The sequence below is a fragment of the Eschrichtius robustus genome, chromosome 15, assembly GCF_028021215.1.
Source record: "Eschrichtius robustus isolate mEscRob2 chromosome 15, mEscRob2.pri, whole genome shotgun sequence".
NCBI lineage: Eukaryota > Metazoa > Chordata > Mammalia > Artiodactyla > Eschrichtiidae > Eschrichtius > Eschrichtius robustus.
Window position 1 is genome coordinate 61,265,108 of NC_090838.1, and position 60,948 is coordinate 61,326,055.

At 41.2% G+C, this 60,948-nt stretch overlaps 1 protein-coding gene across 2 annotated transcripts; it reads right to left on the minus strand.

The window, feature by feature from the left end:
* Positions 1-3,591: 3,591 nt before the first annotated feature.
* PAIP2B (poly(A) binding protein interacting protein 2B) lies at positions 3,592-45,563 on the minus strand. Of its 2 annotated transcripts, none has more exons than XM_068564858.1 (4): positions 45,406-45,563; positions 7,545-7,693; positions 4,711-4,887; positions 3,592-3,731 (listed from the first exon to the last, which is right to left on the minus strand). In XM_068564858.1, exons 2-4 carry the CDS (start codon positions 7,680-7,682, stop codon positions 3,675-3,677), a joined length of 372 nt encoding a protein of 123 aa, XP_068420959.1. In that variant the 5' UTR covers positions 7,683-7,693; positions 45,406-45,563; the 3' UTR covers positions 3,592-3,674. The 2 variants fall into 2 exon arrangements, with proteins under 2 accessions (XP_068420959.1, XP_068420960.1); XM_068564859.1 differs by having other exon boundaries at positions 45,441-45,456.
* Positions 45,564-60,948: the final 15,385 nt, after the last annotated feature.

Below are 60,948 nucleotides of genomic sequence, written 5' to 3' on the forward strand. Positions count from 1 at the left end.
AGGAGACCAAGGTTCCTGATGCTCACCAGATCCCAGTCAATCCTCCTGTTCTCCCCATCAACTTCCCAAACTAATGAGGTCCACATTTATCCCGGAGGAGAGTGGCTAGGAATACACAGTCTTTCCCAAAAGGTGCACGTCTCCAAATCTTGGTCAAATTTGTCAGGTCTCTGCCTGAACCCATATATCAACATAACCTAACCAAGCAACATTCTTAACCCGTGATGCCAGGACCCTTACTGAAGAACACTTGCCCCCTCCCATCTCAGGAGTGTAGATTCCTGGGCTCCTGATGTTTATACATGGGCTTTGCAGCAGCACCAATGCAAGAAGATCCAGTCAAGCTGTTTCCTCTGGCTACTTCTTCACACAACTTTCCCGACATATATTAATTTCTACTCTGAAGTCAGAGTGTTTGACTCACCTCCTTACTTCCCAGCATCTTCAAAGTTCTGTCTTTGACATTATAGCAATACACAATTTGAAAAATGCTGATTACCTCTAAAAACATTTTAAAGTTATAATTAGCATTGTCACCTTAATTAAAGAGACCCCAGCTGTTATGACTTTGGAAACTAAAGGTGCTGCAAAGGTCCACCCTTTTCCTTGCCATCTTTTTGGGTCTGACCTTATGTGATCCCCAGAAGTCAACTGCTGCAGTCAGAAACTGCTCCAAAGACCCAAAGGTGCAGGTGTTCAGGCCTAGGCTGTATCTATCAAGTTTCCTGCTGCAGTTCAAAGGGCAGGAGAAAATAAAAGGCATTTCTTTTGTTTTTTACCCCTGGAAGAGCAAGAGATAAAATCATTTTCATTTTGGAGTTTTAGAGTCCAATAATCACAAAATCAGTCACTAATAAACTAACAAACACTGGGACCAGCCAGAATTGGCAATTGTTGAAAATACATATTCTGTATCTATACTTAAACTTCCAGTTGCCAATTTAAAAAACTTAGAGTAGTGGCTTAAATTCAATATCAAAATCATCACTTATAATACCAGCCTCGTCCTTAAAAGGTAAAGGTGTCTAGTTTGGCTTGCACCCAGAACCTCTCCTATGAGGAAAAGTCTGAGATAGAGGTTCCCAGCCTTTCCCCAGTGAAGATCCAATAAGACCCACACGCATTTCCTGTTAAGGACTTGGCAAACTCTGACTATAGCTGGGCCTGTGATCTGGGTGACAATTGTGCTCCCACCTCACAACATAGAATAGATGGAGAAAAAGGTCACGCTGCAAGAGGAACCGCTGGAAGCACAAACCTACACATTTGTGTAGGGGGTCACACTGCTAGCTGCTTCCTGATCCTGAGTCAGCGCACTGTGTCTGAGTGGGACTGGAACGGCCAGCCCTCAGGTTCCACTGCTTGGCTGGAAGGAAGCTTTCTTAGTCCTGACCAAATATGCCTTGTGGAACCACGCTGACATCCTAGATGAAACCCCACAGCAGATGGGAAAAGAAGCCCTTTGAACTACACCAAATACCTTAGCCTATCCTGGTGTCAGAAGGGCAAGCCTGCTTCAGGATGAAGAAACGGCTCGATCTGGATCCCTGTAGGACTTCCCAGACCAGGAGCCACACACGAATCCATGGTGCTCTTTGTGATGGAGACACCACGGTCGAGACAATGGCTCTTTCTGCAGTCCCAACACATTTCCAGCAGCCTTCAGAAGTCTGAGCTTGGACAAGTTAATGCAGATTGAAGGAGGAAAAGCAGCCCTGGAAGAAAGAGACCTCTATTTCTGCACTTCCAAGGTCCTCTCCTTATTAGAGGCAACAACTCCAGCTGAAAGCTGAAGCTGGAATTGAGACATTTCTTTATTCGTAGCCCTCCCTGAAAACGAGTTAAGAGTTCCATTCTCTCGAGGTAGAGACTTTGGGAATTCATGAGCACATCTGACAATACGAGCTCCCTAAACCACTCTCCCATGACATGTGACCTAATAAGGAAGGGCATTTTTCAAGTGATGCCATCCTAAAGACTCAAACAAGGAAAAGATGTGGGTTCATATTTTCAATCTGACATTAACCTGTGGCTGTTCAAAAAGTCAACAAGGGACCTCATAAGAAAAAGGAGAAATTCTTAAATTTTCCAAACCCTAGTCCTTTCCTTCCAACCTCTGTCCCACATCCACATACTGAATTTACACAGACTTGATTTCAAGCTACATGATCTTTTCCTGATAGGCCTATCACACAAGACAGTGGCAGTCATACAGAAGCCACTGTCCTCCTCAGGCCCCTGCAAGTCCTTGCCCATCCTGGGAGAACTGCCAGGACTGGACATGCTCTCTTTTAGACCTGACTCTCCCACCGACTTCTCTAGCACACAAAGGCAGCTCCTGGGTCAAGTTTAGTTCCTTATGAGTATCAACAATGACAACAAAAACCCCTGTGACTTGTGGGCAGGAAAGGAACATACCCAGGAAGTCCAACCTAGAAAACTCAAAAACCTGGGTATGTGGGAACAGCAAAATTTTACAACTGCCGAAACTGTCCTGGTGGGTCACACAGTCGCAGGGTCAAACGGGAGTCACTATCCTAGGCTTTTTTGGAGTTCTTCTGCATAATTCTGTAAGGTGGGAAGAAGCATCCAAATTGTGAACTGAGCTTCTTGCTAGTGTCCTGAAAAATACATTGACTTGTGAAAGTGCATAAACCTTTCTAAGGAAAGTAAGGTACCAGGTGGACCAAGTCCTCATGGGGCTGGAAAAAAATTGTCGAAATAAATTTAAGACATAACTAACAGGATTCAAGGATGATTTCTCCAGGCTGACGCTGATGGCCAGCACCGCATGCCTCTCATACACCTTTGGTAACAATATCTTTTCTTAAAAACAGACTGGGGTTGGGGTGGAGAGGAGACAGGGGACTAGACACCATGAGACGAAATGGCAAATCCACTCTAGTGCTCTTTTACCTTGTAAATTTTGAGTCTGATGGTAGCTGTAAACAGAGGCTTAAGAGTAGGCCAACAGTAACTGAGCGACTCAGGTGACAATCACCAGCCCAGTCCTCTCCTTCTGCTTTACAACTTTCATCAACCAGATGGTTGATGAAAGTTGCTTCTATTGGTTTCCAGTACTTTAAGCCTGTGTTTTCTTGAATGGGGTTCAGGCAGGGAGACATGGGCTCAGCAGGCCACTGGTAATCCCAGCTCATCACAGGAAACTCCCAGGGATCAGGGAGCTGTGCATTCTGGTTTACAACACCTGCTTCTTCCTCTCACCCCTCTTCCCATCCAGCTTAATAGACTGAGTAAGTAGTGCTCTAGGTGTTCATTGCCCTTGGTAAGTATACAGCAGAGCGGGAAGGGCATTCTTAAACACCCAGATTTTCTTGGTCAGCTTATTTTGTTTAAACACTTACAGCAGAACATTCCTGATGAAGGACGGGGGTGGGGGCGGGAATTGCAATTTCCCTAAATCAAAAAGCTAATAATAATAGGAAATTGCTCCAAATGAAAGTCAGTAGAACAAAAGAGAAATACTTAGAGGCTTATAGAGAAAGACTGAGCACATTAGTTACTCCAATCACAGTGTCGAGTTAAACCACTGTCCCCTTTCCCCGCTGTGCACCCCTTGCCCGCCCCGCCCCCCTCTTCAGCTCCGCCTTTTTTGTGCAGTGCTGTCCCCAGATGTGGGGACGTACAAGTTCTCCTCAAAGCTTTCTGTCAGCTCAGTACTTCACTCCTGGAATAAATTCCTTGGCATCCGGGTTCAGGTTACTTTTGCTCTGAAATAAGAACCAAGAGATAATAAATCCCAAGGCAAGCTGCACTTTAAAACGTATTTTCTCCTTGCTTCCATTATTACCAGTACCTTCCTCTCAGCCTCAAGGAGAGAAAAAATAGAATTCCTTGCAACTCAAGCTGTTGTTGAGTTGTTCCTTGCTGGGCTGCTCTCAATGTTCTGATGTACTAAGCCCTGCTAACCTCATTTTCTCCTTCCTGCTTTAGACTCCTGTTCCCTTCATGATGCTTTCATTTACATTTCATTTAAATTTGACTCCAAAAATAATTTTTCAATTTATTAGTACCTCAACTTGATGAAAATCAGAGTACTCCATCAAACTAGTTTGGTTACCACAATCCCTATTTTTTTTCTTTTTTTCACCTTTCTGTACTCTCTGGTTATCTACTCTCTTGTGAATATCTAAAATCTCATCAAACTGCAGGGCACAATCATTCAGAAAGTGAGTTGTGTGAGAACAATATCACTTACAGAATTCTGACATTAGGTCAACATGGAATGCAAGGAATTCATTTATCTGGGCTTCTAATTATAAGTGGAAGATGGTCTCTTAAGAGTATATTCCTTCCAAAGTGAACAGGCAATTTTTATAACAGCATCATTCAAAATTATAAATACAGATGTGAGGGACAGCAAAAGAAAAGGACAGCAGCAAATGATAATTTGAAACCAAACCTCTTCCATGCTCAAATTTTTATCCTTAATCCCAGTTCTGCTTTGAAAAGCCCATGGGAGAAAATGAAAGTTGGTGAATGCTGCAACCATGACGTTTGCACAGTGCTTTAAGAGGTGCAACACATCTTCAACGCACCCCCTTGTTAATGCCCAGGTGATGAGTGAAGAATCAGCGGCTCAGAGGGCTCCAGAGCTTGCCCAAGGTTGTAGGGCCAAAAAAAGAGTCTGTGACTCTAAATCCTATATTCTTTTCACTATGTCGCATGTGGAACTACATATGCTCTTACCAAAATATCTTCAGAATCATGACCATCACTGACTGACAGTCCATTTAACTGTTGTTGCAACTGTCCCATGGCCTGAGGCAGGTCTCGCGATGGAATAAACCAGTCCTGGTCTTCCTCATCCAGCATCTCCTGGAAGCAGCGGTCCAAGAATTCTTGCTCCTGCAGCTCCTCTTCCACCTAGCAAGCAAAGGGGAAGAGCTTAGACGTACTGCCCCAGTGGGGCTCACATCTTCCAGTTTTTTCTCTACCTCTTTCTTTCAGAGGTTGTTACTCTGCAGTTAAGAATGATCTCGTGGACTTCCCTGGTGGCGCAGTGGTTAAGAATCCACCTGCTAATTCAGGGGTCACGGGTTCGAGCCCTGGTCCGGGAAGATCCCACATGCCACGGAGCAACTAAGCCCGTGCGCCACAACTACTAAGCCTGTGGGCCACCATTACTGAAGCCCGCGCGCCTAGCGCCCGTGCTCTGCAACAAGAGAAGCCACCAGAGTGAGAAGCCCGCACACCGCAACGAAGAGTAGCCCCCGCTCGCCGCAACTAGAGATAGCACATGCACAGCAACGAAGACCCAACGCAGCCAAAAATAAATATTAATTAATTAATTAATTTAAAAAAAAGAATGATCTTGTATGAGATCTACTAAGAATTATGATACTTCTAATGAGAGGCTAGAGAAAATATAATTTTTAATTTTTCAACCAAATTCCAACAAAAATAAGGCTGAGGAAATAGTCAAAATAGCAGAAATTCCAGGTATTCACAGATCTTCTAATATGTGATACAGATATTTTCTACTCATATGGCACTTACAGAAAATCATTTTAAAGCTTGAAGTTCTTTTCTCAATCTTGTTGAGAAGTGGTTCTTCTTAAATTTCCCATCTTTCAGCTATGAAACGGGTATAGGAACTATGTAACTAGACCACTACCTGGTTAGTGGAGATTAAATCAAAACCAACTCCCAGCTTCTGGCCCACTTTTCTGGTATTGAGGCCCCTACATGAGAAAAAATACTTTCATAACCGTAGAAAGATATAAAGAACACTATTTTGCATACCAATAGGAAATGATGTCATCAATGTAGTATTCTTTCAAAACAAGAAGAAATAATATGAGTATTTACACAACTGCATATTTCTTTTTTTTAATTAATTAATTTATATATATATATTTTTTTATTTTTGGCTGCGTTGGGTCTTCATTGCTGCGTGCGGGCTTTCTCTAGTTGAGGTGAGTGGGGCTACTCTTCATTGTGAAGTGTGGGCTTCTCATTGCAGTGGCTCTCGTTGCGGAGCATGGACTCTAGGTACACGGGCTTCAGTAGTTGTGGCATGCGGGCTCAGTAGTTGTGGCTCACGGGCTCTAGAGCGCAGGTTCAGTAGTTGTGGCGCACGGGCTTAGTTGCTCTGCAGCATGAGGGGTCTTCCCAGACTGGGGCTCAAACCTGTGTCCCCTGCACTGGAAGGTGGATTAGTAACCACTGTGCCGCCAGGGAAGTCCCCAACTGCATGCTTCTTAAACACTGTCTTAATCTAAAGCAATATATAGCTAGGATATTTTACACTTTTTTGCAGACACTGTTAACTCTTAATAAAGAGTACGCTTCACTCTGGAGATTAAGTGTGATTTTAACAGGCTTCCCGCTTCTTGTTTGGCCATCACTTTCCTGCAGGAAGCCTGGTGACAGATTCACAGTTCACTTGAGCCACCACCAGAGGGCTGGTCAAGCAAAAATAATCACCCAAGCCAGCCAATATAGTTAACCTCATGAATTCAAAGGAAAAGTCACTGGCAGCAAGACTTAAACATACTATTCCAACATTACAATTAGCCACACTTTTCTTTTTTTAAATATCAAGTACTTAAAATAACAACTAGAAAATATTTCCAAGCTACAAGATTTAACATGACTGCTCAAGATGTGCCCTTCCTCTCCCCAAGAGTGTAACAACATGCTCCCTGGTATTAAATCTACCCTTATTCACAGGCACAACCCACGAAAATGGTTACCTGGGCCCAGGGGTGTGACAGGAAGCATGGCCTATGTACTATTCACACAGATCATACCACAATGGGCCACATGGGGTGGTAACTCCTGGCTGCCCCCCTAAACTTGTTTCCTTCTCCCCAAAGCACCAGGCTGTTCAGTTAAAATCACATTTCCTGTCTCTCATGCTGGATACGGCCATGTAACTATTAATCATGTAATGTCCCCAGAAGGGATGTCAGCATTTTGGCATCACTTGGTTAAAAAGAGATCTTTGCCTTGACATTTGACTCTCTGCCTTTCCTTGTGGCTTGACTTCCAGCTATCCTGCATCTGATAAAATGCCCTGGGCGTGGCAGAGCAACATCATGGAGGGCACCGTGTAGTTGCAGGGTCACCTGTCTACCTGGAATGCTTACCTTGGGCTGTTAATGCCACAGAGATATAAGACAATGAATTATGCTGGATCTTTGTGGAAGCAGTCTAGCCTTCCCCACCTAATACACTCTCTATCTCAGACTTGCATTCTGCCAGTCTCTGAGTTCCTATGTGGGGCACGCCAAGCTGGCCTGTCTGCACACAGCTGCTGTTTCCCAGAAGTCTACACCAAAACACCATGGTATTCGATCCTCTTTTAATTAGCATGGAAGAAATATTTCAATATCGTCCTCCAAGGTATCTTCAATCTGGTCTCAGCAGCTGAAGTTGCTTCTTGGTCAGCCCAGACCAGGCTTCTACATATTTTCAAGTTGTTCTAAAGCCAATGAACCCATTTCTCTTGTAACAGACTGACGGTAAAATACTATAGCTGTTGAATTACACATCTCATTAGCCTTCCACTTCTTTACCTGTCTGTTGAAGTCCTCTTCATTCTCCATCCACATGTACTCTGCAAATGGGTTTTCCTTCTCATCATGCCCATTTAACCCCTGGTCCTCTTTGGATTTTATATTGGGTGATGTATTCGCCACACTGGATCCATTCATTATGATAGAACCTAAACAGGAGCAAAAGAAAGGATAAAATGATACAAGGATCAAGGAAATGAAAAGATTCTTCCAGATGCTTTTGAAGTTCTAAATCAAAGTTATTAACTATAGATGAATAGAAACTGCTAGTCTATAACTGTTACAAAACTAGCCATATCCTCTTACCAACTATACAGATGTACGGTGCTTTAAGAGTTAAAAGAAAAAAACATCTAGGCTCAGTTAGCCTTTCTAAGCAAGTGGGTTGGGGGTATTTTTTCAAGCCAAATTTCTGTCGGTTCTAGAACGTAACCAAGATCACACAGCTTCCTTATTAACATTTAACTAGGTAGAGAAAATGCATTCTTAATAAACACTGTAAACAATTGCCCCTTATTCTGATTCTTAAGCTGTGTTTTTCTTTAAAACATATTTCAAAAATAATACATGTTAATTGTATTGAAAAGCAAAAAGGAGAAAAGTTAAGGTCACCAGTTGTCTAACCATCTAGAGTTAAAAATGATTAACAGGGGCTTCCCTGGTGGCGCAGTGGTTGAGAATCTGCCTGCCAATGCAGGAGACACGGGTTCGAGCCCTGGTCTGGGAAGATCCCACATGCCGCGGAGCAACTAGGCCCGTGAGCCACAACTACTGAGCCTGCGCGTCTGGAGCCCATGCTCCGCAAAAGAGAGGCCGCGACAGTGAGAGGCCCGCGCACCGCGATGAAGAGTGGCCCCCGCTTGCCGCAACTAGAGAAAGCCCTCGCACAGAAACGAAGACCCAACACAGCCAAAAATAAATAAATTAATTAATTAATTTAAAAAAAAAAAAGATTAACAATGTGGTGGATATAAGCTTCCTGACTTCCCCTACGTGTGTACATATACACACACCCATTCTCCAAGGATCCATTCGTACAGTAACAGCATGATGCGCCATCATTTGCTTTTTCTCATTTCTATGTTAATACAGCCACACTGTCATTTGGTGTATTTCCTGTATTTCTGTATTATAAAGGTTGGATGAACTTCTGGTGTTCATTTTTTCTAATGATTTCCTTAGGATAACTCCTAGAAATAGAACTGCTGTATAGGAAAGAACGTTTGTTTTTTTTAAGGTTCTTGATCTATTGCCACGCCGCCATAAGAATTTAAATTCCCACTGGTATTGTGTAAATGCCTTCTCTGCACTCATGAGTATTATTATTTTTTAAACCATTGCCAATTTCATATAAGAAAACTTGCAAGTTATTGTTCACATTTACATTTCTTTGATTTTTACTGAGGCTAAGTATTTTGAGATAAGCTTACTAGCCATTTATATTTCTTATATTGTAATTTTTCTGCTAAAGTACTTCACCCATTTTTCTCTCAGGGTATATATATCATTTCCTTACCTTTTGTAAGAATTTTTATTACATTTGTCATCATTTTTATTTTTCATAAACTAATTTATAAATAAAAATTATTTTTCGCTTAATTTTTTGGTGGCAGTTTTTACTGGCTTTAATTTTTGTCTGCAGTTTGTGTGAGTGTCTGTCCATGGCTTTTCAAATACGTATGTATTTTTAAAAATTGTTTACTTTGGTTTCCAAATCCATTTTGATGTGTTCGCTATCATCTGAAATATGTCTTTTTTCTGTACTTTATTTAAATCTTAACGATTCTTTAAAAACCACTGCAAGTCTTTACTCACTCTATACCACCTCCCCTAAGCTCTTGTATGTAATGAGCATGGTGTTAATACTACTTAATTGTTCTGTTTCATATGTTTAATTTTTCTCTTTCCAATTATAAACTCCTGAAACACAAGATGTAGGTTTCTATATTTTGTAACCTACCTCAGTATTAGGAACTCCATATCTACTGTGGATCACCGTGTTTAGGCGGATCATCGTGTTTAGGCAACTTTCTCTTTCTAGCCTGTCTCCTTCCAGTCTCAACTCAATCCCCTCCCAACCATCCTTGGGGCATTTTTAAGTTTTAACAAATTATTTCCTCACTCATTTCTATCTTGGCAACACTCATGAAAAAGTCCTTCTCTGCTTCTGGGTACACTAAAAAAATTATTGCTTACTCCTCTTTAAAATTTTTGCAATTTTCTAACCTGTTATGAACATTAGAAAATCTCATCTTCTTAAAAGACAAAGTAGAATTGTGAAGAGTAATAAGAATAGATGGAAAAACAGCTCAGTGATAGCTCAAAAAGAATTTAAGACAGAACCCATTTAATTCACTGTTGGTTTAAATAGGGCACCTAGTATGAAATATATCAGTTTAACATATTTCAGATAGAGACAAAAGAAATCAATGATTATTCCAAATACTGCTCCAGAATAATAATTCCATAAGGCTATAAAAGGGAGGAAACCAGCTCTTGACTTTCACCACTTCCATTTGCAGCATAACAATGATAGAATCAAGTCTGCTCTAAATGCCAGGGCAACTGCATTAAGTAGGTATTCCTAGTCAGAGACCTTTTTTTTTTTTTTGGCTGCGTTGGGTCTTCGTTGCCGTGCATGGGCTTTCTCTAGTTGCCGCGGGGGGGGGGGTTACTCTTCTTTGCGGTGCGTGGGCTTCTCATTGCGGTGGCTTCTCTTGTTGCAGAACACGGGCTCTAGGCGCACCAGCTTCAGTAGTTGCAGCATGCAGGCTCAGTAGTTGCGGCACGCGGGCCCTAGAGAGCATGGGCTTCAGTAGTGGTGGCGCGTGTGCTCAGTAGTTACAGCATGTGGGCTCTAGGGCGCGTGGGCTTCAGTAGTTGTGGCGTGCGGGCTCAGCAGTTGTGGCGCACGGGCTTAGTTGCTCTGCAGCATGTGGGATCTTCCCAGACCAGGGATCAAACCTGTGTACCCTGCATTGGCAGGTGGATTCTTAACCACTGCGCCACCAGGGAAGTCCCAAATCAGAGACTCTTAAAGGTCTTGAACCTTGCTGGGTAGCAGATTACATTCAGTATATAGTATTTCCAAAGATTCATTTGGCAGTTGTTTACCACCAACACTGATTTCTCCCCACATTATGGAAATCACCCACAGAGAATCAGAGTTCAGTTTTCTGAAACATCTGCCTTTGCCCAAAAAATAAATCCTGAGTGCACCTGACCATAAGGAAAAAGGGAAGACAGAGGAAGAAAGAACAGAATAACCCTGTTAATTCAAGACCAAGGCAGAGCACAGAGAACAAACTGCAGGATACACCTTCATGAGAAAGGGAATGGAAAATTACCACAAACGCAACATGGGGATTATCCAATTTAACACAAACACTTTAGAGAAGTTGAAAACACTGAGATATGAGACTGTCAATACTAGGAAAGTGGTTCTCTCCACAGTAGGTTATACAGTATTGATTCGTATTTTATACCATTCCACCTGTGTTTTCCACACAATTGGGAAGTTTGGTTTCTCTAAATAGCAGCAATCCAACAACTTAATTTGTGCAGTGTTTAACAATTTATAAAGCACTTTCATATCTATGCTGTAACTTAAGGCACATAATCTGTCCAACCTCACTTTTAAAAAACCACCCAGACAGTGCTAAAGTAAGACCAAAGAAGGTACTGGTTCAGGGGTTAAGCAAACTGGGTTGCTGGGTTAGTTCAATAACAACACTGGTTTGTGGGCCTTCTGGGTGACAGTGAATTGGTGCTTAATGTGCCCCTCGACTTTAGAAGTGGGGTGGGAATGGGGAGATTTTGCTGGAGAATAGTAACTCCTAGGTAAGACACTTGGGGAATGCCTTCCAACTTGAGGAAGACACCAGGTAAGATACCACCATTGCCTGTAACTTCCCTGACTTTCCTGCTTCCGAAGTTGCATGTTAACATTCTCTTTCTGTTTCCAGCCCCTCTCCGGCTCACCATCCATCATGCGTGCCCTCCAACAGCACAGTGTTTCTCTAATCATCTTATTTTGATTTTTTACTTTCATTATTTCACTTGATCCTCCCACACCAAGGCATATCATTGTGAAATTCTAGTGTAGTGGAGACAAAGAAAATACCCCCAAAGCTTCCAGAGATGGGGGGAAATGCTTGGTTACATAAGCAGATCACAAATCAGAATAGCTGCTACGTTGTCAGCTACACTATGGAGAGGCGCATGTGAAAAGGAATTCAATCTTATTAACAACCATGTGATTGACTTTAGAAGTTCATCTTCCCCCAGTCAAGCCCTCAGGTGAGACAGCCATTCCAGTTGACAGCCTGACTGTAACTTCATGAGAGACTCGGAGATAGAGGCACCCAGCTAGGCTGTTCCCAGATTCCTGACCCACAGGAACTGTGAGATAATAAATGTTTGTTGTTTTAACCTGCTAATCTTTGGGGTAAGTTGTTATATAATAATAAATAACTAACACAGGTATTCAGTAAACACTGACAACTATCTCTGCCACATAGACCACCAGTTGCCACATCTTTCCACTTATCTATCAAGAAGTCAAATGTGCAGTCTGAAGTAGGTCATTACTTGAGAAGTTCTTCAAGAATTAGACCTCAGCAGTACATAAAGGAGTTGGTGTCTGGTCTGCGTCTAAACTGCATTATGAAATCTAAGAACTATTTGAAACTTCTTCCCCCTCTATCTCACTTTCCCTCTTACAGACACGGCAAACATGCTGAAAATGGAAAATAACGATTGTCATTTGGCTGAAGATGGGAAAGCATGTAGTCCTGTTCATAGTCAAAACAGGAGTGCTAAGCTCCTGCCAAGCATTTGATTTAGCACTTTACCATGGTCAAGGGTTTGTGTTTAAATATTTGGCTTGAAACAGAGGCCTTGGGTCTCAGCCACAAAGAACGTCAGGGCTTTTAATGTATCTAGGATATTTCTAGAATACATACTTCATCAGTTCAACGCTTTGAAGAACCACAACTTTCAGATACAACATGTTCACACCAAAAACTGACTATTTTTTTTAACCTAAATGAGATTTTTTCAGAAGCTATAAACCTAGATCGTGCCCAGGATAACAGTCTGACTGTCAAGAACACTTGGAACTTTTGACTCAGTTACTGGGAAAAAGTCAATTGAGTAGCTGATATAAAAACTAGTCTCTACTATTCTGTTTCCTACAGTTTTGTTAACTTCATTCAGTCTGGTTAATACTGGTTAATAAAAATTAAACATTATGGACAATTTTACATTTTATTTTACTTCAAACATGCTGCCACTAGATTCAGGTTTTGTCTTCTCCCAGTTACATCTTAGCAACTCAGGTAATTAGATGCACTCACTCACTAATATCTGTGTGCCTATCTACCTCGGCACTGTGCTTGACTGCTGCTTTGACAGGGTACACAGTCCTTTCCCTGGTGGTATTTACATTCTCTCAGGAGAGAGACAAGCAAATAATTAAGAATAATTACTATTAAATTAAAAGGAGAAGTAAAAGGGAGTATGAGAAGACAACAGGAAGACCCAATCTAGTCCAGGAGTGGGGGATGGTTAGGAAAGGTTTCCCTGAACAAGCAACATTTAGACTGATACTGAAGAACTTAAGTTAGCTAGCAATAGGGAGGAGAGGGTAAAGCATGTGCAAAGACTCAGAGGCAGGAGGGAACTTTCAGGAACTACAAGAAGGTAGGTATGTATATAGTTGGAAGGTCAAAGGAGAACCAGAGGGAGAATTGCCAAGGAAGGGAAATGAGGTTGCAGAGGCAGATGGGGCCAGATCATGCAGGACATCAGAGGCCACATGAAGGATTTTAGATATCATCCTAAAATCAATGAAAGACATTAAAAAGTGTTCTCAGTAGCAGAGTGACATGACTCAATTCATATTTTGAGATCACTCAGGCTGCCACATGGAAAATGGATTGGAGAGACTGAGAGTGGATAATGGGAGACCAGTAAGGCAGCTAATGCACTAATCCAGATGAAGGAAAAAAAAAAAAAAAGAGGTAGCTACTTGGACTAAGATTATGGCAGTAAGAAGAGAGTAGGTAGATTCCAAAACTATTTTAGGTTGTTCTGGTGAGGAACTGGATGTGGGGAGACAGGGTGAGGAAATATCAAGGATAACTTTGGCACAAGCAACTGGGTGGGTGGTAATGTTACTCACTGAGCTAAGGAACTCTGTGGGAAGGGCAAATTTTTCTTGGGTGGTGATGGGGAGTCGAGGTATAAAGGGTGATGAGTTCTATTTTGGACACATTAAATGTGTAATGCCTCTGAAACACTCAAATGGTGACATAAAGTAGGTTGTTTATATGCATCAGTAGGTGAGGTATGGCTAAATATAGAAATTTGGACTAGCTGTTTATAAATGGTAACAGAAGTCATGGGACTAGAAGATATTGCCTAGAGAAAAAGGGCAAAGTGAGATGAGAAGAGGGTCCAAGACCCAGGCCTGACAAGTGTGAACATTTTAAAAAGTCAGTTATAGGAGGAGATAATATAGAAAAGGAGACAGAGAAGGAAACCAGAAGAGTGTGCCATCACAGAAATCAAGGGAGGACAGAACCCCAGTGTAGTGAGTTGAATGGTAGCTCCCAAAAAGATATGTTCAGACCCTAATCCCTAGAACCTGTGAAGGTTACATTGTTTAGAATAGGGGTCTTTGCGGATGCAACTAAATTAAGGACCTTGAGATAAGTAGATCATTCTGGACTATCCCAGTGGGCCCTAAATCCAATGATGTGTCCTTATAAGAGAAAAGCAGAGGGAGATTTGAGACAGAGAGAAGGTGGCAGTGTGACCAGGGAGGCAGAGATTGGAATGATGTGGCCACAAGCCAAGGAATGCCTATAGGCACCAGAAGTTGAAGAGGCAAAGAACAGATTCTCTCCGACAGCCTCCAGAGAGAGAGTCCAGCCCTCCCAACACCTTGGTTTTTGACTTCTGGCCTCCAGAACTGCAAGAGAATAAATTTATGTTGTTTTAAGCCACCAGTTTGTGGTAATCTGTTACAGTAGACACAGGGGACTGACACACCCAGTAAGGCAGGTGTGTTGAAGGCTGATGCAAGGTCAAAAGGAAGGCTGAAGAGTGTCCACAGAATTTAGGACCATGGAGGTCTCTGATGACCTTAATGAAAGCAGTATCCATAAAGAGAAATGAGGGAGAAAGTCAAATGGATGAGGTATGAATTGCAGTGACAGGAAGTATTAGATACTCTCCCAAGGAGGCCAGCTGCCAAGGAAAGGAATAGGAATGAACAGGAACTGGAGGGGTGAGAGGTCCCTGGAAACTTTAAAGACTGGACAGTCTAGAAAATGTTTAAATGTTCACAGGAAGAGTCTAGTAGAGACAGAGAGGCTACAAATAAAAGAGAAAGAAGGAATAACTGATAGTGTAGGCCATCGGAAGGTAGGAAGGGATACGTCCCTACATTATTTTATCCTTCCAAAACTCTTGAGAGGTAAATAGGCCATAGAAAAAACACTGAGTTCACGGAAACACTTGAAGGTTGAATTAACTGTGATCACACAATCAATAAATGGTGATGCAGGGAATTCAACACACATCTTCTCTGTCCTCCTTTCCTCCTTCCCTCCCTCCCACTTGCTGACTCTATTCCAGCCACATTATTTACTAACTAACTCTTCCCTGAGGACACTGGCGTCTTTCCTCTGGGCCTTGCAGAGGTTATTCCCATGATCTGGAATGCTTTTCCCTCAGATGTCTGACTCATCTGCCTCGCTCTAGACTGTTCAAATTCCACCTTCCCTGTTAAGACTCATCCTGTCTACCGTTTAAGCTGAAAGCCTTGCTTCTCTCTGCCCACAATCTCAACTCACCATATACTGCTTAATCTCCATAGCATTTATTACTGGCTAACCTACCAGATAATTTACATGGGTTTCTGTTCTCCCCTCCAACTGGAAGATAGGCTGCATAGACTCAGGAATTTTGCCATTATTAAACCTAGTGGAGGCCCAGCAGAACTCTAGGGTCAGCCAGAACTGGGCACAATTATAACTCTTGTGATTTGATATTTCAGCGGTTTAGCTCAGAGCCAAGCCAGTTATTAAAGAGGATCTTTTCTGCTATTTTAAGCAGCATGGTAAATTTGAGGTAAACTTAAATTTTCAATAATTGCAGAGCAGGTATGAACTCTTCCTTTGTTGCTCCAGACACATGAACCTGGATGCCAAATCCATCCTCTCTGGGTGGAGTGGGAATGTATGAAGATGACTGGCCTAAGTCTCAATTGAATAAAAAGATGCCCCGAAAGACATTTAAACATTTTCAAAAACTAAAATCATAAAGTGTGGTTCCTTATCACACATCAGGGATTATCTAGCCTCCAGTGTGGTCGGAGTGGTGAGGGGACAGAGACACATATAGAGAAGCCAGGGTGAGCCACCCCATCTCTCCCTCCTCTGGACCTTAGTTCCTCCTGATTGTCACTCCTTACACTCAAAACAGATTTCAGGAGTCAGCACATGCAGCCATAATGTGTGCCTAATTCCACATCCCAGTCACTGGGACACAAAATTTTGGTGTCTTAAGTCTTGCTCCCACATCACCACTCACATATGTCAGTTCTTCCTCTACAGCTGAGTCAGTGAGTAAAGACACATAAACAGAAGCAGATTAACACGAACAAGATTTTATTGACATATATATATGTGCATAAAGCTGGGAAAGAGAAGGGCCCATTGGGGCAAATGCATAGGGGGAGAGGAAGCATCTGAAAACTGCAGTGGGCATCCTGCCAGTTCCAAGTCTAGGGAAAACTGGCCAGGAGCTTGGGTGGCCAAGTTAACAGTCAAGCCAGGGATGGCACAGGGGATGACACAGCCAGCTCTCTTCCATTCTCCTAACTGGAACTTCTCAAGTCTGGTGTAGTTCTGAAGTGGGCTCATATGCTCCTCACCCTCCAGCACACACACACACACACACACACATACACACACTCTTGCACACCCCTGAGGTGTGGTCCTCCGGCTTGCTGTAGGAAGAGAGGAGGTTAAGTTTCACTTAAAGGGGCTGAGCCGCTTTCCAGTGAGGCAAAGTCCATTCATGGTTACACACAGTCTGCAGAATAAGATCTGCTCTTCATTTGTTGAGTTTCTTCAGAGAAGAAAGGAATTCGCTGGTGGCTCCTACGAAGCCCTGGGCAGGTTATGAGGCTGCCAGACACACAGGCACAGCTGCCCTGACCAGGGGCCTGCAAACACAATGCTGGCCCGTCTAAGTCAGAGGGGTGCCCTGACTTGGGGGCCCCAGTGTTCTTACTGAGAGTAGAGGTTCCTCTCTAAACATGGATGGTGCTATCCCCCATGGCACCACCTGGGTTTTGGCTGGGGGGGCCCCAGGTGCTTTGTATGACTGTGGCACCAGAAGTGTATCCAGTCACAGCAGGTGTGGTGCTGTCCCCCATCGCCCACCCCATTCTCTGCACAGATGGGTTCCAAGTCTGATGGCAGTTATTGACACAGGGCCTCCCAGCACCTGTGAGATGTTGTTCCCTCCATCCGTACCACCTGTGTATTGGCCAGGTGGGCCCCAGTTGTAAGCGGGAATACCAGGTCCTCCAATCATGGGCATGATGTTGTTCCCTCCTATATGACCACCATCTGGATTGTGGGCAGGTGGGCCCCTTCTGTTTGGAAATAAGGTAGAACTAGAAGTGTGTTGAAACCCACGGGTGGTACCCACACTTGCAACTCCAACAGATGTGGTGTGCTCTGATGGAAGGTGGAAACTGACACGTCCCTTGACACAGATTTCTTCTCCTTGGTGATGGAGCTTTTAAATATAGATTTTCTACATCCAGATGGGCCCTGGGTGCAGTGAAGGAAAGTGGCCTCCAGTCGTGGGGATGGTATTATCCCCTGCCATCACCATACCACCAGTATTCAGCCCAGGTAGGCCCCAGGTATTTGGATTTAAGGTGGAATCAGGTATGCTCCCAAATGCTGGGATGGTGCCTGCCCCTCCTACTGCAGCAGCCTTGCCGTGGTCAGGTAGATGGCAGGTTGTCTGGCCCAAAGTAGGAACAGAAGCGCTGCTGGGTGCCCCACTTAGTCCTGCCCCAAAGTTAAGTGGTCTGGATGCCTCTGAATGAGGCCTGGGGCTGACACACCGACCCCAAGGCTCCCACCAGCCGTAGGGGATGCAGGTCCCATGAACAGTAGGCCCAGCGTGGTGTCGGCAAAGAGCGAGCTACTGTCCCCAGTACTGGGCATGCTGGTGGCAACTCCAAAGCCAGTAGTAATGGATACAGCCCTGGGGAGAATGCCTGGGTTGTCGCCAAAGGCCGGCTGCGTGTTGCTGGTGGTGGTGAATAGGGAAGCTGGCAAAGCTGACTGCATGTTGCTGACTCGCAGTGGCTAGGCTGCAGGAGAGGTTAGGACTTTATCTTGTGCTAGGGCTACTGGGTTTCCCAATAGAAAATAATCGTTAGGCCTCTGCCCATCGTTGGCCCCAAATGTGGCCTGAGATGGGAGACCTGGGTCCAAGAGAAGCTTGAAGTGTTGGTCTGTTGGCCGATGTTGCAGGTAAATGAGTCAAGGCATGGGCTGAGGCATTGCTACCACTGGGTGGTGTGTTCTCCGCAATAGGAACAGCCGTGTGAAATGGGTATTGGTTCTCCCTGGAGACAGGGGCAGACTGGAAAATGACAGCCTAAGAAGGAGGTGTGGTGTCCATAGCTTCGGTGTCAGAGGTGCTGCCTGCTGAAGCACCGATAACGGCCGAAGCCATAAATGGGGGGCTGGGGAAAACAGGAGCCGAAGCCGTAAACGGGGGGCTGGGGAAAACAGGAGCACCAGGGAGAGAGGCTCTCTGCTGCCCGTAAGAGGTCCCAAATATGGGCTGAGGGTTGGTTTGCGGGCCAAAGGGATGGTTAAAAATTGAGGTGGCGCAGGGAACCATCGGCACAGGTGGGGTGATGGACACTGGTACCCCTGCAGGGTGCCTCTGCTCCACCCTGAAACCTGGGGGAGACCTAAAAATGACAGCTTGGGAAGGGGCAGTAGTGTCCATGTCAGTGACATCAGGATCTACAGTAGGCTGGAAGGTCAAACTTCCAGATGCCGTGACCATGGTGGAAAGGATTGCCATAGAAGTCATGGGCTGCCCAGTTAAAACAGGGGGATTGGGCTTCCCTGGTGCCGCAGTGGTTGAGAGTCTGCCTGCCAATGCAGGGGACACGGGTTCGAGCCCTGGTCTGGGAAGATCCCACATGCCGCGGAGCAACTAGGCCCGTGAGCCACAACTGCTGAGCCTGCACGTCTGGGGCCTGTGCTCTGCAACAAGAGAGGCCGCGATAGTGAGAGGCCCGCACACCGCGACGAAGAGTGGCCCCCGCTTGCCGCAACTAGAGAAAGCCCTCGCACAGAAACGAAGACCCAACACAGCCAAAAAACAAACAAACAAACAAACAAACAAACAAAAAAAAAACAGGGCGATTGATGGTACGGACTGGGAGAGGAGTAGGTAAGTAGTAAAGGAGGGGTAGAATCTACAAAAATGGGTGTTGGGGGTTCCTTTTCATGGGACGGTGGCTGGACCTTCCTTATATTATTCAGGATCTTGTTCCACTGACACTCAGTGTTCTTCTCCAAGGTGCCTGGGTTTTCGGCAAGAGCTAAGCACGGAAGCTAAGGAGGAGGGGGCCACTCACCTCGATCCCTTGTCAGTGGCAGGGGCGACCTCAGCCCTGGCGGGGGTGACCTCAGCCCCAGCGGCAGCAGAAAAAGCGGCAGGGGAATCTTCCGCTTGCAGGGCCTACTGCTGGTAGACACCAGAGAAGGGGACCTTGATGGGATATCTGAAGATTTTTCACGCTGCAGCTCCTTCCCAGACATCAGTGAGCCCGGTGAGTTGGGCCGGTGGTCTTCACCCAGCACTTCTTTTGTTGGCCTCTCCAGCAGCAGGGAGCAGCATGTGGTTGGGGCAGAGAACACCATGGCATGGGATTCAGGCTTCCAAGGAGGCAGGACATCTCCAGGATCTCCATCTGAGCAGATGACATGGCTTTCTGAGGAGGAGCTCACTGGAGACATCTGGGCGTTCTCACTCAAGTTGTCTTCTGGGTGCTCGGGAAGGAGGTCCAGAGGCTCAGGATCGCACTTGAGGGAAGTGAGGACTCCACTAGTCTCCTGGGGCCTAGATGTCAATGGTATATCCCCATTGCTACGGTGGCCCCTCTTCCGATCGTCCTCTCCTTCAGTCTCTGTGTGATCCTCCATCTTTGCCATGCCTCTTTGGGGCTCTTCTTGGACCTTCACCTCACTCTCCTTTGGGCAAGGAAGTGGGAGGTGACTGGATGGTACCTAACCATCTGCATGGCTTCCTAACCTTGACTACCTGCTCAGGTGGTGAATGCAGGAGGGTAAATTTGCGCCCCAGTGGAGGAATCTTGATGGCTGAGTGGCCGAACCTGATGGAATCACGAGCAGACAGCACGGGCTTCTTGGGCGAGTCCCTCCAGTTCACCAAGGGAATCATCCCCAGATGGGAGTACCTGGCCTGCTGGATGGGATACTGCCTTTTTGGCGCGATGTAAAAGCCAGACGATAAAGGCACTCGGTCCTGGTGGGACAGCCTGCGACCAGGGCAGAAGGCAGGCGCTGGAGCAGCGGGGCGGTCCCGGTCAGATATGGCAGCCTCCTGGGAGGGCAAAACCAGCGGGTGACAGCCCACCAGGGCCCGCAGCGGGGCCAGCGGCGGTGGAGCCAGGTACGAAATTTACAAAGTAAACTGCCCATGTAGAAGCGGTTGTGCGCCAAGCAATCCGAGAATAGAGTGTGAAACTGGGAGAGTTTCTCCCTAGCTTCTAACTTCTCTTGAGGTCTAGCACGTACTGGACGCTGGATGGCTCAGCCTGGTGCTTGTGACATGTCCATTTTACCTGTCACAGAGAAAGGGCGGGCAGGGCGGGGGGGTGTGGTAGGGGGCACACGCAAGCCCAGCCTGTGGAGAAACCCAGCCCAAGGGCAAAGGGCGGGGGCCCCAGAGCCCGACCCCTTCTGGACTTCCCAGCGGCTGGGACTTCTCGCTGTGGGTGGCAGGTGTTTGGTACCGGATGGGCCACCATGCGGAGACTGTTCAGGACTGTGGAAGGCCTTCTCCCGCAGAGCTCACCCTGCCTAGGCACCGGCTCTGCAGGCCCCTCAGCGCCTGGGTATGTATCGGCCAGCCCTTCCCCCCAACGGGGCCCAGAGGCCAGAGCCTGCTCAGAGCTGAGGGCAGGAGCCGCCCAGATCTTGCCAGGGTGTGGTCCGCCTCCTCTGGGGACCCCCCCAGCTTCGCAAGGCCTGGAGACAGGAGCGCCTTCTCCAGGGCTGCTCAGCTGCCAGCATCACCATGAGCCAGGCGGCGAAGGTTTCTGAGCAGGGGATGCAGAGCCTTGACCCGACTGGATGCTGCACCCCACGATGTCCCTTCCTGGCAGATAGGTTCTTTCTTCACTTCTTTTTCGAAAGTTGGTAAAACATTTAAACCTTCGACTGTTCTTCAGCATATACAGATGTTAGTGGCTTAGCCGGGATTTGAACCAAGCCTGTGTGACTCCAGAGCTCGTGCTCTGGACTGTGGTGCCTCCTTATCATATATGCTTCATCTGCTACTTCTTTTTTTTTTTTCTTGTAGTCCTTATGGTACTTAGCCCTAAGTGCCATACCTATAATGAACACATACACTGCCCTGTAGGACGTCTTCTTTTGTTCAACTCATGAACTGGTCATCCACCACACTGGGTTCTAGTCTCAGAAGATACAGGTCAGGGACCACCAGTTGTCAGCATAGCACCATCCCACTTTTTTTTTTTTTTTTGGATGAAAAGAGCAATTATTTAATGCTTACATAGTAGAGATGTCTGAATGCATAACATACAGTTACCAGTAGGCAGTAACATGGAAATTACAAAAAAAATTAAAAATTAAAAAAGAAGACTGACCTATATAAACCTAAGTGTAAGGATGGACTTTATTTTTTTTAAAAGTCTTTTAAGGACGAATTACAAAGTAAAAGCAGATCACTATGTAGAAACCTAGTGAATACATTTTGTGCATGAAAGCCTTATCAAAGTCATTCATTTAACAATTTCACCCCCTTCACAACGGTATCAGTTATAATGCTTTCCTTCATAAGGTTATTATACCTTTATTTCCAACTATATTACATGTTATTCCCTCAAGATAAACTTTTAAACACCTAATTTTTAGCTCCTAAGAATGGCACCTCTGAAAGGGGCAATTCCCACTCGGTCTCTGGTGGCATTATTCCAAACTCATTTCTTTCACCAATCAAAAAAGCTTTCAAAATGTTCACTTTTAACATGAAATCTTTCCAGCAAAAAGTGTGGCCACATTTTGTTTTCTAATGACTACATATAAAGATGGGTAGCAGCAAGAAAAGAAAGATGGAAATTAAAAGGCAGCCATTTAAATAAATGGATCAACTGTACAGAAGAGATACTTGGCTCATGGCAATTTAAAATATTGGCAACTGGGGTAAATTAATAGGCAGATGCTTGAGTCATATATGAATCTGTGAAGAGAATGAAGCTGGCCCAGTATGACCAAGTAGGATAATCATTATCACTGCACTTCATTCTTTGCAACAAATACTCTAAGCCAACAGGAAATATGAGTTATATTTAGAATCCCAATTAGAACATGCTAACCACTTTTCTTTCAACAATTTTCTGGGTTTAGTATAGTCATTTGCTTTACTTATACTGTCTTATGAGTCCTTTCTTACCAATCTAAGTGCATGACAACTGCAAAATACTTTAAATGACAAGGCTTTTCCAAGGTATATTTGAAAATGGCGGTATGAAAAGAATATTCATTTGTTTTGTCTAGAAAGAAGCAACATCCCACATTTCTAATTGAGGCTTGCAGCCCAGATTTTCCCTTTGGTCTAGTTTGAAGGATCCAGATATGTAAAGATTATATTCTAGATAAATCATGGGCTATCCTGAAAGAAATTCACCAGTGAATTACTCCATATGGATTAGAAGCCAGTTTTTCTGGCCTTCCTGGAGTATATCCAGTAAGGCATCTCATTCACGTCTAGAAAGCAAATATATCGTTTATTGTAACTTCATCGTAGAGCGATGTATTGGTTTAAACTACAATCAACACAATTTGGTCATTGTGAGTATGCCAGCTGGGTCCACTCTTTACTACACATATGTAACTCTAGAGATTCTTATGCCCAAGAGAGGAGACATACTCTTGGGTGTCTAGGACAAGGGAAACGTGTGTTATTATTCAGGAGCTGGAAGCTTCAGCACGACAGGAAAAAACTGAAAAATCCTGGTCTACACATCACTTTACCTTGTTTGAATCTTGTTTCTTTGGCTTGCTTCATTGGAGTGTTTTCTCTCTCCTGGGGCTGACATTGTGTGTTATGTATCAGGCATGTGACATGCAGAAGTTTTAGAACCCAGAATCATATAGATCAGTAAAAATTTATTTATATATTTTAGTTTAAAATCTATTTAAATTAACACTGGGCATAATTCATATATTACAAAATTAGTTTGACCCTCTGCTCATGAGATTCTTTTAATGGTATGTCAAAGCAAATCTGGACTTCCAGCCCCAATAATCTTTGAGGTTGGAGGACACAAAACGTTTTGCTCAGACCTAAATTCTGTCTGAAAAAAAGAGGTAAATATTATAAGCCCTTTCTAACCTCGCCAGGAGCAGAAATGATTTACAGCTGTGGCATTTAACCATAATTTCTTGATCTCATTTGAGAAGAGTTCAGTAAGAAACAACCTCTTGATTTTTGTTTTGTTTGTTCCCTGTTTTCTTGTCTTGCTTACCAGCAATCCACTGTAATTCATGAGTTAGTATGGCAGCAGGCTGCGTGCTCCCTGGAGCTCATTAAATGAACTTTTTTTCCTAAAATGACTTTTGTCTCTTTGTTTTCAGCCCCTCTTCTTTCCTCTGCCCTTTACTATAACCAGAGCTCAGCAAAAGCTGACTGGCTTTGTGCAGACCCTACTTAGGGTAATCTTTTCTTTATTATTTTATTCATTGCTCCTCCATTTCATTGTTTGCCTTCTTGAAATGTGTTGAAATCTTTCTGTGGTTGATGACTTCCACAATCTCTTGGCTTTTATTGGTTTATTAATTTTGGTATTTCTACACTTTTATTTAAATATGGATTTAGGAGGAACAGAAAGTAAATATGTTTCCTAGTCTACCATCTTGAGCTGAAAATCCCTGTGGATTTTAGCATCCAATGTTCCCATGGAAAAAAACCCAACCTTGGCATTAATAGATGTAACACTCAAGATTTCAGCTTTTCTTGAGCAATCACTAAGGATTTAATATGTGGTAATTTCTAATGGGAAAATAATAACTATCTCATGGAGTTGATCTGAGGATTAAATTAGATAATGAACATGAAAATGTAAGGTTTAAAAATCTATAAAAATGTTTTTTGTTATTTGATTTGTTGCTATTTCAACTTTACTTGTTTATTCTTTTGAATAGCTAATTCATTCCCATGAGTCAAAATCTAAATGCCTGGGATTCTTAATTAGTAATAGACAGTTGCAGGGTGAGCATAAAGTCAGAGCTGAAGGAAGAGCATTGGGAGAGAGAGTTTATCCATTACAAAGCCTTACTCCACGAAACATTCTAACTCCATGGCAGGAGATTTTCACTTCCCTGATGGCAGAAGTATAAGTCTCCCTGTCCAAACAGTTGCTGGATAAACCTACCAAACTCTAACTTTGGGACTTTATTTTTGTTTCCTCTTCTAATTTTTCACAGTCATGTGTATGTGTGTGTGTGTGTGTATACGTATAAACATACACACACATTTTAAAGCTACATAAGCAATACAGGAAATAATCTTGTAAAGCCTTTTAAATACATGTTGTCAACAAAGAAATAATGCAGGAGGCTGCAAATAAGAAAAGCGTTCATTTGGGACTTAAAAATTGCATTTCAGGAGTCACAGATTTGGGAAACCCCGAAAGAGTATTCCAAGGAAAAGAAAGAGTCAGGGGCTCATAAACACAAAAAGGCATGAGATTGTTAAAAGTTGCCTTGTGAGAGGGGCAGAAAACATATTTGAAGGCATAATAGCTGAAAACTTCCCTAACCTGGAAAAAGAAACAGACATCCAGCTCCAGGAAACAGACAGTTCCAAACTGGATCAATCCAAAGACGGCCACACCAAGACACATTGTAATTAAAATGGCAAAAATTAAAGATAAAGAGAGAATATTAAAAGCAGCAAGGGAGGGCTTCCCTGGTGGCACAGTGGTTAAGAATCCGCCTGCCAATGCAGGGGACACGGGTTCAAGCCCTGGTCTCGGAAGGTCCCGCATGCCACGGAGCAACTAAGTCCATGCGTCACAACTACTGAGCCCACGTAACACAACTACTGAAGCCCACGTGCCTAGAGCCTGTGCTCTGCAATAAGAGAAGCCACCACAATGAGAAGCCCACACACCACAACGAACAGTAGTCCCCACTCACTGCAACCAAGAAAAGCCTGTGTGCAGCAACAAAGACCCAAGGCAGCCAAAAATAAATAAATAAATAAATAAATAAAATAAATAAATTAAAAAAAATAAAAGCAGCAAGGGAAAAGCAATGAGTTACATACAAGGGAACTCCCATAAGGATGTCAGCTGACTTTTCAGCAGAAACTCTACAGGCCAGAAAGGAGTGGCACAATATATTTAAAGTGATGAAAGGGAAAAACCTACACCCAAGAATACGCCACCTGGCAAGGCTTTCATCTGATGGAGAGATCAAAAGTTTCACAGAGAAGCAAAAGCTAAAAGATTTCAGCACCACCAAACCAGCTTTACAAGAGATGTTAAAGGGACTTCTCTAAGCAAAAAAGAAAAGACAACTAGAAACATAAAAATCATGAAAGGAAAAAGCTCACTGGTAAAGTTAAATATACAGTAAAGGTAGTAAATTAACCACATACAGAGCTAGTAGGAAGATTAAAAAACAAAAGTAGTAAAAGTATCTACATCCGCAATAAGCAGTTAAAGGATTCACAAAACAAAAAGATGTAAAATATGATGACAAAAACAGTAATCGTGAGGGGAAGGGAGTAAAAATGGAGAGTGAAGGGAAGGGAGTAAAAATGGAGAGTTGTTAAAATGCGTTTGAAATTAAGAGATCAACAACTTAAAATAAATATATATTGCTATAGATAAACCTCATTGTAACCACAACCCCAAAACCTATCATTGTAACCACAACCCAAAAACCTATAATAGATACACACACAAGAAAGAGAAAGACTCCAAATATAACACTAAAGATCGTCATCAAATCACAAGGGAAGAAAACAAAAGAATACAGGAACAAAAAAGAACTACAAAAGCAATTAACAAAATGACAATGAATACATATCTATCAATAATTACTTTAAATGTAAAGGGACTACAGGTGCCAATCAAAAGACACAGAGTGGCTGAATGGATACAAAAACAAGACCTTTATTTATGCTGCCTACAAGAGACTCACTTCACATCTAAAGAGACACAAAGACTGACAGGAAAGGGATGGAAAAAGGTATTTCACGCAAATGGAAATAAGAAAGCTGGGGTAGCAATACTTATATCAGACAAAATAGACTTTAAAACAAAGACTGTAACAAGAGACAAAGAAGGATATTACACAGTGATCAAGGGATCAATCCAAGAAGAAGATATAACAAATATAAATATATATGCACCCAACATAGGAGCACCTAAATACATAAAGCAAATATTAACAGACATAAAGGGAGAAATCAACAGTAATGCAATAAGAGTAGGGGACGTTACCACCCCAGTTACATCAATGGACAGATCACCCAGAGAGAACACCAAAAAGGAAACATTGGCCATAAATGACACATTAGATCAAATGGACATATTAATAGATATACTTAGAACATTCCATCCAAAAGCAGCAGAATATACATTCTTTTCAAGTGCACAGGGAACATCCTCCAGGATAGATCACATGCTAAGCCACGAAACAAGCCTCAGTGAAATCAAGAAAATTGAAATTATATCAAGCATTTTTCCAACCACAACGCTATGAGACCAGAAAGTCAACTACAAGAAAAAACCTGCAAAAACACAAACATGTGGAAGATAAATAATATGCTACTAAACAACAAATGGATCACTGAAGAAATCAAAGAAGAAATTTTAAAAATACCTGGAGACAAATGAAAACAAGAACACAATGATCCAAAATCTATGGGATGCAGCATGAACAGGTAAGATTATAGTGATATAAGCCAACCTCAGAAAATAAGAAAAAAATCTCAAATAAACAACCTAAACTTACACTAAAGGAAAAAGAAGAACAAAACCCAAAGTTAGTAGAAGGAAAGACATCATAAAGATCAGAGTAGAAATAAATGAAATAGAGACAAAAAAAAAAAAGAAAAAGAAAAAAAAGAAAAGATCAAGGAAACTAAGAACTGGTTCTTTCAAAAGATAAATAAAATCGATAAACCTTTAGCCAGACTTATCAAGAAAAAAAGAGGGCCCAAGTAAATAAAATCAGAAATGAAAAAGGAGAAGTTACTACCAACACCACATAAATATAAAGGACCATAAGAGATTACCACAAGCAACTGCATGCAAATAAAATGGTCAACCTAGAAGAAATGGACAAATTCCTAGAGATATACAATCTCCCAAGACTGAACAAGGAAGAAATGGAAAACATGAACAGACTAATTACCAGTACTGAAATTAAATCAGTAACAAAAAGACTCCCAAGAAACAAAAGTCCAGGACTAGATGACTTCACAGGTGAATTCTACCACACATTTAGAGAAGAGTTAACACCTTTCCTTCTCAAACTATTCCAAAAAATTGCAGAGGAAGAAATGCTTCCAAACTCATTCTATGAACCAGCATCACCCTAATACCAAGAAACCAACAAGGATACCACAAAAAAATAAAATTACAGGCCAATATCACTGATAAACATAGAGGCAAAAATCCTCAATAAAATATTAGCAAACTGAATCCAACAATACATTAAAGGCATCATACACCATGATCAAGTGGGATCTATCCCACGGATACAAGGATGGTTCAATATCTGCAAATCAATCAATGTGGTACACCATATTAATTAATAAATTGAAGAATAAAAATCACCTGATCATCTCACTAGATGCAGAAAAAGCTTCTGACAAAATTCAACATCCATGTTTAATAAAAACTCTCCACAAAGTGGGTATAGAGGGAACATACCTCAACATAATAAAGGCCACACATAATAAGCCCACAGCTGACATCATATTCAATGGTGAAAAGCTGAAAGATCAGGAACAAGACAGGGATGCCCACTCTTGCCACTTTTACTCAACATAGTGTTGGAAGTTCTAGCCATAGCAATTAGATAAAAGGAATCCAAACTGAAAAGGAAGAAGTAAAACTGTCACTATTTGCAGATGACATGATACTATACATAAAAAAATCCTAAAGATGTCACCAAAAAACTACCAGAGCTCATCAATGAATTTGGTAAAGTTGGAGAATACAAAATTAATATACAGAAATCTGGTGCATTTCCATACACTAACAACAAACTACCAGAAAGAGAAATTAAGGAAGCAATCTCATTTACAATTGCTTCCAAAAGAATAAAATACCTATGAATAAATCTAACTAAAGAGGTAAAAGGCTTGTACTTGGAAAACTATAAGACACCAGTGAAAGAAGTTAAAGATGACACAAACAGATGGAAACACATTCCATGTTCACAGATCAGAAGAATTAATATTGTTAAAATGACCATATCACCCAAGGCAATCTACAGATTCAATGCAATCCCTATGAAAATACCAAGAGCATTTTTCACAGAATAAATAAATAATAAATTCAGACTATACTACAAAGCCACAGTAATCAAAACAGTATGATACAGGCACAAAAACAGACACATAGATCAATGGAACAGAATGGAGAGCCCAAAAATAAACCCACACACTTATAGTCAATCTATGACAAAGGAGACATGAATATACAATGGGGAAAAGACAGTCTCTTCAATAAGTGGTGCTGGGAAAATTGTACAGCTACATGTAAAAGAATGAAATTAGGACATTTTCTCACACCATATACAAAAATAAACTCAAAATGGATTAAAGACCTATATGTAAGACCAGAAACCATAAGACTACTAGGAGAAAACGTAGGCAGAACACTCTTTGTTGTTGCTGTTGGTTTTTGTTTTGTTTTTTTGGCTGCGCCACATGGCTGTGGGATTAGTTCCCTGACCAGGGATCGAACCCATGCCTCCTGCGATGGAAACGCGGAGCCTTAACAACTGGACCTCCAGGGAAGTCCTGGCAGAACACTCTTTAACATAAATTGTAGAAATATTTTTTTGGATCTGCATATAATGGATGTATATAATGGAATACTATTCAGCCATAAAAAAAAGAATGAAATTTTGCCATTTGCAACAACATGGATGGAGCTGGAGGGCATTATGCTTAGTGAAATAAATCAGACAGAGAAAGATGAATACTGTATGTTATTACTTTTATATGTGGAATCTAAAAAATAAAACAAATGACTACAACAAAGTAGAAACAGACTCACAGATATAGAGAAGAAACTAGTGGTTACCACTAGGGAGAGGGAAGGACGTAGGGGCAAGACAGGGGTAGAGGATTAAGAGGTACAAACCACTATGTATAAAATTGCATAAAATAAATAAGCTACAAGAATATATTTTGCAACACAGGGAATATAGCAACTCTTTTATAATAACTTTAAATAGAGTATAATCTATTAAAATTTTGATTCACTATGTTGTATACCTGAAACTAATATAATATTGTAAGTCAACTACACCTCAATTTAAAAAAATAAAGTGTTCAGAACAGTGCCTTGTACATCGTAAGTAATCAGTGGTAACTTTTATTTGATTGTAATTAATAAGTCCCGATTTTACTATTTAACAGCTCACCTCCATAATTATGCATACATGTTTGCCTTTAATGGTGATTGCTGCTAAATTACCCTGTTACTGCTACTTAATGGAAAGCCCAGTTCTCTTCTATTGGCTCCAGAGATTTCTCTACTCTTCCAGTAAGATCGATGTCTGCATTACATTTGTTACCAGTAGATTAATAAAAGAATATTATAGGCTTCACTTTGGAAAAAAAGTTGTCTGGTGAGAACTGTGACTGACTCTGACACGAATCAGAAAATATTTGTCCTTAAGGCACAAGTTGTTTCAGGGTAGGGGTCTGGTAAGTAGATAGACTGTTAGTTATTTTAGGGCAAAGGTCAGATAAGTATCCTGAGTTTCTGGCAGATGTTCTGGATGACTTCATCAGGTCAAAAGGTCAGATTCCATCCAGGCTGAGATGACACTTCACTAATGGCCTCCCAGCTCCATTTTAAAGAGCTCTCTTAGAAATATCGACTCCATTTTGATTTTCTTTCCACAATGTAGAACATAGTTTCATATGCCATGTTATATTTTGCACTAAAGTAATTTATCTGTCTCCTTGTTTTACAAAGTCTTCTTTTACTAAGTAAATAAACCCAACAAATTTTCTCCATCATTTGGTGGAAGATCAAGGTGCAAAGGAGGCGAACGAGTAGCTCAACTTTTTTTGGGGGGTGGGGGAAGTATAGGGAGAACAGGTAGGATATGTATACTGGAGATTTTAAAAACAAGTTCTAGGTCAGTCTCGAATTAGAATGACCTTATCCCCTCTGTTTCCACTTCATTTGTTCTCGGAGAAGCTGCATTGCCTTTAACAGAAAACAAGGAAGTAATCACTCTGCTAAGCTTTCCCATATTGACCTCAATACACAAATGTTCCATCCTTTCATTGGATGCAAGAAAAGGGCTTGCAAATATAATGTTAATACGCTTGTTAAGCAATATGACTTGTTAGGCCTGAGCCAAGGCCCAAAATTTGTATTTTTGCCTATTAACTGCTATAGGTGATTCTGATATACAGAAAGACTAAAGACTAAGAACAATTCCTCTAATACAGTGGCAAACACTACGTGGAATAGTACAAATCCCAATTTCCCTAATTCTTACATCAGTACAGTAGTTCGCAAACTGGTGTTTTACAAAACATCAGTCTTGTGAAGCCCTTTGCAAAAAATTAAAAAACAAAACAAAACGGTGGTTTCCAGTGGTTAGGGCTCTGTGCTTCCACTGCAGGGGGCACAGGTTTGATCCCTGGTCAGGGAACTAAGATCCCACATGCCGCACGGGCATGGCCAAAAAAAAGAATCCATGGCCAAGTAAATTAACTGCTCTGAGAAATCTTAACTACTAAGCATTTCCCTAATTAACTAATTGCCTTATTTATCTATTCATTACATTTTTATTCTAACAACTCACAAACTTTTAGAAACAATGCCTAGAATGTTCTGTGATATTACTATTATACTACTGGAAATGTACAAAACAGACATAAAATTTTCTCCATAAAGCATTTAAAGGCACTTTCAAAGGTAAAATCAACACCTGACTACAGTCAGTGGCAAGTTCTACTTCCCCAGGTAAAGTCCATCAATTGTCCTCCCAGAATAACGTCAAGTGGTGGTTATCATAGGGACCTTGACTTCTCCATATACAGCTCCAACAAGATATTATATACTATTAACAGAGAAAATATTGCAAACTGAATCTTTGGCAGATAACATTAATCAAAACATTCCTATGGGCAAATTATTACATATGAAATATGTGTAACTTTTCTGAATAACAAAGGCTTTTAAATGTCTTAGACCGATCTGAGGACAGTTTAGCTTTTTTTTTAAATGCGTAATAGTATTAGAAATGCCATGGGACTTCCCTGGTGGCACAGCGGTTAAGACTCCACGCTCCCAATGCAGGGGGCCCGGGTTCAATCCCTGCTCCGGGAACTAGATCCTACATGCATGCTGCAACAAAGGAGCCAGCGAGCCACAACTAAGGACACCTTGAGCCACAACTAAAGAGCTCGCCTGCTGCAACTAAGACCCAATGCAACCAAATAAATAAATATTTTTTAAAATTTTTTTAATTAAAAAAAAAGAAATGCCACTATAGAAACCTAAATACAATCTCTGCCTAAGGTTTACCCCACCTGCATCACCATTTCACATTTGATTATACCTACATTCGAGTGAGCATTACTTGTTATTTGTTTTGGGAACAGTCTATTTACAACCTTAGACATTTCTCGAGGGCAAGAATCAAGTCTTTTACACTTTCTAGTATGCTTTTATGCGCCCACTAGGTCTTCAATAAATAATTTGTTGACAAACTGCCATTTCTAGAATGCTGTATTCTAAATCTCATTTCCTAGGAAGGGAAGTCCATGCCTTCAGGGGCCTGGATTTGGGCTGAGCATTCTTCACTGAGTATCAACAATTATTCCCCACAGCCAGTGACAATATCACTCAGGAATCTGTTTTTGACAGGTTAAATTACCCTTGAGGGGAAAAAAAATCCTAATTCTATTCTTCAAAAATACTTTACGTGTTCTTATTTACTATTTGAGTATTTAATAACACCAGGTGGCTACAACACTCTCTTCTCTTCTCTTTATACCTAGCTGCAGGCTAGGTATAAAATCTTGCCATAGAGGATTATGTAAACTGGAAGAAATCCATACCACGGATCTCAACCAAAGTCACCAAAAAGGACCACATGCTCATTTTATTTGATATATTTCTAGAGAAAAGAATTGTCTTCCACAGCAAAGTGGGGAAAAAGGAGCTAAGTAGTCTAAATACATGTGTAATGAGGTAGAGAAAACTGTATTCACTGGAAGTCTTTTTAGGAAAGATACCATTCAAGGTGGCAGAAACTCCTTGAAAATTAATTTGGGGTAGAAGGTGACAGGGGCCAGGGTAAGAGCAGAACTGTTTCATGGGAGAAAGGGAAAGGTTTCCCTGGTTAGTGGGAGCACAGTACTGGAACAAAGTAAAGATGAAAAAAATAAGAGTGATACATTTCAGGTAGTGAAAGGCCTCATACTGTGTAATGTGGACTCTACCTTAAGACATTCAAATTTTGGTAAAACTACTAGGCCCATATAAGGCTTAGGAGCTTGTGGATTTTTTGGTGTGGAAATCGTTGATGAGGCAGGATTTGATGTTTAAGTTGCAAGAATGGAACAGAAGCAGATCATGAATTGGGAAAATATTTGAAGCGAGCTTATCCAGAACCTCTAAGGCAGTGGTCCCCAACCTTTTTGGCACCAGGGTTTCGTGGAAGACAATTTTTTCACGGACTGGGGCGTGTGGTGGGGGGGATGGTTCAGGCTGTAATGCGAGCAAATGGGGAGCGGCAGACGAAGCTTTGCTCGCTCACCCTCTGCTCACGTCCTGCTGTGCGGCCCGGTTCCTAACAGGTCGCAGACCGGTACCAGTCTGCCGCCCGGGGGTTGGGGACCCCTGCTCTAAGGGAAAGAGAGGGTACCGTGGGACAATTAAGTTACACAGAGGAAGCAAGTAATCTACCCAAATACCAGGGGAAAAAGATGAGAATAGAATAACAGCTCTTCCAAGTACTTCACTAACATTCTCTCTTAACCTTCACAGCAATCCTGTTGAGATAGATGCTATTATTATCCTGGTTTCTCAGATGAATTCTCTGACATTCAGATATTTGTTAAAGCAAGGTACAATCTAGTGAGTGCCAGAACTGGGGCTTAAGGTTAGGTCTTTCTGTCTCCAAAGCCCATGTTCTTAGCCACTACTTTACACTCTCACTCTTCCCACTTTAGTTCTAGAATGGCTCTGATATAAAACTCTGATTTTTCTCAAATACTACAAATGGGAGTAGGGGAAGCAGGCTGAAGAAAAACGCTACTCAACAAAAGGACTAGGTCTTTGGAAGGAAAATACAAATAAGGATACATCACACACTAGTGTGTTAAATCAAAATAAGTTATTCCCTACCATAAACATACAAAGCTCCATTTAATTTGAAGCTTGCTGGCACTTTTAGGATGAGAAAGCAGACCTCAAATAGGTCTATCCTATCCCTTATGTACAATTCCAAAATCCAAAAAGCTCTAAAAACTAAAAATTTTCCATACACTTCATGTCAAAACTCAATTGACAGTATAACTTGGCCTGAACTGATGTGAAGCTATATATAGCCTTAATTTACCTTACTTAGTGTGAATACTCTTGTTTTGCTCAGAAATATTAATGTGTGCGACTAAGGGTTCTGCACCAGACCCCCTCAGGCATTACATAACATACACAGAAAGGATCTCTATAAAATCTGAAAATTTCTGAATTCTAAAACTTATCTAGGGCTTCCCTGGTGGCGCAGTGGTTAAGAATCCCCTGCCAATGCAGGGGACACAGGATCGAGCCCTGGTCCGGGAAGATCCCACATGCCACAGAGCAACTAAGCCCGTGCGCCACAACTACTGAGCCTGCGCTCTAGAGCCCGCAAGCCACAACTACTGAAGCCCACGCTGAGCAACAAGAGAAGCCAGCACACCACAACAAAAAGTAGCCCCTGCTCACCGCAACTAGAGAAAGCCAGAGCACAGCAACGAAGACCCAACACAGCCAAAAATAAATAAAAAATGAAATTAAATTTTTTTAAAAATTAAAAAAAAAACTTATCTAGCCAAAGATTTTGGACCCTCTATGGACCTGTATTCCAAAGTATTTTAAAAACAATTTCCAAAAATGGAAATCAGATCAGAGATACTCAATCTTTAGGATTTCACAGACTAGGAAATTTTCACAAGTATTTTGAGGAGAACATAAGATTGCAATTTGTTTTAACTAAATAAGGGTAATAGAAAACATCCTTATCAACATAATTTTATAAAGGGATATTTTAACATCTAAAAACATAGGAAGGCCTTAATTCAACGTAAAAAACAATTCTTTGTATTAATAAATGCAATCTTATGAAAAACATTATGTGGTCCTAATTTTTTTACTTTTACCATGGCTGGTGAAAATTCACCTAGGACCAGCACTGGTCTGGTCTGAGGCATAGAGCCCAGCTGGCTACATAAAATTACTTCAGGAAGTTGTTAAAAATGCAGCCCCCAGGCTCCGTTCTAGCAGATCATGATTCAGAAGGTCTCAGGGTGGGGCCCCCAAATCTATATTGTGCATTAGAACGCTAGTGGCTTGTTTCTGCTGTGCAACAAGCTTTAGAACCACTGGCCTGGTCTGTAGGATCTAGTTCTCCTCTCCTTTTTCTCCTCCTAATTCTCCTCTGTGGGGGTGGGAGCAAAACAGGAATGTTTCCAAGTAGGGAGTCAGCCCAGCCTGCTGTGTATGACACCAGTTATTCCTCCAACAGTCGATGTTGAACCAGCTGGTCAACTTTAAAACCGAGGGTGTCAGCAGTGGAACAACAGAAATTAGGTAGCAGACAAGTGAGAGAAACTTGTTGAAGGAAAACTCCTTCATGAAAAGGTGTGGCTTCCAGAGCTGAGGCCTAAGTTCAGCACAGGTATCTTTGTCTTAGTTAAAATAATAACAATAATAACCATTTAAAAAATATATATGTGTATTTTATGTGTGTGTGTGTGTGTGTGTAAATGTGTGTGTATATCTATCTATTCCTTCATAGCCGTCTCCTGTATCCAGCTTCTGTGCCAGGTCTATGATTTTGGCCTTCATTTTTCATCTTCAGAGGGATTATAAGAATTACTAGTATTACCTCAAACGATGTAATGACAAATCACTAAAAAAAGAATGAAAATCCATAGTATGCTTGATGTTTTATGAAGCAGATGATATTCTCCAACATATAAAATAATTTCAGTGAGTTCTCTCTTTTTTAAAAATAGTTTCTCTTATTCTCTTAAATTACTGTTTAAAAAATGTTAAGACTAAATATAGCTAATATCTTTAAAAACACAAAAACTTTCAATTTAATAGGCACTCAAAGTTCTTTCCCAGCTAAAAAAAAAATCAGGCCCTTCTAAAGCAAGGCTAAATGTTAAGTGGGAAAGACAAAAGGGACATATAAATAACCCCCATTCTCATGGGATTAATCACTTAATCCTATTTGACCAGAATCCCCTGGTCTCTAAACTCTGCAAATGAAACAAAATTTCTCACTTGATATCTGGCTAGGACTTGCAATCATGAAACAAGAATTGTGTCATATCCCTGTATGCTGCTCATTACCTGAACTCAAACACTATGCTGAGCAGCAGCAGAGTTGAATCTTTTCATGATCTGCCCCATAACCTGTGCACTTCTTATACTCCCAAATTTAGCTTTCTTTTAGAACCAGATTTCTAGAATTTACAGTTAGTATACAGCAACTGGTCACAAAATTTAGTCCCTGGCCTAGCAGCATCAATTATCACCCGGGAACTTGTTAGAAATGCAAATTATCAGGCCCCAGCCCAGACCTGTGAAATCAGAAACTCGGTGGGGCCCAGCAATGTGATTGTGAAGCACCACTGGTCTACAGCAAGTAGAAAAACATGCTTCCTTCTATAGGTCCAAAGGCAGGGGTACTGTATATCCTATCTTGATATGAAATAATGACATCCGATTAAAAGACATACTCTCCTCACAACTCCCACCCTCAACCCAATGTGTTTTATTTTAAATGAGTTAGACAACAACACAAGCAGCAATCAGAGATTTAGTCTGAAATAGATACTAACCAGGCATCAGTTCCCACCCAGCCTGATTTCATGCAATACCATTTACATCCTCTTACACCTAAAGTTCTAAAAAAGGATCTTCAAATATGCGCCTAATACACTTTAGTGATTCTATAATAAAACATCAACTAGGTCTGAAGATATCAAACTTACTAAAGAAGAAAAGTGGAATTATTTGCTACATATTAGAACTGCATTGAACAGGGAGTTAAACTTCAGGATTTTTTTCACCTTTATACTTCCGAAGTTAATAGAATTAAACCAGAATACCCCATTCTTCAAAATCTTCTAGCTAGGTAGATTTTTACTGCATTACTTCTTGCTTTCTGTGGGGATAAAGCAGAGCCCTGGTAGGCACATTTAGTATATGTGCAACACCTCAGAACTAGACAGTTACATCTGGTAAACCCTCAGATGGTGAGTGTAACCTCAGCACTAGCCTTGGTAGCAAAAAGACACTGAGAACACCACTATCAAACAAAAGTAAGTTCTCATTAGATAATTACACTGTTTTGCTTCTGTTTACACTGCAATCACTATGTTAAAACTTCACTTCCCCTGATTTTAATGCATTTTATTTTACGTATTTATTTTTGACTGCGCCACGCGGCTTTCGGGATATCTTAGTTCCCCGACCAGGGATAGAACCTGTGCCCCCTGCAGTGGAAGCACGGAGTCCTAACCAGTGGACAGCTAGAGAATTCCCTTAATGCATTTTAAAGGGTGGGCAAAACCAGTCTATAGTCCACAAAGTATCTACTTTCAAAAAGCAGGTAATCCCCATGCAACTGCTTCAGAACACAGACAAATGAAGAGAACCTTCTAATGATTAGTATACAGGTAGCTCAACACATTAAACAGAACAAAAATAACACAAAAGAAAATCACAGGCCAATTTCCATGTTACAAACATGTAATTTCAAATAAAACAGGATTAAATAAAGTCAAGCAATTTATTTAAAAATAAAGCAAAACAAAAAAGTTCTGATCAAATAGGGTTCAGCCCAGAAATGCAAGGATGGTCTAAAATTAAGAAATATGAAAATGTATTTTACCATATTAACAGGCAAAGGAAAAAAAACTACATGAGCATCTCAATAGTTGGGAGAAATATATATATAATTCTATTTTTTTTAAGTTTATATGCATTAAAAAGGTCCAAAAAGCAAAAAATAGAATGTTTGGGGTAGAAAATTAAAGATATTTTTCTTTATATTTTGTTTTCCGTATTATTATAAAAAAAGTGTGCTTTCTTTTATAATCAAGGAGAAATGCTATTTTCATTGATACATATTCAAATCTTTTCCTTTTCTTATTTTTCCTCATGTATGTATGTCACATATAAACTAGAGGGCTTGAATTTCCTGCCCCTTGAGGTAGATTAGACCACTTTGGGGATGTGCACTAGATAAAACTGCCCTACCTTCATTTTTTTTAAAGGTCCTCCTATAGCAACATGGAAAAAATACAATTAGATAAGTTTAGAAATATTAAAAGTGTAAATACAATTAAAAATAATATGTATGCATATGAAAAAATACTATAAGTGAATATGAAAAAGAAAGCAATGCAGCTATTGAAGCAATGGGTACTGCCATTTGACAGTTTCAAATCGTTTCATTGTTCTCAAAATATTTTTGAAATATACAAAACTGAGTAAAAGAAGAAAAACACGGCTGCCACTCCTTCCTGGGGCCTCTCTTCCAATCTTTTCTACTGTTGCTATGTATTCACCTGGTACCAAAGAGATGGGCAGCACCTCAGATCCCTTTTTCTTCTCTCTTTTTCCTAACTCCATTTCATTAATTCATTCACTCATTTTTTGAAAAGGTAATACAAAAACATGACTCAAAATTTTTTTAATATATAAAATATATATGAGGGCATATGGCAAAATCCCATTCCCACTCCTATTTCTTTCATTGGTTTCTTATATATCATTTCAGAATTTCTTTTGCAATTATAAGCAATGTATATTCTTATTGTACCCTTCTTTCTCTCTTCCTCATTCTTTTTACAACTATACAATATTCCATGATTTGGATGTTTCAAGGTTTATTTAACCAGCTCCTGTTGACACACTGGAGTCATCCTTTTCATGCTATTACAAACAATGCCAAGCATAACTATGTACATATATCAAGTTCATTTCTGAATGTGCCTTGCTTGAAGCTTCTGAAGTGGTGCAGGATATTAGATTACCACAAGGCCCTACGTTCACCAGGCTGAGAAGTCAGCTCCTTTTCGTATTATAGTTCTCATTATATACAGCAATATGTAGCAAAAGACTTAACAATTCCTTGAACCAAGGAAATGTACTCTTAGGGGACTTATAAAAGTAAAGTGACTAAACAAAACACCCAAGATGAACCCATTTCTTTTAAATAATGCAGACACACACATCCATCAAATATATCCATCGAAATGTTAATCATCTCAGTATGGTAGATCTATGAAGTGCTTTGTAGCTTTTCCCTCCTTTTGCCTATCAATGCTTTCTAATTTTACAATGGTAAATACATATTATTTCTCTAATACAAAATTAAAAACTAAAAATAAAATGTTAATGAAAATTAAGTTGGATACATTCCATTCCTTCAGTCTGCCTTTTATTTGCATAGTGCCTCAGAGTTCATAAGGTATGTTTATATGCATCATTTAATTCTTATACCAACCCTATGTACTTTCATTTTGTCAAAATGGGAAAGGAAGAAAAATGTAAAAGGAGGCCACAGATGGTTAGACAGCTGTGCCCAAGGTCATTCAAATAGAAAGTTGGCAGTGACAAATCTCAAACATAGATCTTCTGACTTCAAATTCAGTGAGCTATCAAAAACATGATCATTGCTTCCTTAATTTTAACAATACCTTGGGAGTTAATCACATAATCAGAATTTGACAGATGAATTAAAATTATACAGCAAGGTCATTAATTAATGCTCATATAACCAAATCTTATTGAAAAGAGAACATTGGCATACAACCCCAAAAATTCCAGAGTCAGAAGAGGGTGTGGATTTTCAGTGTCCTCTTAAATAAATTACCCATCTGGCAAAATATGTCTAACATAGCCTAAAATGAATGCATAATAAAAGAAGCATTCTCTCAAGGTGGAAGAGTACCACTTCCAAAATGACCTCTGCCTTTGCCACCACCATGGACTCCTGCTCTAGTTCTGCAACGCCCCAGGGTGTCTCTGATCACCTTAGAGAATTTCAAAATATGAATAAGCCATACTTTTCAAGGGAGGGTGTGATCATATAACGATTTTTTTTAAGTTTGGGACTTATTGACCAAGATGATGATATTTTGGCTAGAATGTATTCTTTCTCTCCAAATGTCTCTCCTTCTTTTCTATAAGATTATAGAATTATACACTATTTTACAGTGGACATGGAGACTACCGATAAATCTTGGTTTGGTAAAAATATATTTTAATTCATCATTCCTCAAACTATGTCTCATGTAATCCTGTTCCAAAAGATGTTTAGGTATGCTGCAGGGGTGGGGATGGGGAGAGAAGCCATGGTTAAATACAACGTAGCCCTTTTGGAGAGGCACGCTTCACAAAAGACATTAATATAATAAAGGCTCTAGAGATGTCCTGCATTTCAGAAACCTTTGTTTAACCCAGTTTATTTTGACACAAAATTCTACTATGGCATAACTATTCACATCTTATGCTCAGAGAAACTGCTTGAATACATTTAACTATTACCTGAACGCCCAAAACAGATATGGCAAATATGGATAATTCTTAAATCTTTCCTACCACAAATTATCTTCATAAAGTCCTTATTTTCAGTATAGTGCACCCCTACTTCTTTACCTACCAAGGCCCAGCTCAAATACCACCTCATTTGGGACTTCCCTGGCGGTCCAGTGGTTAAGACTTCACCTTCCAATGCAGGGGATGCGGGTTCAATCCCTGGTCGGGGAGCTAAGATCCCACATGCCTCGTGGCCAAAAAACCAAAACATAAAACAGAAGCAATATTGTAACAAATTCAATAAAGACTTAAAAAAAAATACCACCTCATTTGAGAAATCTGCCCCCAGTGTTCCATACCACGAAATACTCCTTTCTCCTGGTTTAGATAGCATTTTATTCATATCTCTATTACTTCACTTACATAATAAATCAGTTCATCCATCTGTCTCCTTGTTAGCTTGTGAGCCACTTGAGAATAAGTTTGATTACATTTTCAGCACCTTGAACAGTGTAGGACACATATGAACTTCATGATGAAGTAAACAATTTCACTATAGTGTAATAGTTCCCAAAAGTCAATATTTGTATTTCTAAACTGTTACTGATACCCTGCCAACAACTTGAGAATATTACACTTTCTCCCTAAAATTTGCATCCATTACTGAGCAGCTGTGGTCATAGTTAATTCAAGTGTGACAGGTCTTCTGGCCAAGCCCACTGACAGTTTTTTCCTGAGGTGATTTTTGTTTGTTTGCTCTTTGTTTGTTGTTTTAATCTACCAGGAGCATACAGTAAACTTCATTATCTTTTTATATCTCTGCCTTTGCACCTGCTAGTCCCTACTTGGATTACTGCCTCAAGGTTTTATTCACCTGGAAAACATTCCTACTCATTCTTTAAGAATGTGCTTAAACAATGCCTTCTCTGGGAAGCTTTCCTATCCTTCCATCCTTTTAGGAAGAGAGAGGGAATTCCTCAAGTTAGACATTTGTACATTTATTACCATGTATCAGGCACTGAACTAAGTGCCAAAGATAGAGGATGAAGATGTTAACCCTCCCGGGTGGAGCACAGTCTAGTAAGGAAGACAGCCACGTGAACAAATAACCACACTATAATAATGTTAAATGCAATACCAAAAGGAATATCTATGCAATATTTGACGTGTGTCAGGTACTTTGTTAGGTGCTTTATTAAACACTGTCTATGACCATGTTAGATAGGTATCTGAATTGGACAGAAGTCCACGAAAAACTCTAAGGACCACTCTATATTCAGGTGTTTTCTGAAGAAACTGTCTCCAAGGGGTTCTTTTTATATATGCTACAGTCTGTGTCATAGATAATACATGAAATTAATGCTACTTCTTTGGCCACAAACTCCTGGACCAGACTCAGAGCTCTAACTAAGAACAATCTACAGGTTGAAATTGAGGGAGATCACCTAGGACATGGCCGGGTTCAATATTCTGCTCAACAGGGGTTCTCCATTTTAGAAGGTGACAAACCAATCCAATCAGATACTCCCTCTTAGAAAACACAAATGTTGGGTGAACAAAGTAAAAGAAGGTAGATCTCCAGAGCTTAAATCCTATCCTAAATACTGCTAAGTTATTGTTCTGTAAGGTTGTGAAAGCACTAGGGCCAAGGGACAATATGGTGGCTAAGATGATATCCCATTCTAGTTTACATTAAACCCTCATCATCAAAAGTAATATGTGTGTCTCTTCCTTGCAACCCACAAGGGCCTAGCACATCAGATCACCACTTTTGAAATTAGGAAACAGGCTTTAAAAGTTCAACAGTTTGACTAAAGTCACTCAGTTGGTAGGCGGCAAAGGCAGAAATTAAAGACCAGATCAGTATGATTCTTCTAGAATATCCTGCCAGTTACATGGGTAAATGGCCTCAAAATCAACTAATAACAAGTAGAGAGGCTCAAAAGAGTGTATGCAGAGTAGAACAGAAATGTTCTGGAAATCAGTATGCTAGGGGATGTGAAGTGGGAGGGACCACAAAGGGTTTCACCTTGGTCAAGTTAATCTCTAATTCCAAACTAGACCTCTCTCCTGAGCTCCAGACTGTTAGCTGTCTGTCTTTCTTATTCAAATTTAACATCTGTAAGGGCAGCAGCTTTTTTTTAAAAAAATATTTATTTATTTATTTGGCTGCGTCAGGTCTTAGTTGCAGCACATGGGATCTTCGTTGCCGGTGCGGGATCTTTAGTTGTGGCACATGGAATCTTTAGTTGTAGCACGCAGGATCTTTAGTTGCGGCATGTGGGATCTTTAGTTGTAGCATGTGGGATCTAGTTCCCTGAACAGGGATCCAACCCAGGTCCCCTGCATTGGGAGTGTGAGTCTTAGCCACTGGACCAGCAGAGAAGTCCCGGGCAGCAGCTTAATCGCTAGTTTGTTCACCACAGTCTAAAACAGAGCCTGGCTTATAGTAAATGCTTAATAAATATTTGTTGAACAAATGAATAAGAGAATGAACTCTCAAAGAAGCTAAAGGCACATTCTACAGTGGATTGCAGGGAAAGTGACCATGAAATAGATTCCAGGACTTATTTACAAGTACAGCTGATACTCATTATTTGTGGATCCTGTATTTGTGAATTTGCTTATTTGCTAAAATTTATTTGTAACCCCCAAATCAGTACTGATGATGCTTTCACAGTCTTTCATGGACATGCACAGAGTGTCAAAAATTTTGAGTCACTCCTGAGTACGTTCCCAGCTAAGGTCGAACTAGGCAGTGCTCTGCTTTTTAGTTTCAGCTCTCGTGGGGATGACTAAGGACACAGACAGTAGGGGGCAGTGCAGTGTAGTGCAGGAAGCTCTGGCTCATGGGCCAGTAGGGTCTGAATCCTAACTCTGGCACCTATTAGGGGTTGGCCTCAGGCAAGTCACTTAACACTTCTGCACCTCATTTTCTCTTTTGTAAAATAAAGAAATAGAATCTACCAGGATGAGTTGTATTTAGGATTTAAGATTAAATCTATGTGAGAAATGTACATATTTTCCCTAGGAGCAATGGTTCAATATTCACTAATTTAGTGTTCTGCGTGATTTTATAGATCATAATCACCATGAATAATGAGAATCAACTGTAATTACTTATAACAAGGTAACAAAAAAATACAGAAAATAATTATTTGGATGGAGGGTAGGCAGTGGGAGGCTTCAAGAAGATTTTGAAATAGAACCCCACCAGGCACATGAGATGTGGAAGAGGCTTTCAAGAAGAGAGAACAGTACCTACAGAGAAAGGCCCAGGTATGTGAAATAAACAGGTAGTTTGGGAAACGGCACTTTAGAAAGTCTAGAGCAGTAGGAGATGAGGACAGAACACCAGGCCACAGTGCTTCTCTTTGCCCTGTACACACCTTATACTGCAGAAGCTCTCCCTCTGCATTTAATTCTTGGTTTACAGGTCTCTCTTCCATCAAACTATGAGCTCCTTAAAGACAAGGTCTCTAGAAGAAATAATAACTATAGTGCTCTAAATTTGCAAATGAGTAATTACTAAGCACAAACACACCTGAAAAGACTGAACTTTGGTTTTCAACTGCAGCCTTATACCAACTCACAATAGTGACCAACTCATAGGACTTTTAGTTGATGACTGCTAATAATTCTGTCATAATTTTTTTTGTTGTTGTTCTAGACATCTGGACATTTGTTAGTTTTAAGATCTTCCTCTTTTCAGTGTGATTTTCTGTATTAACAGGGCTCAAACATATGGTCCTTTAGACAATGCTGCCTCTTTAGAGTAAAGACTCCTTTTAATTCACTCTATTAGACTTATTTCTTTATATACAAGATACAGTCTTAACATAGTAAAATACAAGGAGGCATATTGATATATATGTCACAAATAGGATAAGGAAAACAATAAGAATTTTTCACAAAAGCTTGCAAAATTCTGGCCAAAACACAGTGGACGTGACGTTAAACTCACTGCTTACATTTCCCCACTAAGAACTAGGAAAAACAACTGCGATTTATGTAAAGTCATGAAACTAAGCACAGTTAGAATCTACTAGGCTTTGTACACGTGTGTTTTCTTTCTTCCCTCTTCCCCCCCTGCACACAGGGTAAAGGACCTATCAGGCTTCTCCCAGTACTTCCATTTCCTCCATCTCCTCAAACAAAATCCTCACTGTCCAACATCTAAATTAATATTTTCAAAACTCTAAGTCTCAATCAAAACTGAATATGATGTTACTTTTTCCCCATAAAATTCTTGGCATATTTTATTTAGGCACAACATAATTTATACTTTTATCTAGAAACATATGGCTACAACCAACCCTATTGAAACCCAAACTGATATACTATGAAGGTGAATACAAATTCTCTGTGAAAGGGGAATAGAGAGTGCTGTTTTTAAACAGATTTAATGCTATATTATCCATAGGCTGGGTGTGATCAAATCACATAGCGCCATACAGCTAAAGCATGTCCTATATTTCATGACAAAGTAGGGTGGTCAAGCCCTTACTTACACTGCAAACTCTCGGACACCCCAGTTAAGTTGTTTAAAGTATAATGCAATTCTATCTACTTAAAAAAATAATAATAATACATTTTAAATTTTCTTGCTTCCAGTAAACCCTTCTCATTTGCATTTTCAAAAATTATCACCAAAACAACTAAAATGGGACAGATTCTAGAAAGGATATAATGATCAATGCCATTTTCAGGAAGGGAAGAATGGGTTATCATTAACAAAACCGATTAAAGTCCCCAACCTTGAAAAGCTCCCTGTACAGTGTATTCTGCCTCTCTTGCGTTCACCTTCCAGCAGCCTGGAAGGGGCAAGTAGAAAATGTTAGTTTCCATGAGAGATGAAGATGATATTTAGGGGACGGGAGGGAGTAAAGGGCTCACTCGCTTAACAGAAGGATGAAGACAAGTGGCCAAGGCCCCTAACTCAAATTAGGTATCAAGAATGAAGGTCAGAGTAACGCGGGAAGCACAGGGAGTTTAAGAAACGCAAATAATGCAGGGGGACCCGCGAATGGGGGAGGGGCGAAAATGCGCAACTCCTCCCCCTTCCCACCTCCAGGAGGAGGACGGCAGGAGGCAGCACTGGTCAATGTGCCTGGCAGTGTTGCACACGGGCAGTAAAGGGACTCGCAAGCCAGAGACTTCAGTCCGAGTATCAGAAGGGGGCTGAGTTGGGGGTCAGGGAAGTTGGGGGCGGAGGAAGAATAGCGCGCCGGTGCGGGGAGAAAGGGACTAAAGACCGCCTAGCGCCCCCGAGGGGCAGGGACTGACCCCGGCGGATGCCCCTTCTCGCCGAGGGCCACGACGTGGGACCCGCCGGCTTACTCTCCTCACAGGAGTTCGGGGAGGCGCGCCCCACCCCTCACAGCCCCGACGGCAGCGGAAACAGAAGCGCAGGGTGCCCCCAGAGCCGGGAGAGCGGCGCTTCCCGCGGGTCCCCTCCCCGGCAGCCCGGGCGCCCGAGCCCACCTGGGCTGACCAGAAGCCCCTCCTCCAGACCGTACTCTGCTACTCCTCCGAGAACCTGAGCCGTCGCCGCAGAGGTCGCCGTCGCCAGAACAGTCTCGGCCTGTAGTATCAAAGCGTGAGCCACAGCACCCGAGGAGCGCCGCTATCACTCGCTAGGTTACCTCTTACTGCACACTGGTCCTCGCCCCGCCCCCGAACCCAAGCCATTGGTTGTTGGGCACCGCCCCATTCGTCTATTGGACCAACGAGGATGGCGCTCAGTCACCTAGAAGGGCATGTGTGCTGCTTATTGGTCTAAATGTGAAGCAGTTCCCGCCCACTCCCTCAGAAGTTCCAGCTTCTGATTGGTGTTAATGTCTGTCTTTTCGCTCCCTGAGTTCTTCCCCTCGGGGTGGAGCACCTCCTTGAGAGAGACACCAGCTCTGATTGGCTGAAAGGACGCTACGCTAGTCCAGTATAGGCATTGGGCCAAGGATCCTTCGGGCCCCCACGTGGGGGAGGAGCCCAAGGCGCAGCACCTCTGGGTTTGTTTACACAGGCCCTTGCTCCCGTTTTCTTCCATTGGCTGAGCCAGCAGCCTCTCCCACTGGGTTGCGCCACTCAGCCTAGCACGGAGGGGCGTGGAGGCGGGCCTCAGTGGGTTTCCCCCCAGCTGTCAATTACCAAGGGAGGAGCTTTGAGCAAGGCTGACTGGGACAAGGTGCGGCCCTCCGTTGAGGAAATTTGGGGAGTTGGCCTCCTTGGCGGGGCTGGAAGGAAGCAGATGCACTCTTCACATTTCTAGAGACAAATCTAGCTTCCTGAATGTTAAAAAATGTATAAAACCTTACTATCCCCTTGGATTTACGGTGTCCAATCTTCGCGTGCGAAGGACTTTGAATTTTATCCTTCAGGAAGTGGGGATTTCTTTATGGAAATCCTTACACATCTTTGTCTCTCCCCACCGCTCATGTTAACTGTGTACATAACACAAAGTAGAAGCTTAGTAAATGATTGCAAAATGAGTGGATACATGATAAAAATGACAAGAACAGCTAAGTAAGCTCATTAAATAATACAGTAATTAAATAAATATATGTAATATATTAAATATAATAATTAAGTAAATACATAAATAATTAAATAAATTCATTCATTTAACAAACATTATTGAGCATATGCTATGATGTTCCAGGCTCTGATCTAAGCTCTGGGTATATGATATGAACAAGACAATGAAGATGCACCCAGGGTGCTTATTCTCTAGCTGAGGAAACTGACAATAAACAAGTAAACAATAAATAATAAAATGTCTCAGTCAGAATGACCATCATCAAAAAGTCTACAAACAATAAATGCTGGAGAGGGTGTGGAGAAAAGGGAACCCTCCTACACTCTTGGTGGGAATGTAAATTGATACAGCCACTACGGAGAACAGTATGGAGGTTCCTTGAAAAAATAAAAATAGAGCTACCATATGAACCAGTAATCCCACTCCTGGGCATATACCCTGAGAAAAACATAATTCAAAAAGATACATGCACCTGAATGTTCATTGCAGCACTATTTACAATAGCCAAGACATGGAAGCAGCTTAAATGTCCATCAACAGATGAATGGATAAAGAAGATGTGGCACATATATACAATGGAATGTTACTCAGCCATAAAAAAGAGTGCAATAGTGCCATTTGCAGCAACATGGATAGACCTAGAGATTATCATACCGAGTGAAGTAAGTCAGAAAAAGACAAATATCATATGATATCACTATATGTGGAATCTAAAAAAAGGGTACAAATGAACTTATTTACCAAACAGACTCACAGATTAAGAAAACAAACTTATGGTTACCAAAGGGGAAAGGTGGCGGGGGGGGGGATAAATTAGGAGTTTGGGATTAACATGTACACATTACTATATATAAAATATATGATCAACAAGGACCTACTGTATAGTACAGGGAATTCTACTCAGTATTCTGTAATAACCTAAATGGGAAAAGAATTTGAAAAAGAATAGATATACGTATATGATGTATAACTGAATCACTTTGCTGTACACCTGAAACTAACACAACATTGTAAATCAATTATACTCCAATATAAAATTTAAAAAAAAATTTTAAACAATAAAATATGCTTTGACTAAGCACTACAAAGAAAAATAATGCAGGGTTAAGAAATGCTTAAGGGAATGGCTGTTTTAGGTTTAATAGTTTAAGAGCTGTTCGAGGAAGGAGCATTGAACAGAGACATGAATAAGGTGAAGAAAAGGGAAGAGGGTACCATCCCCAGGGCCATTATGCTGCACAACTCTAGAATCACTAGTCATATTGCTTCTTGCATTTCCAACTTGGGTTATTAGGTATATATCCTTTTAGGATTGTGTACTCTGGTTTTAAGCTTTATCTGATTAAATAAATAGATCTTACAAGAAACACGTCTCTTTTAGAAAAAAAAATCTGTCTCCAAGATGACTTCCCCATACCCTCCACTGCTTATTTTCCTAAGGTGGCTTCAGGTGTATAGTGAGAGAGGGACTTACATGATCCACAGCTTTGAAAAACAGAGTCTTCAGGTCAGTATGGTGTCCTTGCACAATCAGAAGTACTCTTCAAGGATGAAGATTTATTGCCAGGATAGCAATGGGATGTGGGGAAGAGTTGGTGGGCTCTTGTTGCTTCCCTCCATACTACTGACACTGTCTCTTATAACTTCGTGACTGGATATCACTAATGATAAAGTCTTAAAAGCAGATAGAGAAAAAAGGTACATCACATGGTGGAGGTGGGGAGGGGGAGACAAGAACTACATCAGACTTCTTATCAGAAACTATGGAAGCCAAAAGACAAGGGGGAGGTAGCTTTGTGGATATTTGGTGGTAGTATACAGACTAGATAGGAGTCCATAGGGACAGAAAGGAGACAATAACCAGTCATGTATTTATAGGGGATGGTGTCATCTGGAGAGAGGGAGACAAGAGGAGTCCACCAACGCTTCCCCACATCCCACTGCTGTCCTAGTGATAAATCTTCATTCTTTAAGGGTATTTCTTTTATTTTTACTGTGGTAAAATACACATAACAAATTTTTACTATTTTAACCATTTTAAGTATACAGTTCAGGGACTTCCCTGGTGGTGCAGTGGTTAAGAATCCACCTGCTAACGGAGGGGACATGAGTTCAATCCCTAGTCCAGGAAGATCCCACATGCTGCAGAGCAACTAAGCCCGTGCACCACAACTACTGAGCCTGCACTCTAGAGCCCACGAACCACAACTACTGAGCCCACGTGCTGCAACTACTGAAGCCCTCTTTCCTAGAGCCCCTGCTCTGCAACAAGAGAAGCCACCTCAATGAAAAGCCCATGCACCGCAACAAAGAGTAGCCCCTGCTCGCCGCAACTAGAGAAAGCCCGCGTGCAGCAACGAAGACCCAATGCAGCCAAAAGTAAAATAAATAAAAATTTAAAAGTATACAGTTCAGTGGCATTAAGTATATTCACATTGCTGTGCAACCATCGCCACTGTCCATCTTCAGAATGATTTCATCATCCCAAACTGAAATTCTGTACCCATTGACCAATAACTTCCCATCCTCCCCTTCCCTCATTTACTGGAAATCGCCATTCTATTTTCTGCTCTATGAATTTGACTACTATGGATACCTTGTGTAAGTGGAATCATACAGTGTTTGTCCTTTTGTGTCTGGCTTATTTCAGTAGGCATAATGTCTTCAAGGTTCACCCATGTTGTATAGCATTGTAGCATGCATCAGAATTTCATTCCTTTTAAAAACTAAATAGTATTTGATTGCATATATATATGCCACCTTTTGTTGATCCATTCATCTGCCAATAGAATTTGAGCATTGTGAGTAATGCTAATATGATTGTACAAATATCTGTTCAAGTTCTTTCATTCTTTCAATTCTTTTGGGTATATACGCAGAAGCAGAATTGTTGGATCATATGATAATTCTATGTTTAATTTTTGGAGGAACTGCTGTTTTCCACAGAGGTTACTCCATTTTACATTCCCACCAGCCGTGCATAAGGGTTCCAATTTCTCCACATCCTTGCCAACACTTTCTATTTTCTGTTTTTTTTAAATAATATAATAGTTATCCTAATGAATGTGAAGTGGTATCTCGTGGTTTTGGCTTGCATTGTCCTAATTATTAGTGATGTTGAGCATCTTTTCATGTGCTTTTTGGACATTTGTATGTCTTTGGAGAAATATCTATACAAGTTCTTTGCACATTTTAAAGTTAGGCTGGTTTTTTGTTGTTGTTGTTTGCTTTTGAACTGTATGAGTTCTGTATGTATCTGGGCAGTAATCTCTTATCAGATATATGATCTGCAAATATTTTCTTCCATTCTGTGGGTTGCCTTTTCTCTGTTGATAGTGTTCTTTCAATGCTTGAAAGTGTGTTTCTGGAGGGTACAGTGGAGGCTAGTAGGCAGACAAGTAATTTTTTTTCTGAAGGAGCTAAGCATTCCTTGTAGGCTCTGTTTAAATTACTTAATCAGACAAAGCTTTAAACCAGAGTGGTTTAAACTACTCTGAAGCCTGTGCGCCTAGAGCCCGTGCTCCGCAACAAGAGAAGCCATGACAATGAGAAGCCTGCGCACTGCAACAACGAGTAGCCCCTACTTACCACAACTAGAGAAAGCCCGCACACAGCAACGAAGACCCAACACAGCCATAAATAAATAAATAAATTAAAAACATAAGAAGAAGAAGAAGAAAGAGGAAGACACAGAACCAAGGAAAGCAGGAGATCTAACAGAAGAGAAAAATGAAGGGAATCCCGAGAAGGACAATGAAGGGGCAGTAGCTGTGCAACAGGCCTAGAGAGCAACCTGCTTGCAGTGAAGAAGAGAAATTGGGACTCCAGGAGTGATGTCTCCCAGAAAAAAATGGAATGGATATGTCAGCTATATGTATGGCCATATCAACAGGCAATTTTATAGCTGCGGATTAGTTAGTGATAAATTCATAGAAGACTAAGAGGGAATTATAAGTGTGAGAAAAAGACAAAAGAAAAGGCACATAATTATACTACTCTTGGTGGCTTAGCTACAAACGATAATAGCAAATACACACATAGCACTTACTATGTGCCAGGCACTATTCTAAATATTTTACATTTATTAACTCATTTAATCCTCACAGTAGCTCATTTTGCCAATAAGAAATCTTTGACAAAGAGGTTAAATACCTTGTCACACAGTGTGTTCATTTCCTCTTGTTGCTGTAACAAATTACCACAAACTTAATTGTTTAAAACAATACACATTTATTATCTTACAGTTCTGGGGTCTAGAAGTCCAAAATAAGTTTCAATGAGCTAAAATCAAGGTGTCTGCAGGCCTGCGTTCTATCTGGAGGCTCTAAGGGAGAGCCCATTTCCTTGTTTTTTCCATCTTCTGGAGGCCACCTACATTCCTTGGCTCGTGGCCCCTTCCTCCATCTTCAAAGCCAGCAGTGTAGCATTTTCTCTCCCTCTGACTTCTGCTTCCATCTTCACCTCTCCTCTCTCTGACTCTGATTCTTCTGCCTTCCTCTTAATAAGACCCTGGTGATTACACTGGGCCCACCTGGTAATCAGGATAATTGCTCCATCTCAAAATCCTTAACTTAATCACAGCTACAAAGTCCCTTTTACCGTGTAAAGTAAAATATTCACAGGTTCTGGAAATTAGGGCATCAGCATCTTTGAGGAGACATTATTTAGCCTATCACACACAGCTAGGGGTGGAGGCAGGATTCAAATCCAGATACTGTTATCTCCAGAGTCCTTACTCTTATTATGCCCTGTTGCCTCTATGACAGTATTTACATAGTCAGAATCATGTTGGCACTGAATATGGATTCACACTGGGAAGACGGGGAGAGGGAAAGTATGTAGTGAGTGGCATAAGAGAGCTAATTCCCCTTATTTTACAGTGGAAAGGCATTAGATAGACTAAATAGATAGTCTAAGACTAAAAAAAAAAAAAATCCAAGAATAAATATATAACCAAATTATCAATACATGAGGATACATCAAAAGAAAAGGTAAAAAGGTTGAAAAAGTTGCCTCAAGGATGGAGGAGGGGACTGGTGATTTTCATTGGAAGCCTTGGAAAGCCAACTGATTTTGTAAAACATGCATAGGCATTAGTTTGATTAAAGAGATTTAATTAGAAACCCATAAGGTGTGAATATGGGACCCTGTTTACGGAGTTTCTATTTGCAGTGTTCACCCTGCTGGTTTTTGCTCTCATGTTCCCCGGCTCCCTGACCTTGTCTCAGGATCCTATTTCTTGGCTCTGGCTCCTTGCTTGATGGCTAGATTTGGCCAAGTTCCTCAGCCCTGGCACCCTTCCTTGGACACAGCTTTGGTATTTGTCCTCCAGCTGCAAGTCTGGGCCTCTGAGTAGCTAAACCTCCACTGTCAGAAGGGGGACAGACAAGGACTAGTCTAGCTTTGGTGGGTTCCAGGCATGACATGTGGGCAGAGCAAGTCTTTCTGATTTTTATGTGGGCTGAAGCCAAAAGGTAGAGACCAGAATGAGAGGCAAAAGTAGGGATCCTATGCCTGGGAGCTCATCTCAGGGGAAACGCAGAGAGCAGGAGTCAGGTTGTAGAGCCAATGTAGGATGAGTGAATAGGGGTGAAAGAATGGGAATTTCTTCCAAGAACAAAGAGAGACAGAGGGGCCTGGGGCACTGGATGGGCCTTGACTAGGGGTGACAACCAAATGGGCCATAGCAAATAGGTCCTGGGCCTCTCGTTAAGATCATTAACAAATACTCCAGTATTTTTTTCTAGACTCATGGTAGATTGTACTTTTCTTTCCCTTTTAAAGTCATGCATGGACATGTGATTTGCTTTGGCCAATGAAACGTAAATGGAAGCAATATGTGTTATTTCTGAACAGGCGTCTGACGAGCCAGCATATTATATGCCACATCTTCTTCCTACCACAGTGATCATGTAACAGGTGTTGAGATGGAGCCTCCATCAGCTTGGGTCTTTTGAGTAACTACAATGAGCACAGCCCCCTGCCACCTCACACTGGACATAGAGAATGAGTGACAAACTTTTGTTATATTAAGGCTCTGAGATCTTGGGATTGTTTGTTACCACAGTCTGACCTTACCTATCATGGCTGATGTACCAGAGCAGTGAGTACAAGGCCGAGTCTTTAATAAATTGATGGGTCAAGCCCAGAAAACCAGGTTCATTCAGTGGACACAAAGGGCAGGAACAGAGCCTCAGATGATGGCAAAGTCAAGAATCAAGAGCTGAGGAGAGCTGGGATGAAAACAGGTTGGAAGTAAAATTGAGGGTGCTAGTTAATTCCTAGGGAAGGAACCGAATTGAAGTGAGCAATCCTTGTCTTTTTTATTCTCTCAGTTCTGACCCACAGGCTGGTCTGGTGGATTTGAAGGCTCCAGGTCAAGTGGACATGAGAGTAGTGGAAGCATCATGACTATGCAGGTTGGTAGTGCAGGGGGATGTGGAAACATGGTGGGAGTGCTCTGTCTAGAGAGCTGAACATAAACCCTGCAGGGACGAGGAGCTCTGCAGAGGCACACTGATGGTGATAGTAGGTTTCCTTTGAGCCTTTGAATGAGATGCTCTGTTTGGTAATCACTGTGTTTGGTGGGCAGTGTTCAGGTAGACAAGGATGTACCCTTCTAAACTGGGAGGCGAACTGGCGGCTAGGTCAGAAGTCAAATGACTCTGAAGGAAGATGACCTCACTGATTAACAGATTGGCTGTGGAGGCACAGATAGGGGTTAATATGGAAAATGTCCACGATAGGAGGTTGGGTCAGAAGCATGAAAGGAAGCGCTGGGAGTTGGAAAGGATGCATGAATTCCTCACGCTTCCCACACATTCCTTGACTTCAGGATGAAAGTCTCACATAGCGGTAATGCACAGGATGTCATTTTTGATTCTGTACTTTATAGGCTATATTCAGGGCTAGTTAAAGCTAGCCAAGAAGCACGGTGACAGAGCATCAACCTGAACACATGCTCCTTGAACACAGGCAGTTTTGGCTGTCTGGAGTGTATGAGGTTGAAAACTCAGAGCATTAAAAAGAGGCGGCCTGCCTGGTGTGAACAGAGCTCCCTGCATGTGGCAGCTGCTACAGGCTATGATGGTATGTGTGTCTTAGCCTCAGATGTGGGTCCCTTAGGAAACCGTGACTAAAAGCTGATTTTAGGCTGGAATTCCATTTCCTGGGATAATATTTGACCTCCACTGGGGTTATCTTCCATGAGAAATGGGCACAGAGTTGAGGTTACCAGACCTGACATCCCCCATGAGATACAGTTGCCCCCATAACTTTGTAATAAGCTAAGAGTCTATGAAATACCAGACTGGCTAAGGTCAGGGCAGAGATTAAAGCCTGCAGCGTCTGGATTATAGAGCAACTTTCAGGGACCTAACAAATCACACTGCCTTCTGAATGAGTCAACTGTGGTGCTTTCAGAGTAGGAAAGGAGTGAATGAGCATTAGTAATAGCAATGCCCCTAGATATGATGATAAATTATTTTGAGGCCTTGGTAGTCTTGGTGGGAGTTCTTTACAAAGATCACTGGAGTCTTGCTGGGAAATTGGTGTTAGGGTTTGTGAGAAGAGCTTCAGCTTCAGGCTAGAAGAGGGAATGCAGCTGCTTGGCAAGAACTCAGGCTGGGCACAAGTTCAACTGGGCACTTTACTAGGGAGGGTGGTGATAACGGGGCAGCTCCTCAGCCTCCCTGTAGGTTGTATACATCTGGGATCGCTGGCATTGAAGTGGCAGGGGAGCTGGGGTCCCATGGGGCCAAGCAATGTTGGTGGATAGCGGGCATGTGTCCCTCAGGAGATGCTCTGGTTGTTGGTCTTGTCTAGAGAGGCCAAGGGACTCAGAGAGTGTGGGCAGCATGGGACTAATAGTAGCTGGCTTTGGACACATTGCCCCAGGAACAGCTGGAATGAAGTGATATGGGTCACTGTCCTCTCCCCCTGCCCCTCCCTCCATTTCAACCTCAGCAATATTGCCTCATCTCTTCTCTCCAACTATTTTTTTTTTTTAAATTTATTTTATTTTTGGCTGTGTTGGGTCTTCGTTCCTCTGCTAGGGCTTTCTCTAGTTGCGGCGAGCGGGGGCCAGTCTTCATCGCGGTGCGCGGGCCTCTCACTATCACGGTCTCTCTTTTTAGGAGCACAGGCTCCAGACGCGCAGGCTCAGTAGTTGTGGCTCACGGGCCTAGTTGCTCCGCGGCATGTGGGATCTTCCCAGACCAGGGCTTGAACCCGTGTCCCCTGCACTGGCAGGCAGATTCTCAACCACTGCGCCACCAGGGAAGCCCTCTCCAACTATTTTTTAAGAAGAGTGGGGCCAGTTAACTGCAAACCTTTGTTGTGTTGAGTCAAATGTGCAAGTGGTATGTGACACCTATAGTCCTTCTCCATGCCTCTCCACACAGTGCATAACTCTTCCTCTAAAGAAACATCGAACAAATATTCCTTAAGCGTTGATTTAATGGAGCATCCAATCATTAGCTTCGCTGGGCACCTGTGTGTCCTGATCTGGCCCTCCTCTATCTACTCTAAGACGGAAGACTCTGCCCAAGTACAACTGGAATGCAGAAAAACCCTTTTTGTAGTTGAGCCTGGAGCATAGTACCAAACATATAGTTCAGTGAAGCATCAATTTGAAGATGCCAGATGGAGAGATAGGAGCAGGAACGAGGCCATGGAAGAGTGGTCAGCAACAGCAAATACAGGGCAAGACTGGCATGGGCTGAACTATGATCATCGGATCCTCCATGGTGCTTGAAATCCCCTCTAACCCACCCGCCATGAGCTAAATGCAAAAGTGTCCCATCTCCCTAGATGGGGACCCCAGTAGACCTCAGCGGCATAGTTTGGCCAATGTTGGCACTGGTTTGGTCAAGCAAAGTAGAACAGCTGAGAGAAAGAGATCCAAAGCAGGGTCCAAAAGCAGTCCAGAAGAGAGCCAAAGCCAAGACTGAAGATGGCAATGGTGTCAGGTCGGAGAGATGACAAAAATCAGACAAAATTTAAAAGTTTGAAGCCAGGTGAAAGGAAGGTGAGGAACAAAGGCCAAAAATGGGGAAAGGAGTCTAGCCAGGACTTGTAAAGAGGGCTGAGATACCCAGAGTTCTTTTGTGTTAGGCGTAAGCCTAACACAAAATAGGAGGGGATATTATGTAATTAAGAACACAAGTGATACTAACAGTAGTAATTTAATGGTAATGATGATTTCAATGAGCATTTAAAAAACAAGCTAAAACAGCTGTAGAATACATTTGGAATAGTTGGGAACTTATGAATGTGTACTAGATGTTAGCATTAGGGAATGATCGTTCATTTTGTTGGCGTAATGGTGGTATTGTGGTTAATAGGGAGAATATTCTTAATTTTTTAGAGCTACAAGATGAAATATTTAAGGATAAACTCTCATGATAACTGAAATTAACTTTAAAATGGTTTAGCAATACACACATATATACATATTGGTAAAGTCAATACGACAAAATGTTAACTAGTTTTGGACTCAAGTAATGAGAATATGACTGTTCGGTATACTAGTCTTTCTACTTTTCTGTTTAAATATTTTTCTTAATAAAAGTTAAAAACAAGAAGGCTAAAACATTAGCTTTTATAAATGGATCAATCAGAAACTAAAATACAACTATGTAATAAATGATTATACTAATGAGAAATCAAGACTATGTGGGTGAACATATTATCAATTATTAGTGTTGACCAGCAACTTTTGGCCAAAAATCTTTAACATAAAGAGACTTTGCAGAATAAACTTGAGGTTAGAGCTGGCTGATAAAATATTGATAGTTTCCGAATTTCTCCAGAAGTTTCCTAGGTCTATCCTGATTTCAATGATCTAAATATTCATTTGCAAATTCATCTATTTTAAGCACATTGGGAGTAATGATTTTTTTCTTCTCCTGAGTGCTTGCATCTATTACGTGATCCTTATTTTTAGCCTGGCATTTTTAATTACATGTTGTGACTGCCTGATTTATTCCTCAATAAAATTGCCACCTCTTTAATGGTCATGTTTTAGAATTCTTGATTTCTCTACCTCACATGCACATGTCCAACAAGTATCTATTTATGGATGAACTTTAAAGATTCATGTTGTGAATATGAGCCCATAAACACCACCACTACCCAATTTATCTTTCGCAAGCCTTTATGTTTATATAGGAACTTGCATTCTGAGAGCAAAGCTCGTCCACATTCCCAACGATCAGAAGGGTTCCACAATACTTTGTGAACCAAAATTCCAAGAATGCCTCCAGGTTCCGAATTTACCCCTCCTGTAATAGAAAATCCAGGGCTGACCTCTTCTGCTGAGGTGGTAGTTTCTGATTACACAATATCGTGTTCCCTTCCTGGGGTTGCAGGAGCCCAAATACTCTTTTGAGAACCTCTCGCCTACATAGAAACACAGACTGTTCATTTATCATTAGAGCTGTCAGCACAGCAAGCTGGCAAGAGAGAGAGCAGCTTCTGGCCCTGGGCAGGGAGCCCTTGGCAGAGCCAGGACCTCAGGGCCTAGGGAAATAGGTAGGACAAGTGACTCTAATTTGTTACTTCCCCAGCACTTATTTGCATCTTGTATCCTGGCAAACAACATATATATTAAGCATACTTATATGGTAGAGAGGAAAGTTAAACAGGAAATGTAGGAAGGAGGTAAGAACAGGAATGGTCTGTGGGTCTCCAAGAGCTCAGATCTAGGTTGTGCTGCCTCATCCATTCATCCTTCCATTCAGCATCTACCTACTGACCATTTATTCTATACCAGCTACAGACTTGGTGCTGGGGACTCACTGGTGAATGTTCTTGTCTTTGAAGAGCACACAGTGAGTGCAAAAGACCAAAATATAAATAAGAACAACAACAGGTTTCAGACTTTATGGGGCATAGAGAGGACATACAAATAGGAATGGAATAAACTGTGGTCTCCACAATTTCCACCTGCCCCTTTGCACAAAGGAGCAAAATTTCCTGTTTCAGCTAATGCTAATGCTGAAAAAAAAAAAAAAAAAAAAAAAAGCTAATGCTTTCCAAGATTCTTCTTTGAGGTTTTCCATCATCTGAACAGGAATTCCTGAAATTCCTCAAATTTTTACGGTACATGCTACCAGGTGTGTTTTATTTTGGCCTGTAAATTGTGTTAAGCCTGGGATGGCTATTTAGCTATTACATGTGTATAAATCTTGTCACCCTGAGATCCCTTACTTGATGATGGTGATTATCTTGTACTCTCACATAATGGCAAGCATAGCACTAATTATATAATAGCTACTCCAATAAAAATTTTTAAAAAAACTTTCCTTCATCTTTTCACTGTATATAGTTTTAAAAATATTTATCTATAGAGGTGTTGAGGTTTTGATGTATTTAATATATACCCAATGATATGATTGGTGTACATATTAACTCCTTATTAGTCATATTTGCTACACATATATTTCAAGTACAGCAATTTAGTAATATCATTTTGCATTGAGTGAAAATTTTTTAATTTCATAGAGTTGATTGGCTGGCCAGATTTATTCTATTGCATCAATGCTTACAAGGATTTTCCTTCCAGGATCTGATGCTAATTTCTCTTTTATTTCATTGCTTTTTAATATATTTTACTACTTTTTTGTATTTCACTCTTTCATTCATCTGGAAGTTGGTCTGGGCTATACACCACTTACCATGATAACATTTATTAAGTAATCCTCATTCAGTTATTTCAGTGGTGTCTCTTTTTGTTATGTACTAAATTTTGACATACTTCTGTTCCATTCATCACAGTCTAATTTACAGAAGGATACTGTGCTATTTTGACTATAGCTGCTCTGTTGTACATTTTAACATTTAGTAGGGTTAGACTCCCTTCTGTGCTATTCTCTATGTTTTATTTTTATTGTTTTGAATTTTATTTTATTTTATTTTTTTATACAGCAGGTTCTTATTAGTTATCTATTTTATACATATTAGTGTATGTATGTCAATCCCAGTCTCCCAGTTCATCCCGCCACCACCCCACCTCCCTCCCCCCCCCCCACCGGCTTTCCCCCCTTGGTGTCCATACGTTTGTTCTCTACATCTGTGTCTCTATTTCTGCCTTGCAAACTGGTTCATCTGTACCATTTTTCTAGATTCCACATATATGCATTAATATACTATATTTGTTTTTCTCTTTCTGACTTACTTCACTCTGTATGACAGTCTCTAGTTCCATCAACGTCTCTACAAATGACCCAATTTTGTTCCTTTTTATGGCTGAGTAATATTCTCTATGTTTTAGAATACTTTGTTTCTTTCACCCAATTATTCTTTCTGATGCAAAAATTGGGCAGTATGCCCTGAGTCCAGCCAACTGGGGTTTTCAGAATGGCTCTAGTTATGGGGCAGGAAATTATGTAGTTCTACCAGAAGAAACAAGATGCAACACAGTGGCTCAAACTTACAAGTGTGTGTTTGGGGGCGTGGGGGTGGGCAGCATGGGTTCAAGGTAGAGAACGAGAAAAGTGCAGAGAGTGCTATGTTTCTCGGGCTATATGGAAATCCTGGGTGGACAGGAATGAGATATATTTAATTATTTTTTAATTAATGAAAATATTATTTTAATATTTTTCAAATTTTAAAAACTGTTACTGAGAAAATTGTATGTTATGTTAATAAACATCCAATGATTCAGAAAACTAAGAAAATGAAGCCAAACGTGTCCAGAAATACCAAGGATAAACGCTATTAATAGTTCCTTCCACATACCTCTCTCTTAGTTTAACTACACGCACACTTACACACACACACACACACCCCCACACACAGATGGGACCACTGTACACATGATGTTCTCTAATTTCCTTTTTTCATTTGAAAAAATATTGTGGGCATCTTTTCACGTTAATATATCTAGACTAACATCATCTTTAATATATGTGTTTGTATGTATGTCATAATTTATTTAATCAGTTCCCTTTTAATGAACTTTAGTGTGTTATTTCCGATATAAAAATACTGGTATTAACACTCTTGCAAATATATCTTTAGAAATTTGTATTGTTCATTCCAAAGGATAATTTATAGAAACAAAATTGCTGGGTAACTTTCTCCCCAAAGGTAATCATCATATAGAATTTTGTGCTAATCATTCTCTTATTTTACTTTATAATCTACCTCACCTGTATTTATTCCTAAATGCCCACATGGAAGCTTTTTAAATTCCAGTGTAAGTCAAACGTATCTATTCTCCTTTATGATTTATGACTTTTGCTGTATGCTTAGAAACATCTCTCGCATCTATATATTCACTGTATTTTCTTTTTGTACTAGTTTCAATTTTTTACATTTAAGTGCAAAAATAACCTGGAATTTATCCATTTGATTTAGGAATAGAGGTAGGAAATCCAACAAATTTTTTTTCCAGATGGCTAACCAGTTGACCCAATAGCATGGTTTAGAATAATCTTGTTTCTTAGCAAGGATAATACAACCCCTTTTCCTGCTCCCTTGTAGAGACCAAGGAAGACGTGGTTTTGAGTTAAGAATATAATTCAATCATTAAGAGCGTTAGAGTAATCTCCACAGCCTTAGTCAAGGCTTTGTGCAACTGAGGAAGGGCCATAAAGAGGCACCGGGCTTCTTTTTCTCAGCAAGCCAGAATGAGCACAATCTGTAAGCCAAATAAGGGGAGAGAAACCAACAGAACTCTGCATAATAATGCGAGGCCCTGACACCATGAGAAGGTGCTCTAGATGAAGTTAAGAAATGGCCCTTCCTCCTTAAGGATATATACAGAATTAGGAGTCATACGTGTCTGACTTAATAGTTTGTTCTTTTGTTCATTCATCCATTTATTCAACAAATATTTATTGAGTGCCTCCTGTGTATCATGTACTGAGGCTGGATTTTAAGACCTCTTTGTCCCTTTGGCCACAGTCCAACTATATGCAGTGGCCCTGGGCAGGGAGGCTATCACTCGAAAGGTGACACGAGCAAATATCTGAAGGAAGTGAAGGATAATTGGGGGGAGAGCATTCTAACTAGGAGGAACAGAAAGTACAAAAGTCCTGAGATGGAAAAATGCCTGGCACATTTCAGGAAGGCAAAAAAGGCCCACATGGCCGGAAAGTAGTAGGGGAGGGAGAGTAGTAAGCGATGAGGTGAGGGTGGTAAGTGGAAATGTAGATCGTGTAGCACCTTGCAGGCCATTGTAAGGACTTTGGCTTTTACTCTGAGGTGATTTGACCTCTTTTTAAAAGGATTTCTTCAGTTGCTGGGTGGGAAATAAATTATAGGAGGAGCAAGAGGCATGCAAGGGAGACCAGTAAGACAAGGAATGATGGTGGCCTGAACCAGGTGGCAGCAGTGAAGATGCTGAGAAGTAACTAGATTCTGGATATATTTTTAAGGCAGAACTGGCAGGATCCGCTGCTGGATCGGATGTGTGAGGTGAATGAGATGAGTCAATGAAGTGACTGGGCTTGTGGGCAGCGTTTGGTGTAGTTTGTGTGGCAGAC

Coding starts and splice junctions, on each gene's coding strand:
- PAIP2B (XM_068564858.1), bottom strand. CDS start 7,682: ATGAATGGATCCAGTGTGGCGAATACATCACCCAATATAAAATCCAAA. Junction 4,888..7,544: donor AAGAGGACTTCAACAGACAG/GTAAAGAAGTGG, acceptor TTTGCTTGCTAG/GTGGAAGAGGAGCTGCAGGA. Junction 3,732..4,710: donor ATGATTCTGAAGATATTTTG/GTAAGAGCATAT, acceptor TTCTTATTTCAG/AGCAAAAGTAACCTGAACCC.